The sequence below is a fragment of the Panthera leo genome, chromosome A3, assembly GCF_018350215.1.
Source record: "Panthera leo isolate Ple1 chromosome A3, P.leo_Ple1_pat1.1, whole genome shotgun sequence".
Taxonomy (NCBI): domain Eukaryota; kingdom Metazoa; phylum Chordata; class Mammalia; order Carnivora; family Felidae; genus Panthera; species Panthera leo.
Genome location: NC_056681.1, coordinates 13224762 through 13295481, shown reverse-complemented (window position 1 = coordinate 13295481; position 70720 = coordinate 13224762). Strand labels below are relative to the sequence as shown.

General features: G+C 51.0%; 4 long non-coding RNA genes across 5 annotated transcripts; 3 read left to right on the top strand and 1 right to left on the bottom strand.

Annotated features, from left to right (window-relative positions):
- The first annotated feature begins 10630 nt into the window (after positions 1-10630).
- LOC122214886 lies at positions 10631-16476 on the top strand. Its single transcript, XR_006200132.1, has 3 exons — positions 10631-10741; positions 14998-15150; positions 15630-16476. It is a non-coding gene; the product is annotated as an uncharacterized LOC122214886 (long non-coding RNA).
- A 1157-nt stretch (positions 16477-17633) lies between these two features.
- On the top strand, positions 17634-19836 carry LOC122214885. Its single transcript, XR_006200131.1, has 3 exons — positions 17634-17746; positions 18382-18519; positions 19526-19836. It is a non-coding gene; the product is annotated as an uncharacterized LOC122214885 (long non-coding RNA).
- Positions 19837-52540: 32704 nt separating this feature from the next.
- On the top strand, positions 52541-62880 carry LOC122214884. Of its 2 annotated transcripts, none has more exons than XR_006200129.1 (4): positions 52541-52840; positions 58995-59106; positions 60002-60110; positions 62584-62880. It is a non-coding gene; the product is annotated as an uncharacterized LOC122214884 (long non-coding RNA). The 2 variants fall into 2 exon arrangements; XR_006200130.1 differs by having other exon boundaries at positions 52541-52844.
- On the bottom strand, positions 60243-62378 carry LOC122214883. Its single transcript, XR_006200128.1, has 3 exons — positions 62225-62378; positions 61118-61367; positions 60243-60773 (listed from the first exon to the last, which is right to left on the bottom strand). It is a non-coding gene; the product is annotated as an uncharacterized LOC122214883 (long non-coding RNA).
- Positions 62881-70720: the final 7840 nt, after the last annotated feature.

Here is a 70720-nt window from a genome sequence, read left to right as displayed (position 1 = left end):
CCCTGTCTCCCTTCTGTCTTCGTGGCGCCAGGAATATAATCAGGGCTCAGTAAATAATTGATCATCACAGAGACCCCGAAAGGAACCCATTCTCTTCAGCAGGGCGCCCGCTAACTCCTGGAGGCATTCTCTTAAGTGCGTTTCACTTGTTTTTAATTTTTCCGCTGCTTAGACGGATGGACACGGAAGCCGGGAGGGAGCTGTTGGCTTGCTGAGAGCCGGGAAGGGGCAGAATCCACGAATGACAGGCACTGCGGGGCCCCCGCCTGGAGCCGGAGCCCAGGCACCACCAGGACGGGGGGCCCTTCTCAGGGGTTGGAGAGCCTTCCTGCCCGTCTGGACACAAGGTGAAGCCACCTTCCAGTTTCCTGTTTGCAAAGGGGTGTTCGTTGCGCAACGTGCTCTGAGGCTCTATGATCTAGGAATCAATAAAGAAAGGGCATGATGTCTGAAAACCGCTCAAAATCGGCATAAGAGAGACAGACCCATGAGGTGAGAGGGAGACGGCCCCGCTTCTGAGTCATTCACTGACGGGTGTTCCTGGGCATCGCCTGCGGGCACTGCTCCGAATGCCGGGACAGGGCGAGGAACAAAACAACGTCCCCGCTCTCACAGAGGCTACCTTCCCGTCTCAGGACAAGCAGCGGTCATCGAACCAATCATTGTATGATGTGTAGGGCGGTGATCATTGCTAGAAGGGACAGCAGAGCTGATGGAGGAGGTCCCCTATGAGGGCGGGGAGGGTCCTATGCGTGAGAGGTGAGCCAGTCCTGGGAAGAGCACACCAAGCAGAGGGAGGAGCAGGTGCAAAGGCCCTGAGGCAGGAGAGCCCTTGGTGGTCCTTGGTGAGGAGCAGCCAGGAGGCCGGGGCAGCTGGAGCCGTGTGAAGGAGAGGAGGAGGTTGGAGGAACCGGGCGACCCATCTGCCACATACCGCAGGGCCCCACAGGCCAGGGCAGGGCGCCGAGTGGAGCAGAAGGGAGGTGGCCATGACCCGATGGTCACCATCTTGAAATGCCAGAGGGCTGAAGGTCACCGTCAGGAGGAGCTTTCCAGGAAAATGGCCACGTGGGGGCCCGGGCATGTGCTTGTTCTGGGAATCTCCTTCAGGGCCTTTAGGACGGGAGGTGACTGTCTGGGCTGGGTGGCACTGTCCTCCCGCGTCCTCTTCTCCGACTTCCTCAGCACCCCAGACTTGTCACGGAAGGTCCCATTTGCTGTGTGCTGGCCTGGTGTCACTTGCTTCCCGGAGGCAGGGTCACACCGGGGGCCTCAGGTGCATGTGTCTCTCTGCCCATGGTCCTGTCTACCTGTCCCCAGGAGGTCACCAGGTGTGGCTACCTTGTCACAGGCACCGTCCCAGGGCACAGGCAGCTGCCCTTCCCGTCTGGGAAGGACTCAGCCCCCTGGAGAGTTTAGAGGGGACGGGGAGGGTGGAGAGCGGGCAAGGCGGGAGAAGATTCCTGAAGATCAGAGAGAGGTCATGTTCCCGATTCCGAGGGGAGGTGCTGGGGGCAGAGCGTGGTCGCGAGGTCCCCGCGTCTGCAGTGGGGAGGCGCTGGAGCCCGCAGGGGGCTGGCTTGCCGCGACGGTGTGAGTTGCGTTTCTTCTTCTGGGCCTGGGTCTGGCCGTGGCTCTCCTCCTGGGCTGCACTTCGTAACCCCCCGGAAGCTCTGAACGTTCCTGCCGCCCACGTTGGATGGCAGACTCAGCAAATCGAATCCCTGGGCAGGAGACCCAGATATTAACTAATTGGCGTTGAGCGGCATCCCGGGTCTGTACCCAGCAGATCCCAGGAGCACCCGCCCCGCCTGTCACAACCACAAATGTCTCCAGGCACACCTGTCTGGGGTGCGTGTGCAAAACCGTCCCGGGTTGAGCCCCTGCCTTGTCTGAGCCCGAGTCTCTACGATTTCCGGCTGCGGCTGTCCGTTCCCCGTTTACCTGTATTCAACTTTCGTATCTGCTTAGTGCCTTCCCGAGCAGACTGGGTCCGGCCAGGGGTGCCACCGCTCTGACCCCGACTCCGCCCTTCGAGCCGCCCCCACTCCGCGTGGCCGAGGCTCAGGGAAGAGAGGACACTGCAGCCACGCGTTGCGGGTTGTTGGCTTTGGGACTACTGCCGGCCTGGGAGGCTCCCAGCCTGGCACCACGCCCGCAGGTCCCCTCCCGGGGTGGCCCTTTTGCACCCAGGACGCCCTTGCCGGCTGCGAGTATGAAGGAGTTATCAGCGGGGCCGAAACCCCACCCTCCCGCCACCCTGCGGTGGGGACAGCCACGGTGGCCCGGGCACAGCCCACGGCAGCTCCTTCCATGGCTGTCTCATTTGCAATCAATGGGTACGAGTAGTGCCCGTTCTCAGAGATTGGGAAACTGAGGCGCGGGGCGTTTCGATGTCCTGCGCGCATTCAGAGCGAGTCGGGGCACAGCCCGCTCTGTCCTGAGGGGCCCGGATCCGGGGGCCGGGGCTCCATGCAGCGCAGAACTTGCAGGGAGCGGAGGCGTTGCCCACCTCGGCCTGTGTCCCAGGCTGTCTCGGGTCCTATTTAGCACGAAGCCTCTACTCAGTTAGAGCCGCCTGATGGATGCCCTACTCTGGCCCCTCACCCCGGCCGTGACCAGATCTGTGTGTTGTTCACCACCGGGTCTCAGAGTCTAGCAGAATCCTTGGTGCGTGGCCGGGACTTGTCCTCGTTTGCCGAGTTTGATGGAATTGTATCACTTTGCTTTGTACACCTCGTCACACCTAACCGTGTTTTGCACAGAGTAGTTGTTCAAAAATAGTCGTCAGAAGGTTTAATGTTTGGTCAATCAATAGGTTGTCAACTGAGTGTCCTCACAAGTGAATATCATAAATGACTATAAAAATTCTTTTATTACTGTATGTTGATTACTCCAATTAAATGCTTTTCCCTAAGCATCCGAGAGCACAATGATTCAGTTCTTGTAATTTTAAGCTCCAGTCTTTTCAGTTTTGATATACTCAGGTTTGGAAACCTGTGAAATTTATAACACGGATGCTGTGAATCCGTAATGCCGGGGAGCAATTTAAAAAATTCTTATGGAAATTTATATTCATTAGAAGTGATGGCAAGTTCCAGAATGGGATTCTGCAGAATCAATTTAAGGGCATTTGTTTCAGGGAGATAACCGAGGAGCCGTAAGCTGAGAAGCCAGCGTGGATGTGACGTCCCCGCGAGACAAGATGCTCGATGATGAATGGTGCTGAGCTCGGCAAGGGCTGAGTGCCCGTCCCAAGAGGGCCGCTTATTTTCTGACACTTGGTAACTCTATCTGTTCGCTACAAATGTGTTGTGGGACAAGGAGGAAGATTGTCTTCAGCCCTCAGAGAATGAGACAATAGTCCCCTTGACTTCCATACTCTGCGGCTTCTAAGTGACCCTTTGGGATTCATCAGGGTGAGATCCTTGGGTATTTCACCAGATCCCGCGAAGGGCTGCGACCAATCTAGATGGGAAATCTGTCCGGGAAGCAGGGAGAAGGGAAGCCAGGAAGTAGATCTATCCTGGACAAGGGCACGGCTCTGCTCGATCGCCTGCCTCCCAAGTGGCACAGACCCCATCCAGATCCGCTTGGGGGGGACCAGCCCTTGGCTCTGCACTTGCGAGGCGAAAATGGTAGAGGAATCACTGCTCCCTCGAGGAGGAGAGTTTAGGGCCGGGAGAGTTGCAGGCATGCTCTCTGGTGCTCTGTGGGCACGGTTCCCGCTACAGCCTGCGTTGAGTCTCGGAGCCCAGTTTGGGACTGTTCAGCCCCTGGAGCCGAGTTTCTTTGCCAGGGGCTGGCTCTCCCACTGGGAGATCAAATGCACCTGCATCACTTCCAGTTGATGAGTGAGAGCACTGATAAAACAGCGTCTGCCGATCACTTCAGGGTGGCGACAAAAGCACAAGGTTGTTTGTTTTTTTTTAAATTTTTTTTAAGTTTATTTTTGCAGAGAGAGAGAGAGAGAGAGAGTGAGTGGGGCATGGGGAGAGAGAGAGGGAGGCACAGAATCTGAAACAGGCCCCAGGCTCCGAGCTGTCAGCACAGAGCCCGATGCGGGGCTCGAACTCACCAACCGGAGATAATGACCCGAGCCGAGGTCGGACGCTCAACCGACTGAGCCACCCAGGCGTCCCTCGTTTTTTTAAGCTCATTTTTATTTATTTGGAGAGAGATACAGAGAGCAAGGGGGGGGGGAGGGGCAGTGAGAGATGGATGACGGAATCCCAGGCAGGCTCCCCACTGTCAGCAGTGTGTGTGCAGAGCCCGATGCGGGGCTCGAACTCACGAACCGTGAGATCACGACCTGAGCTGAAATCAAGAGTCGGAGGCTTGGGGCCCTTGGGGTGGTGCAGTCGGTTAAGCCTCTGACTCTTGATCTCAGCTCAGGTCACGAGTTCGAGGATGTGAGTTCAAGCCCCACATCGGGGGCACAGACCCTGCTTGGGATTCTCTCTCCTTCTCTCTGCCCCTCCCCAGCTTGTGCCCTCTCTCTCTCTCTCTCAAAATAAAGAAACTTAAAAAAATTAAAAAAAAAAAAAAAGACTCAGAGGCTTAGCCGACCGAGCCACCCAGGCCCTTCCCACAAACAAATTTTTTGAATGTGGGACTGAAAGTCGTGCCCCCACATCACCGAGAAACTCCCTTTCAGCAGGCTCGTCTCTGTTCCAGAGAGATGGGTCCGCACGGACAAGTGTTTGTCCCTGTCTCGTTCTGCACCAGGTGTTGGCCGCACTCTGAAGCCGTCCTCAAGGTCATGGGTGGCTGGCTCGGCAAGGGTGCGCTAAACCGGGGTTTGGAAAGCTGTTGATTGCTGAGCTTCGTCAGTTTCGTTGTAAAGGGAAGTCTGGAATTTAGAGACAAGGAGACTTGAGAGACGGGCGGGCCCGAAACTTTTAAAGGGGCTGTCTTGGGGCGCCTGGGTGGCTCAGTCGGTTAAGCGGCCGACTTCGGCTCAGGTCATGATCTCGCGGTCCGTGAGTTCGAGCCCCGCGTCGGGCTCTGTGCTGACAGCTCAGAGCCTGGAGCCTGTTTCAGATTCTGTGTCTCCCTCTCTCTCTGAGCCTTCCCCGTTCATGCTCTGTCTCTCTCTGTCTCAAAAATAAATAAACGTTAAAAAAAAAAAAAATTTAAAGGTGCTGTCTTTTCCATTCCATGCCTCTGTGTATCCAATGATACAACAGAAACAAAAACAAACCTGGGAGGGCAGAGTGGAGAAGGCACACCACACTTTCCTCAGGCTCCAAGGGTGAAAGTCCCCATGGTTAGCCTTGAGGCCCTTCGGGGAAGGGCCTGGAAATGGCTCCATAGCTGGGCATGGCGTCGCGGGTGAGACCGAGGAAGGGGCTGGGCCTTGGTGGGGCGGGCAAAGCTCTCAGCCGCAGGGCTTCCTCCCTTCCCATCTGTCTGGGGACCTTCTGGGCCCCTGTCGTGACAGAGAAGCTTCTTTTACAGGTGGCTTTTTCACTGGGCACCACGTCGGCCTCCGGGTTTTGGCCAAAAGTTGAAAAACCCCACCTTTCGGAAGACATTTTAGTTTGCGGAAGTGGGCTCAATCCACAGCCAGGCTGGACCACGGGTGGGGTCTCTACGAGGTGTTGTGGGTAGAAAGTGGGGCCGGGGCCTCCAGGAAGTGAAGGAACCTCACCCAGAAGCCCCCCATCTAGGTGTGCGCGTGTGTGCGCATGTACAGGGATGTACGTGTGTGCACGTGTGCATGTGCCTGTGTATACGCGCGTGTATATGTTTGCATTTTGCCTCCCACGTTAACGTGAAGATCCCGGGGGCCAGTCCTCTGTTTCTATGTCCTCGCTGAGTTCTATTAGCGCCCAAACCCGCTGAGAAACGAATAAATACGTCAGGGTTGAAAACCTTTAGTAACTACGGGTCCGCAGAGGGATCACATTCCCCTCCCCACTGTGATCCGTTGGGAGGTGATCAGTAACACGGGTCGGAGCCAATGAATGCTTGACATTCCCCTTGGCTACGGAATTGGTTCAGAATTGGGCATGTGACCGAGTTGGTCCAATGAGAATAAAGATAGGACTTTTTTTTTTTAAAGCAATAGTCTTCGTGTTTAAAACAGTTTTGTTTCACAGCAAAATGGAGCAGAAGGTTCAGATGTATCTTCCCACGTGCACAGCCTTCCCCACCATCAACACCCCCCAGGGGAGTGGTCCCTCGGTTACAACTGATGAGCCCGCATTGACTCGCGATGATCACCCAAAGCCCACAGTGTAGGTCAGGGTTCGCTCCTGGTGTTGCAAATTCGGTAGGTTTGGGCAAACGGGTCAGCCTGCCATCACACCGAGTATCTTCACTGCCCTAAAGATCCTCTGTGCTCTGTCCATTCGTCCCTCCCTCTCCAGTCCCTGGCAACCACTGATCTTCCTACTGTCTTCAGAGTTTTGCCTTTTCCAGAATGTCACATAATTGGAATCGTATAGTATGCAGCCTTTTCAGATTGGCTTCTTCCACATGGCCCGATAACTCATCTTTTTAGCACTGAATAAGATTCCACTGTCTCGATGTATCGCAATTTATTTATCCGCTCACCTACCGAAGGACACCTTGGTTGCTTCCAAGTTGGGCCACTTATAAATAAAGCTGCTGTAAACATCCACCTGCAGGTTTTTGTGTGGGTGTAAGTCTTTAACTCCTTTCTCACGTGGAAAATGAGGGTGACGGTGTTGACCTCATCAGGAGCTGTGGTGCCCGGTTGGGAAGGGGTGGGGGTCAGGGGTCTCTGTGGTTTTCACCTGCCCAGCAGCCTTCATCCCAGACTCTTTAGGGCAGCTCCAATCCCCTCCCACCCCCCCCCCCCCCCCCCCCCCACCCCCCCCACCCCCCCTACCCCCCCCACCCCCCGCTGCAAGTTTCTTCCTTTTGATTGACCTATCACCTACATCCATTGCTACGAACTATTCTCAAGTGTAAGCGTGGCACATGTTTTTCATATACACACACACCCATGTGCCAACTTTCAAGTAAAGATACAGACCATTTCCAACAAACAGGTGCCCCCCCACCCCCGCAAACACTTTCTGACTTAACACCCATCCAGAATTAACTACCATTCTGGTTTAGATTGTCACTGAAATTAGTTTTATTTTTCTTGAATTTCGTATAAAAGAGATCATACCATATTTTGCCTTCTGTGTCTGGTTTTTTTTTTGTTGTTGTTTCTTTATATCTGTAAACATGTCCGTGCTGTGCCTCGTAGTGGCAGTTCCTTCTCTTTAGGAAACATAGCATTCCGTTGTGCGTATGAAGAGACTCCATTCTACTGCCTAATGGGCATTTTAAAGTTCTTTTTTTCTGTTTTGGAATCCAACTGCTTTGAACACGCACGTATGTGTCCCTTGGTGGTCGTGTGCGGTCCTTTCTCTGGGGTAGATTTCCAGGGTAAGAGGACTGGGTCATAGTGAGGAGGTGAAAGTTTCAGCTTGGGAAATGTTGCCAGACATTTTCCAAAGGGGTTGTAGCAATCTCCACTCCCACCGACAGCATATGAGGGTTCTAGCTGCTCCCCATCTTTGCCAACACTGAGTGTCTGTCTTTAAGAATTTTAGCCGTGGGGCAGATGGGTGGCTCAGTCGGTTAAGCATCCAATTCTTGATTTCGGCTCGGGTCATGGTCTCACGGTTCGTGAGTTCAAGCCCCACGTTGGGCTCTGTGTTGACAGCGTGGAGCCTGCTTGGGATTCTCTCTCTCGTTCTCTGTCTGCCCCTCTCCTACTCGCGTTCTCTCTCTCTCTCTCTCAAAATAAATAAATAAACTTAAAAGAAAAAAAAGAATTTTAGCCAGGGGTCACCTGGGTGGTTCCATCAGCTAAGCGTCTGACTCTTAATTTCGGCTCAGGTCATGATCTCACGGGTTCGTGGGATTGAGCCCTGTGTTGGGCTCTGTGTTGACAGCTTGGAGCCTGCCTGGGATTCTCTCTCTCCTTCTCTCCCTGACCCTCTGTCTCAAAATAAATAAATAAACTTAAAAAAAAAAGAATTTTAGCCATTTGGTGGATGTGTGGTGGACTTTCATGGCTTTAATTCATGCTTCCCTTATAATCATGATCTGAAACTTAGTTTTATATGTTTGTTTATTGGACATTTGGGTCTCCTATTTTGTTAAAACCTGTTCAGATCCTTAACTGATTACTTAATCGGTTGTCTTCTCTTTACTGATTCGTAGGAACTTTCTCTATATTTTACATACTGTCCATTGTCAGGTGTAATTATCACAAATGTCTTCTTCTGATCTGAGACCTGCCTTTTCACTCCCTTTCACTTTGTTAATGGTGTTTTTGATGAATGGAAGGTATGAATTACACTGAAGTTTGGCTTATCAATCTTTCCTTTTATGGGTAGACTAAGAAATATTTGCCGACCCCCATGTGTATTTTGATCATTTCGGTTAATCAAGCAGCCAAAGCCAGCCCACTGAGAATTTGTCCCCAAGGCTAAGTAGCTTGAAGAGGAAGCACCAAAATTTAGTCACGTCTTCTGGCTCCAAAATGCATGCTTGTAACTATTGCCCTGTACAGCCTTTCTGCCATCCAGATTCTTTTATTTTTTTTTTTAATGTTTATTTATTTTTTAGAGAGAGAGAGACGGAGACAGAGCATGAGCATGAGCAGGGAAGGGGCAGAGAGAGAAGGAAACAGAATCCGGAGCAGGGTCCAGGCTCCAAGCTGTCAGCAGAGAGCCCAACACGGGGCTCGAACCCACGAACCATGAGGTTGTGACCTGAGCTGAAGTCAGATGCTTAACCTCCTGAGCCACTCAGGTGCCCCTCTGCCATCAAGATTCTTTTAATTGCAAGTAATTGAAGTCTACTTCTTAAAAGTATCTGGCTTCAGGCATGGATGGATCCAGGTGCTGGCATATTATTAGAATCTAGTCTGCAGATGGCTACGTCTTCCTATTTCCCATGCTCATCTGTACTGTGACCTTGACATTCCTGCCACCGAGAGGTGGCTCTGTGTCCTCTGTCCTTGAGCCTGGGCAGTCCTGTGACTTCAGAGACTAGGTCATGGCAGCTTTGGCTTCGTTCTCAGGGAGACTTGCCTTCGAAGCTCTGAACTGGTAAGAAGTTCTGCTGTGTTGTGACTGCCGTGCGTGAGGAAGCCCAGCGCTGTGGAGATGCCATGTGCAGGTGCTGAGGGTGACAGCTTCAGCTGAGGTCCCGGAGCACAGCCAGCAGCAGGCATGAGGTGGAGACTGAATGAAGATACTTCTGGATGATTCTGGCCCCTAGCTGTAGAGACATCTTCAGCTGTCGATACTTCCTAGCTGAGGCATCAGATGCGACCATCCTGCTCTGCTTTGTCTGAGTTCCTGATCACAGGGTCCATGAGGCCATGAAATGGTTATTTGAAGCCCTTCCATTTGGGAATAATTTGCTATGTGCTATTAGTCAGTGGAGCACCAGGCTTATTTCTTGCCAACGTCACGGCCCTACTAGAAAGAGGCTCTTCTTCCCGACTGTTCTGAGGCAGGGCAGTCATCAGACCAGGCTGGGGTGCCTTCCGTCCTGAGCCAATTGCTACAGTCTGGAAATATCATGCTCTACGGGGCCAGACCTGGACCACATGCCCACTGGAGCGGGGTCAGCCCTGGGAATTGCCACGATGTTTGGGAATGGGGAGAGAGACGCTTCCCCAGGGGAAAAATGGAACGACATGGGGAACAAATGGTGGCTGGAGGGTGGACAGACAGAAACAACCGTTGATCCTTCAGCAATTTACTATGACTAATGAGCTTAATTTTGAAATGAATCAAACCAATCTCACCTCACGTCTCTACAGGATGCAGCCTGGGCCCTGGGCGCTGGCCCTTTGCACCTTCCCCATGGCTCTCCCCCATGGATCCCCTGCTGGGATCTCACATTTCCATCCACTGTGAGATAATGCAGGGGGTGATGTTAATCTTCCCATCTGGCCGGTGGGAAGACTGAGCCACAGAGAAAGGACAGGCCTTGGGCCGACCCCAAGCAGCACAGGAGGGGTGAGTGGGGGCCGAGCGGCAGGTGCTGACCCAGGAAGGCTGACCCTTTCCTCCAGGCCAGACAGACGGTCAGCCACGGGGACGTATCGGCCACCAGGACGTCTGCGATCACCACCTGCCCCCGTGCCTGGTTGGCCACTGGCCTAATCCTTGCCCCATCTGCGGGGAAGACCCCTGGTGGGAGGAGGAAGACCCCGGACCCAGATTCAGCAGGTCTGTGGAGCAGTCAGAGCCCCTCCAGGCACTCGGGGCGCCTCGTGTTAATCCCCAGGGAGTCATGTCTCCACATCCCGCACGTCAGCCAGAGGACAAATCAATACCGTCGCCTCGAGACCCAAGCGCCCATATTTTTCGAGCAGGCCTAGGGCTCGGCTGACGTCGGGGCCTCTCCTGCGCCTCCCCGCCGCACAGACAATTATCTCCGAACGATCCGGTCGAGACTCGAGAAGCTGGAGAGAGGCAGCGAGCATTTTTCTCTCTGATCGCTGTTCCCTGGCAGGGCCCGCTGCAGAAGGACAGCCCCTCCCCCCGTCTGGAACGTTGACGTGAAAAAGAATCGCACAGGTTGTGACATCTGCCCAGACGCCCCCACTCGTTAAATCACTTCTGACGTGGACAGGACACCGGGCTGCGCTCGCGTCCGCTCAGCCGGCCGCCCCGGTGCCCCGCGTGCGTCGCTCTTCTGTCCGGTGTCCGACGCTGCCCTTGGTGTTTCCCTTGCGCACAAGCAGCAGGTAACAGTCAACGCGGAGACCGCGGGCCCGAGCTGGCCGATCGCCCGCCAAACGTGCGTGACCCGCGAGCGGGGGACGTGGGGACCCAGAGAGTGGGCGTCCCAGCTCTCCTCTCGGAGGCTCACGATCGAGCTGGGGAGCTAAGATGTGGGAAACAACACCTTAGCTCGTTCAGCGGACACGTGCTGAGCCCCACCCCCACCCCCAGCACGTGCTGGGCGCTGCCCTGGGCAGTGGGCCAGGCGGCCACCGTCCTCTGCTCGCGGGAACGACGACACGGGGCAGCAGTGCCGCCTCGGGGGAGGTCTGTGAGTCTGGACGGCAGGAAGGAGGAGACCCCCACCCAGAGAGGCTTCCGGGGAGCGGGACCGCTGCGCCGGGGCCGGTGGGACAGCGAGGACCCTGCCTGCCGAACAGAGCGAGGGAAGGCGGTTCCAGCAGGGGCGCGGCGCGCAAAGGCCCGCAGGCACCAGGGTGCAGCCAGCTCGGGAAGGAGAGCGGCGCGTGGCGGCGAAGCGACGTCCGAGGACGCTGAGGGCAGAGGGCAGGCGGTGGAGGGGAGGGCGCGGGGGCGGGCGGCGCAGGGCCCGGGGCCACGCCGGGAGCACCCAGGGTCCTTAGGAGCAGCCTGGAGGCCCCGTGATGCTCAGCAGGGGCGGGACGTGGTCGCCGCGTCGGGGGTGTGGAGTGGGCGGAGCGTGTGCCCAGGGCGATCCGTGAGAGGGGCGAGGAGGTCACGCGGTGAGAGAGGCGGTCCCCCGAGCTGGGAGGGTGATGGCAGCGGTGGGGGCGGGGCAGGGTCCAGAGATACCCAGGAGCCGACGCAGCGGGAACTAGGTTTGGGATGCGAGGGAGGGGAGGGGACAGGAGAGATGCCCAGGACCCGGCAAGGAGCCGGTGGATGGCGTCACCGGCCGGTGAGGGGGGACATCCAGAGAGGCCACGTCTGGGGGTGACCGTGGGACGTTCACGTGGACACACAGGTCTAAAGCCGGAGGAGAGTCTGGGCTGCGTGTGGTGAAGGGGTCACCTGCCTGTACGTGGCCCCTGAAGTCATGGGGAGGCTGAGACCCCCGGAGGGAGAGCACAGTGTGACAGTGGGGGAGGGAGGCGGCCGGACCCGCAGTGTCCATGGTGGCGGCTACAAGCTCCACGGATGCGTGTGTGTCTAGATGTGTGTGTGTCTAAGGGTGTGTGTGTCTACGTGTGTGCGTCTAGGTGCGTGTGCACGTCTGCTAACGGGAAGGAGCCTGTAGCACGTGTGTCGTGGGGGCAGGAAAGGAGGCCTGAGCTGTGGGAGCAAAGCCGGGCGGGGGAGCCTGCCCTGGAGGAAGTGACCGGAACTCGGGTCGGCTGAGCTGATCCTGGTGCGGTCCCAGGACAGAGCACCGAGCACCCCAGTTAAGCCCCCAGTGCCCAGCAGGACACCCATTTTACAAAGGAGGGGACTGAGACCACAGAGGGCGGTGAGGTCCCCACGGTCACCGAGTGGGAGGCCGAGCCCGCAGCCCTCACCCCTGCTCTGCAGTGCACTGCAGGGAGCTGGGGAGGGAGGCGGGGATCTGAGGGGGAGCCTGGAGGTGCTCTGGGGGCGGTGGGCAGGGAGGTGGGGAGGGGAAAGCAGTGGTGCAGGGGTGTAGAGGCGGCGCCTCGCTCAGCAGGCGCTCGCCGTGGGCTGTCCCATCGCCTACTTGTCACGCATCGTGTGTTTCGACCGCTTGCAGCCTCTTGTTGCAGGTTTATCCAGCAGGAGGGAAGAGGCAGGGCCCGGTGCCTGTGGACGCACTGCCTCACAGATTTGCGGGCCGCACAGGATCCCTCCGGGCTTAAGATTTCTGCTCAGATCACTGTTTGAGATATGACCTAGATGCCTTTTGTGTCTTGGTAGGAGGAGAGTAAGGGTATTTCAAATATTAGTATAAAGAAGGTCACTTGGTTTTTCACTCTTGGAGATTATCAATCATTTGGAACTCTTTGGGGACAATGCATTTCACGGCAACTTTGACCAGGTGCAAATTGAGCGTTCAAGTTCAAGTTCAAATGTCTCTCATCCTTGACTTTGATGTAACATCACGTCATATTTTACTCATGAGCTGCAGGCCTATAAGCAAAGTCAACTTTCAGAGTCTGGATCCCCAGTTAGCGGCAAGATAACTCTGTATTCTTCTGCTCTGGCTGCTGTGACAAAGAGCCACGTACTAGCGGCTTTAAATATCAGACATTTATTTTCTCATGGTTCTGGAGGCTGGAGGTCCAAGGTCAAGGGGGACGCAACCCAGCCCAGAATGGCTATTTTTCACGAAAGCAAGGCTCTTCCTTCTTTTTTCAGCGCTCCCAGCCCCCAGCCCCCACCAAGATCTGTCATCTCCTGATTCTTAGAGTTATTAATCGAGTTGTCAGCAAGAATTTACTTAGGACTTCTTGCTCTCAGGTTCAAGGAATAATGGATGGTGCTAAGGTGTTAAGAATGAGACACTGAATTCACAGAAGATTTGGTCTACCTGGAGAGATAAACATAGTTAATCAAAGAGATACCCAAACTTTCTTTTCCTATTGCCAGGAAAAACCTACGAGAGGAAGACCCTCCCTGGGGATCTTCAGAGATGCTCTTGGTCAGCACCGCTTGCCATTTCTAGTCTTTTAAGGAAAATGCTGAATGGTGCCCCTATATTAGTTCCAGACTTCCCGTTTTGCCCACGTGTAATTGAAAATTTAGCCATTCTTGTCCTAGTGACTCAGCACTAAAGAAATCATCAATCTCAGGCTTAAAATTAACTGCAAAATGTAAAAGAGACAATTCAGCACAGGGGGAAGGTAAGCATCGAGCTCATTTTGCAAACTTAAAAGCAATTTGGAATAAAATAATCACACTTGGAAAACTGGAAACTGGAGAAAAACTCTGCCAAGTTTGTTATGGAAAAAAAAAAAACCTCATTATGAATCTTGAAACTCTTTAGGAATATTTTATCAAATGATCCATTTCCAGCAAGGTTATTTTGGGGATCCATTCGATACCAGCTGACATGATTCTATTCTGCACTGACTTTAAAAACCACAGCCCCTACATCATAGTCTCCAATAAAAGAAGTGAGCAGGTGGAGGCAGATCGATACATTTATTTCTATACCCATCTCGTTCTTGCTTCAGCTGATGGCCTGGCTCATGGCGATGGCTTGTGAACTTGACCGCTCTGTTTTACATGAAAGCCCTGTAGTCCCAGAGGTCCCGTGGCCCTTCCGCACAGGGCAAAAGCAAGTCTCTACCTTGGGAGCCCACTGTGAGGAGGTTTTGTGAAGGCTGTTGTCTGTTTGTGATGCCATGGGCTCCCAGGGGTTGGTTCCCTCTGAGAGCAGATAAAAAGGGCTCATTTTTATTTTTTTTATTTATTTTTTTTAATGCTTCTTTATTTTTGAGAGAGACAGAGACAGAGTGTGAGTGGGGCTGGGGGCGGGGGGGGGGGGGGCGGGGCAGAGAGAGAGGGAGACAGAATCCGAAGCAGGCTCCGGGCTCTGAGCTGTCAGCACAGAGCCCGACGCGGGGCTTGAACTCACAAACTGCGAGATCGTGACCTGAGCCAAAGTCGGACGCTCAACCGACTGAGCCACCCAGGCGCCCCCGAAAAGGGCTCATTTTTAATGAAGGGATTCACCTACATGGTGAATCTTTAGGCAGGGACTTTTTTCCCCCAAAAGTTCCACAATTGACTCAACTTGGGAATCCCTAATGATTCCTTTTGGCCTGAGGCAATGCTTCCCCTAGAGACCTCCACCATATGAAGCAAAAATGCTTTGGGCAAGCCGACTTCAAATGAAAACAAAAACAGAAACAAACACGTACCGGTCACCAATCAACCGGCGGGTTTCTTGGAGACAATTTCTGAACCCGTGGAGATTGAAAGCAGGCTAACCTCTCTTTGCTACGAAAATACTGCAGGCTAGTTCCAAGAAAGGGCAGGGACGTGAGGCCTGGAAATACCCGTTGTTAATGGTGGGATACTTTGAAATGAATTGCTGTTACGTTTGACCTATTCTGAATTTTATAGGTTCAACGTGGGTGAGAGAAAAGTGACTCACCTGCAGAGAAAAAAAAAAAAATTTCCCAGAGGATTTTTGGTTTCTAAATGGGGCCCCTATTTGAGTCAATCCAAATCCTGCCATGCTGTCGTAGGGTGGGTGGAGCGAAATCAAAAGAGGGGGAATTTTTCACCTCTGTTAATGCTCATGCGCACGCCATTGTTCTTTCTCTTCATAAAACAGAGGCCTCGAAGGTTGTTGTGAATCCCCTCCCCCACCATGTATTGTGCTGTCTCGGGAAAGCAGACAGCCACGAAGGGAAAGAGAAAACTGGAAGGCCCGAGAAGTTGTATGAAAGAAAGCAGCGTGTGTAATTATGTCACAATATATCCTTGGGTGAGTTTCCTTTGGTCCCAGAGACCATCGCACATTTCAATTGAAGTAGGCTCAGTTTAGAATTCATTTCTGTCTAAACCCAATCACGTCTTCTCCGCCTCGAGCATCCGCAATTTTTTTTTTTTTTTTTTGAGGTTAAAGCTATGAACAACGTCTTCTCTTGGGTGTCCCTTGAGCAGAGCTGGAGCCAAGGGCTTGAGTCAGGTCGACTGGGGAAGTGATTCTAGGAACAGAAGTCAGGGCGCTGGGGAGAGTAGAACAGAGAAGGAAGAGAAGACAATCTGTGGATGTAACTTGAGTTAGTTAGTATGCACGGTGGTTTGAGAATATGGTTGCACATTTTTGACACTCTTCCAATCAAGAGCCGGAATCTATGCCCCCTCTCCTGGCCTGGGACTCTTCTAGCTGGTGGAAGCTATGCTGTGTGAACCCCCAATGCTAGATCAGAAAAGGCCATTCATCTTCCACCTTGTTTCTAGAACATTTGCTCTTGGGATGCTGAGCCCCCACGCAAGCAGTATGCCTCCCTGGAGGCTGCCATGTTGCAAGGAAGCCCAAGCCACATGGGGACGCCATGTTTAGACCCTCTGGTGGATAGTCCCAGCTGAGATTAATCTTTGAGCCTTTCCAGGAAGACATCAAACATGGAAACGAAGAAGTCTGCAGATGATTCGGTCCCCCAGGGATTTGAGTCACCCCCGGCACCATACCTCTTCCTAGAGGGAGCCCTTCAGAGACTATGGGGTTGTGTCCTACCTGAGTTCCTGACCCACGGTACCAATGAACGCAACAGACTGGTCTTTGCTTTATGTCGCTAAGTTTGGGGTCATTTGCTATATAGCAATAGGTAACCGGGACACACGGGTGGGTAAGGGGGCTCCATCCCACTGGAGACCTTCTCAGGAACATTGAAAGTGTACATTCTCACTGTCTGCAGATTCACTGGGAGGGGAATGATTACTCACTGACACTCATCCCAAGCTGGCACTGTTTATATTTCCATTATGCTCTGCATGGATATTTTCTCCAGATAATTCACAACTAGACCTTCCACTCCGTCAGATCTTTGCACAAACGTGGCCTTCTCGGGCAGGTTTTTCTTGCCCGTCCTTGTTAAACTGCACCCCCTTGGCACTTATCTCTCCTTCTGGTTTTATTTATCCCCACGGCACCTAACGCCCTCCAATAATCTTTATTTGGGTTACCCCTGTCTTCCCCTAATTAGACTCCACAAGGGTAATAATGTATGTCACTTTGCTCAACGCTTTATCTTTGGCTCCCAGAAAAGTGCCCAGCATCTAGTCGGCACTCTAAAAAAATTTACTGAATGAAATAAACAAAATGTATTGCCTGAAATTCATTGCCTCGTTTACCGTTTATCCTTCCCTGAAAGACAGAGAAACACAGTGCGCATGATTGTCAATGCCTGGCAGAAAAAGATACATAATTGAAATAAAGGTTTCTAATTGTTTGGAAATTTCAAATGAATGCTACTTGAACTGGACTTCGTTTTCCGGGCCCACTCTTTTTCTTCTCATTGTGAGCTCAAAACGTTGACTCTAGCTTAGCTTTTTATTCCTTCTCAAATACTGGCTTTAGTTCCTGGGTGGCCCCATTGTCTACAAGAGACATTTTAACGTGATACGTTCAAGGTTACCGATGATATTTTAAATGTTTCTTAAAAATTATTTTGGTTTGGCAAGATTCGGAATCCAGAAACACATTCTGTTATGCATTCTCTTACTTACTATTTACATATTTCTTTTAAAAAAACAGTGACTTTCGTTCTGTCTTAGAGTTACATTCATGCCTTTCCTTATCGCCTCACGACGCAAAAATGTGTTTAAAAGGGATCTGCTTCCCCAGTGGCCCCTAAGTAAGTATTTTCCATCAGTTGATACATCTGCTATTAGTGTATGAAATCTGCTTTTATCCAGAGGCACACAAATGAACCTTTGCAGTACCTATCACAACGTGTGTATCTTAGGGGAGAAAAAGACCTTCAAACATTCGTATCTTCCCAAGCCACAAGTCCCAAGGACCAGGATCGTCTTGAGAGAAAGATAAGGCAGGCTTCGCAAAGAATGCAAAATCACTTCTTCACTGAGGCTGGAACTTCGCTTATGTGAATAACGAACACTCCTCCTTTGTGCGACTGAATAGGCGTGACAGGGAAGAAGCCGCCCGGCACGGGTCCACATGCACCTGCTTGGTTTTCATTATTTTCCGCCAGGGGAAATGTACGATTTCCCCACAGCAGGGAGGCCCGCGATTGTGACACACGGGCTCCCGGATGCCGTGGGGAGGCTTCCTGAGGAGGCCTCGTGGCTGCGACACGGGAGGCCCCGCCGCGGGCAGCGCCCGTCCTCTGCTTCCCTCTGGCTGTGAGGCTGCAGGTGGGCGGCTGGCGGGGGGGGGGGGGGGGGGGGGGGGGGGGGCCGGTGGCCGCTGCACCTGCAGGGTCGGCGCCCCGGGCTCAGCTGCGGGCCAAGGCGGAGCTCCGCCGGGCCAGGTCCCTGCTCTGGCTCCGCCCAGAAGTTGGACTCATGAAGGAAAGGCGGCCCCTGCCTCCCGGGAACCCTCTGTCCACATCCAGGTAGGTCCCCTAAGGCCAAGGTCAACCAGGAGCGAAGGTCCGTTCGCCCAGAATGTGGGACACCAGCTCCTCAGGGGGGCCTCCCGGAAGGAAGAGGGGCTGGTGGACGGGCAGGGGCCGGGCCCCCACCCCTGCTCCCCAGGCCACAGTCCCCGGGAAGTCGTCCCCGTCCCTGCACACTCCTTCCCCGCTGGGAGAGGGGCCGAGAGCTGGCCTTCCTTCCCCGAGCTCTGGGAGGGCCTGCTGGGCTGACGCGCAGAGGATTTGAGTCCCGCACACAGTGGGGCCCCGGGTCTGGGCTGTTACCATGCGGGGAGTTCTTAACACGAGAAGGGGTTTCGGGTGCCGACTTGAGGAAGTTACTTGCGTCCCCAAGGACGAAACATAGACGAGAGCTGGGTCCTTAGGGGGATGTGGGCCCAGCATCCACCATCAAGCGGCACCAACGTCTCAAAACCGTAAACAAGCGAAGCCGGGGACCATCTGGTGGCCTGTCCACCAGCCCCTCTGAACACACCTGGACTCTCGTTCCTCATCTGGGAGCCGAGAGGCCTCTGTCTCCTTTGTCCCCGTTCTCTCCGTCCCTCCTTCTCACCCCCTCTTCGTTCCTCTTTCTGCCTTTGCTCAAACTGCAGCCCAGAAGCGCCGCGAAGGCACGAGTCCTCTGAGAAGCAGAGCAGCCGGACGAAGGCAGAGCGTGTCCTCGATGATGCCGAGAGGCTGAAACCTTGACGTTTTCCTGTGGTCGAGTCGTCTCCCCGTTTCCAGGGGTGGTGCGTCCACAGGGCCGGCGTGGGGTGTTCTGGGCACACCCGCCGCCTAAGGACGCCCCTCCCCTGCCCGTGGTGGGGGGTCCGGGAGGATCGTGGCAGGTGATCGCCGGCCCCTCAGTTTCCTCCGTGAGTCTGGGGCCTGGCTCTGCCCCGGGCAGCAACCCCCTCCCGGCACCGGGCTCCATGCTGCCCCACGTCCAGATCGGGGTCGGTCCTGGGCTGGCGAGGTGCCCACCGCCTCCCGGCCCCCTCGGGCCTGAGGGAGGCGCCCCAGCTGCTCCGGAGGAAGAGCCACTCTGGCTTCCAGATCCGGGAGTTTTCGACGGCGCTGCACGAGACCCGGGTTCCCTTCCTCGGTCGGTGGGGCCGCCAAACGCCTGTCACTCGGGCCAGGGACCTGCCCACGTGTCATCCTGTGGGCCTCCCTCTTCTTCCAGCCCGCGTCCAGTCCACAAAACTCAAACTAGTCTCCAGTCTGTCTGCCCCTCTGTCCCCTGCCGTCACCCGCGTCCTCGCTTGGGTCACCACCGCAGCCGGACGGCTCCTCCTGCTGGCCTCCTGTCCCCACGCCCAGATCCACGCTCCACACGCTCCCAGAGTGAGAGTGAGCCCCGTGAGATCCACACGAGACACGTCCCCCTGAGTAGATGTGTCGGTGGAGGAAGGGGACCCCACTTCCTGTTGCACCTGCAGAGCCCAGCACGACTCCTGTGGGTTCCGCGGAATCATCTCCGATTGCCTCCCCTCCCTCCCTCTCAGGGAACCGGCCTCCTGGCTCCCCCTGCAAACCCCAAGTCTCCCTGCCTCAGGGCCTTTGCACGTGCCGCCCCTGCTTCCCCAGACCTGCTGCTTCATGCCCTTCCAGTCTCTGCTCAAGTGTCACCCCCTCAGATAGTAGCTGTGACCACCTGCCCACGGAAGCTGTCTGCACCCTACATCCTGTCCCTATTTCCTGCACAGCTGTCTCCATCTGAGATTGATTATTCATCGCCTTTTGCACCCACAGGAATGGCAACCGCGTGAGAGCCGGAACCCCCTCTGTCTGTCTGTCTGCTGTTGGATTCCTGCTCTGAGGACAGAGTCGGTTCTTGATCTGCATTCGTTGAGTCACTGAAGGACTGGGAAGAACAATAGAATGGAATCTTAAGAATTCTGAAATTGGAATCCTGGAACATTCGAGTCAGAAGGAGCCCTTGGAAATCGCTTAGTCAAACCCATTCCCTTTGCAATTGCGTGAACCGAGTCTCAGGAGGACAAGTGATTTGCTTCACATCTGAGGCCCCGGGGCTGCTGCTCGGTTAGAGGGACCCGCGTAGCCCGCTGTGCTGTGTGCACCAGCTGAGGGGAGGCTCTCGGGACTTCTCCTCCCCTGACACACGGCCGAGGACAGTAGGGACAGGTGGCACAAATAAGCCAGAGGACACATGACGAGAAGCAGTGGGTTCTGAGGGGACAGAGCTGGGGGTGGGGGGGGATGGGGGCCCAGAAAGGCTCCCCGAGCACGAGCAGGTCGAATGGCCTGAGGGGCAGGTGAACCCCACATGTGAGGCTCTTGGGCAAGAACGCCGTGAGGCCCGTCCCTCCAGTCCCTCCGGACTGCCCGGCTCGTCCAGAATGCACGTCAGACCATGTGCTCCCTCCTAGAAGCTTCTACTGGCTTCTGTATCCGTTTCCTAGGGCTGCCTTGACAAGTCGCCACAAACCGGGGGCTCCAAACCACAGAGAACGGTCTTCCCACAGTTTGGGGGGACAGAAGTCCGGAACCACGGGGTTGGCGGGGCTGGTGCCTCTGGCGGCTCCGAGGGGGCCCCTGCCCCTTGCCTCCAGCTCGGCCACGAGGACGAGGACTCAGACTCTCGTCCTCTGTGCATCTCGGGACCTAGAGCTGGCCTGGCCCAGCGAGGGCGGATCTGAGCCCGAGCGTGTGTCCCCCGGACCCTCGGACGGCCTGCGGGGCCCCTGAGGAGCACGAGGAGGAGGGGCGGGCAGGTTCGGGGCAGGGTCCCCGGGGCCCGGCTCCCGCCTCACATCTGAAGGTCACATTGGGCTTCTGCTGCCGGTTGGACAGAGGCAGTGAGACAGAGCGAACGAAACCAGCCAAGACGACCCCAAGGACTTGGTCTGAGCAGCTGGAGAACCGGGCACCTGGTGAGTCGGGGGAGGGGCGTCTCGGGAGGAGCCGGCAGGGCAGGGAGGGGCCGAGATGCAGGGAGACCAGGCTGGTGCTGAGCCGCCCGGCGGAACCTTCCGGAGAGGACGGGGCCTGAGCCCCCTCGCCCCGGGCTCAAGAGCTTCCTTCGTGGGAGCTGGAGGAAGACCACCTGCGTCGTCACGGAGCAGGTGAGGCCAGCCAGACCCTGCACTTGTGTCTCCCTCTGAGGGACAAAGGTCAGTGTCACAGCAGTCAGCTCTGATGCTGGCTCTGGGCCAAGACCCTTAATATTCCATGAGAACTCCGCACTGATGAAATTTTCATTAAAGAAACATTATCGCTTTCACTCTCCTTGTTATCCCGTGGCTCTGAGTGTCAGGCTAATTTGGGTTTGATTACCCCGGTGATCCGAAGATTGGAGCATTATTAAAAATTTAGATGAGCAATGATATGTCTGGACCTCCCTCTCCTCTCTCAGCCGGAGCACAAGGGCCTCTGCTAATGACTGCGGCGAACTGGGGCAGTCGTGGCAATTAGGGAGTCATCTGTAGTTGGAGGGAGCTTCGACCGCTCCGCCTCCCGCGGGAATTAGCTGCTCGCCTTGCAGGGCACGCGGATTTAATTGATGAAATGCATCAAAAGGAAACTCCAGTCCTGGACCCAGGTTTAGGACTGAGGGGCTGTCCGTTTGCCCGGGCAGCTCCCTTCCCCTTTCTGTGACTCACACGTGCCCCGCGTGGAGAGAGAGGAGGCTGGACCGGGGCAGATGCTGAGACACGGTGGCCTGTGGGCTGAAATCAGCTTCCGGAGGGAGTCCGTCCTGTGCACGGTCGTGTACGTTTGATGAGCGTTTTCCCAGACTTGAGATCTCCGCTGCTGCGCGTTTCGCGCCTGTTCCCTCGTCTCACTTTCCCACCCGTGACCTAGATACACCTCTTCCCACTTCACTGACGGGGAAACGCGGGCCAAGATGGGCTAGGCGACTTTCCCTGGGTCGCCTGCTTGGCAGGAGGACAGGCAGGATTGGAACCCAGGTGGTCTGACTTCCAGAGCCAATGCTCTCATCATGATGCCTCTGTGCCAAACTGTTGTTTTTATTATTATTTTCATTTTCGGAAGCACGTTGTTAAAAAATAATTAATTGTCGGAATTTTCATAGCGTGCATTTTTGTATAAAACATAGTTTATATATTAAAATAATTGAGCTCTTTCAAAACTCAGTCCACATTTCCTCCTTGCTATAAGCAGCCAGTACCAACATCCCCTCAGCATGGAACATTCTTCCTCTGGGCTGTCAAACCCCCCAGTCCCAGAGTCTCCTCATCACTATGACCGCGTATCATTCACTTATTGAATTTTCCCTTTTAATGATGCTTGGGTTGCTTCACATTTTGACTTAATTGTCTGGTACCGGTAGGCATTTGGGTTTGTAACCTTTGAGCTGGATGCTCTCTTAGTCTTTCCTGTGGTTGGAATTTTTGGTTTCATGAGAAAGTAGCAACAAAAGTAATTTCTCATTTATCTAGTTAAGAGATGCAGATATCTAGCTCTTCAACCCTAGCTTTCTAGGTATCTATGTCTACTTTAGTATGCAGGAAGGGACCCCTCTCTATTTAGCAATGATGGAATACCGTAGATCAGACCAAGGGGAACACCTAGCAAAGACTAGTAAACCGAAAGAAAGGAAGTAAGGAAGAAAGGGACTTAAAGGCATCAGAAAGCAACCCAGGCTGCCAGGACGTGATGTCCATGATTCCAGAGAGAAGTGAGGTGCATGCAGTGAGCCCCACATTCTTCACCCCGTCCAGTCTTTGCACTAGCTGTCCGTTTGTAAGTGCAGAGGGATCCTGAGAGCAGAAAGTGCCAATTCAGAGCTCTCTGCTAAGTTCATAGATCTGTTGACATAGGAGTTGGCATTCGAGGCTACGGACCAATCAAGCACTTGGGGGCCCAAGACACCGGAGCAAGCAGCCTCCCCCCAGCAGTGAGTCTGACCTTCTGCAGCACTTTCAGGAAGGGATTTGTTGATTCCTAAGCTTACAGAACACGATGCCCAGAAACCAAGCTGAAAGGGGGGTTGCAGAAAAGCTGAGAAACGTACCTGCATGTTCACCAATATCACGTGGCCCTAACAATAAATATTAGCGTTCAAGACTCAAAGCACAGGAGTCCTGAAAAATGTGCAAGTCTTACAGGTGAGACCCTAGAATGACTTTCTCTAGGAGTAAGTTCAAGCCAAAATAAAGTAGGCTGTGTGAAGACTGCCAATGTGACTTAAATGATCTTAAGTCCAGGGGCGCCTGGGTGGCTCAGTCGGTTGAGCGTCCGACTTCAGCTCAGGTCACGATCTCACAGTCCGTGAGTTCGAGTCCCGAGTCGGGCTCTGGGCTGATGATGGCCCAGAGCCTGGAGCCTGCTTCCGATTCTGTGTCTCCCTCTCTCTCTGACCCTCCCCCGTTCATGCTCTGTCTCTCTCTGTCTCAAAAATAAATAAACGTTAAAAAATTTTTTTTTAAATGATCTTAAGTCCGGGTCCAGATTTGATCAAGAAATCTGCCCCAACCTCTGTGGCTGCTGGAAGAACGTGCTCTCTAGGAGAAGACAACAGCATTAAGCGACACTAAATTTCTCAAATAAGATATCCGGGTTTCACAAAAAGTTACCAAACCCAACAGGAGCAGGAACCAATGACCAAAATCAAACAGTGAAAAAACAGAAGACAGGAAAAGACTCACGGATGCCTCAGTGCTGGAATGTACCAGGCAAGAACTTTGAAATAATTATTATCCATATGTTAACCTAAAAATATTAACAGTGGGAACATTTAATCAGAGAAAGGCAATTTATACAGAGTCAGAAGAATAGTCTGAAACTGAAAAATAAAACAAGTGAAATAAAAAAACAACACAAGAGGTTGGTATATCAACAATTTCGACAAAAAAAGAAAAAAGGTGTTTTTTTAAAAAAAATATCCACACTAAGCAGGGAATAAAAACGTTGAAAATATGGAATATTGTGAGAAGTTCTAAAATATGTGTAATTGAAATTCTAAGAAAAAAAAAAGAGAGGGAAAATGTCGCAGGAACGCTATGTCAAAAGATTTTGAGGATTTTCCCAACGCCGATGACATACATCGGGTTGCAAATTCAAGAACTCCTATCATGACGAAAACTGGGAAACATACGCTTGATTACATCATGGCGAAACCGCCAACCAGGAAGACGTAGAGGAAATCTTGAACACAGCCGGAGAAAAACCACTCGTCTCCTTCAAAGGAGAAACAATGGTAAACAGTGGACTTCTCCATAAAAACGACGGAGCCAGAAGATACTGGAATATGGCGCTGATGGGGGGGGGGGGTGATGGTGGGGAAATCCTGCCCAGTCACGATTTTATACCGATTGGAAATACACTTTGGAAGTGAAGGTGAGATAGGCGCATTTTCAGAGAAGCAAAAATTGGAAAAATTTTCTGCCAGCAGGTTGGCACTCAAATAGACACGGAGGGGATTGCCGAGGCAGAGGGAAAATGATTCCAAATGAAAATTCAGAAACACATGGAAGAAAGAGGAACAATAGGAAGTTGTTTAACGAGTTCACAAAACAGTCGTAATAATAATGTCCTGCTGGGTTTATAGTCCACGAGGAATGAAACTCAACTGTGATAAGAGAAACATCCAGAAGGATGCTAAGTGGTAGGACAGTGTCCTCAGGATCTTTGTCATTCAGGAAGGGGTAAGGTTCTAATTCAGGGCAGACTCTAACCAGTGGAGGGTGTATATGCCCTAGTCCCTAGTAGGTGCCTTAAAACAATAATGAAGACGTCACGACAATCTAGTTGAAGGTTACAAAATAAAATAACAAAGATACGTGACAATACAAAACAGGGAAGGAAAGGAGAGAAAAAGATGACACAGATAGAAGACAGACAGTAAGGGGTCCCTGGGTGGCTCAGTCGGTTGAGCGTCTGACCTCAGCTCAGGTCATGATCTCAGAGCTCGTGAGTTCAGGCCCTGAGTTGGGCTCTGTGCTGACAGCACAGTTTCTGTGTCTCCTTCTCTCTCTGCCCCTTCCCTGCTCATTCTCTCTTAAAAAAAAAAAAAAGTTAAAAAATAGAACAAAAAATAAAGAAAACAAGGAGTAAGAGCATAAACTTAAATCATAGGAATATTACATTAACTGTAAACAGGCTGGTCTTGTTTTTGTATCTGTAGAGAAAAATGAGTCTGCGTCTCACCTACTGCGCATGTTTCAAAGGTAGATGTGCTTGTGACTCACTCGAGAAGCTCGCAGAAATGTGGGACTCCCCGGGCCCAAGTTCAATGTTCAGGGGCGGGATTTGAGAAGCTGCATTTATACTAAGCACAGACCTGTCTTCGAGGGAACGAGAGGGGCAGGAATGAGGATAAACCGAAAGCACACAGTTACTTTTCGTGGAGCTTAGAGATCAACGAGGGAATAATACAGGCACACAAATGAATGCAGGAAATCGCAGAAGTGTCTTCAGTGAGGGTCCTCTGCCCTCATGCAAACGACCCAGGGTCAGAGATCTCCCGTCATCTCAACCAGTCGGGTCTTGACAGCTGTGAGTGGGATCCCGGGTGGGCAGGGATCCCCCCACGTACTTGTCTGCTTATTGATGGAGCTCAGCTCAAGCAAAGAAAGTTAAATCCGGGCTGGAGAAGGAGGCTGATGCTGTGTGGGGACACATGGCTCCATCTGGTTCAGGATGCCTGTCCCCCCCACCCACCCCCGCCAAGCCCTGCTGGAGACAGAACGCCGAGGGGGAGGGGCTGTGGTTTCAAGGTCAAGAGCAGCTGGCAGGTTCACTGGCTCCTGGTGTCCCCAGGGGTCCCAGGCCTCAGCAAGTGAAGGTGAAATAGGGATTTGATCCCAGAGGAGGAGGGCTCACGCCGGCCCCGAGGTGCTGGGAAGCTCTTTCTGTGACTGAGCTTCCGGATCCACAAAGGTGGACCTGAAAGGGGTCCCCTGAGGCAGAGGCCATGCGGGTGGGGGGCGCAGGCCTGTCCTGCCTCCGGCTGCCCAGGGCACACGTCCGGGGCTGCGAGCGTCTCCTGGCGAGCTGACATGGTTGGAGGGGCGGCTCCAGAGTCCTTGGCACCACGGCGATGTCCTAGGACGGACCCAGGGAGGTGGTGGTGGCGGTGACTGGGGCCACGCTGATCTGCTCAACTCTACCAGGGGGGAAGAAGATTAGGATGCGGGTGACTTTGCCCTTGTGTCATTTTTGGAATTCTACAATTAATTTTTAATTATACAACTAGCAGCTGGATGTGCTTTCTGGGCCCACATAGCGCTCAGAACAATTCATTTGAAAAGACCCAGCACTCAGAGACATCGTCATGAATTCACACAAATCTGGGAAGAAGAGAAAATCCTAGAAGCCTCCAGAGAGGAGTTGCTCTCAAATTCAGGACCAGGACTCAGGAAGCAACCCTGGGGCTGGAAGAGAGCAGCGGCTTCAAACCTCTTGGGAAATCTACTCCGAGCGTAGAGCGTGAACCACGGCCACGTCACAGATCAAGGGCAAGGTCAGAATGAGCACGTTCACCTGCAAGATGGCAGAGACTCATCTCCTCCGTGCCCTTTCTCGGGAAGCCACGGGCAGAGGACATGCTGCACCAGCAAGGGGTGGGTCAGGAAAGCCACCCGGGGTCCCAGACAAGGAGGTGGGAGATCCTTCGGAGGCGGGGGAGGGGCAGAGTCTCCAGGACGAATCAGGGCACCGGGGGAACGGCAGGAAGCAGATCTCGAGAGCAGCCCAAGAAAACCATCAACCGGTCTCCTCACCTGGCGGTGTGAGCCTCCTGAGGGGCGGGTTATAGGCAGGGCTTGGACCATAGGGATGGGTTAGCGACAGCAATGGAGAAAACGTAGGAAGCGGAAGAAAGCCAAGGCAATTACTCATTTTAGAGAAACGAAACACAACAAAACACAAACTTTTAGAATGGCCAATTGAACTGCACATCACACAGCTCATCTGTGCGTGTTCTTTTGCTGGACAACGGACACCGTGTGTTTCTTCCGTGCCACTAAGTCTCGCTCTGACTGTCAGGATGATGCGGGAGGGTGAATGAACAAGCAGCTACGCAAGCCTATTATCTAGACACACGGCGGTAGATACTCATAGCAACACCAGAATCGCTGAAAATGGTTGTTTCCTGGAGCACAAGTCTGTGGCGAGGGGTGGGGCAGGCAGGTTCTCACCGTCAGCCCTATAATCCAGGAATCCTCTATGACCTTGATAAAAGTTATAATTAAGTGAAGAGCATAGGTATTTTTTGGTGTAGACTTTACATATAAATAAAAGCATGCCGTGTCGTGTTCCTCATTGCCTTTCCTCCTCGAGGATACGTTTTTCGTTCTCTCGTGACCATGTGCAGTTGGAGCTTTCTTTTGTTTGCTGGATGGCATCCCTTGGCAACGTCACTGTCACAGCTCTTCATCCACTTGCCTGGGAGACATTTGGGGTCTTCCCGAATTTTCCCTCTTACGGACAAGCCTGCCGGGAGCGTCTCGGTGTGTGCGTACGTGTGTGTTTTCCCCGAGTTTGATTCCGAAGACTGCCCTTGCCGGATCCGAGGGACTCACCTCTTTGCTTTCATGGATGACGCCAAGTCGCCGAGCCCCTGTCTCAGCAGCCAAGATAACAGCAAAATATGTTAAAAAAAAAAACAAACAAAACAACTCTCTGAATCAAGCTAGATTCTCTTTGCTTTTCTCCTCCTTTCTTATTTTTGACTGAGAATTTTACGGTCGACTGCTTTCACCATATGTCTCCTCAACCTCTCTGTACCCTCTATTTATTTCTTCCACAAACACTGACTGATTGCTCTATTTTCCAGGCCCTGGCTGTGACACCGGCCACATGGTGACAGAGGGCACAGGCCCTGTCTTTGAGAACCCGGGGCTGGGAAAGAGGCATGTGAAGAGATGATTAAGCCACAGACGAGGAAGGTCACGGCGAAAGAAACAACAGCTGTGGGATCGCAGGTCTGAGTGACCGCCTGGCCACCTTCTCAGGGTGTCTCTGTCTCCCTCCCTCCGGCAGCTCCGTCCAGAAGCCTCTGGACCAGAGTCACCCCTCCTCCCTCCCTCTCTGTCTTCCCAACCCCAATCTGGCAGGTGAGTCACATCAGCCACCCCTCAGCTCAAAGGTGGCCCGTGGCTTTTGATCTCCCTTAGAGTGAAAGCCAGGGACATGACAGGGAGTTATGGACTGAATGTCTGTGTCCCCCAAACTCGTATGTTGAAACCCTACCCAACACGGTGGTGTTAGGAGTTGGGGCCTTTGGAGATTGGACCACGAGGGTAGAGGCCCCATGAGTGGGATTCGTGCCCTTGTAAGAGTCACAAGAGACCTTCCTCGTCTTCTCTCCTTCCTGCCACGTGAGGATCCAGGAAGTCTGCAGTCTGAGGAGGCACCAGAACCGGCCTCTGCTGGCACCACGACGTCAGACTTCCAGCCTCCAGAACCGTGGGAATACATTTCTGATGTTCGTAAGCCCCCCCACCTATGGTGCTTTGTCAGAACAGCTCCAGCTGGCCAACACACAAGGATCCTCAAAGCCCTGGAGGACCTCGTTCTCTCCTCCTCATTTTCTGCTTGCCTTGGAATCGGACGCCAGGTCGATGCCAAAGAGAGACAGCTTGTTGACCAGAACACGAGAGGCCCTGGCCTCTCCAACACAGAACAGCCAGAGCAGAACATTCTTTTCCTTGAACAGTGACCAAGTGCGTGAGGAAATCCCTATCGTGGTCACTGCAAACATCGCTATTCTAGAACAGTGCGTGTGTTACGACTACTGCTGGCTTGTTTGATGTTTTGACGGAATAATTATACTGTTTTGAATGGTAGCTTCATACACAGGAAGCAGGTTACCGCCAGCTCCTTGTCTCCCAAGTGTGAGGGAGACACAACAGGAGGGAGGCTCCCCGCCCTTGGTCACCTGACAGGTGGGACGAAGGTAGAGTTGGTTCCCTTAGAGGCAGCCTCGGAGGAGACAGTCCAGGCTGGATGGAGCTGACCTGAAGCTCCTCAGCATTGCTTACCCACAGCCCAGTCCAGTTGGGGCCCCAGAGCCCTGCTCCAGGGTGCTGGGGCTCAGCCGGCAGGGAGCAGGGACAGGGTCCCACCTTTGTAGGACTAGGCCCAGGCCTGAGGACAAGAGGGAGGGCTCCCGAAGGCTGGCCGGAGCGGTGCTCTTGGCTGGTTCCACGTTCCTGTCGTGGAGACTGAGGACAGAACGACGGAAAGCCCGGCAGGACTTTTCAGCTTCCACGTGGCATGCCCAACGGCCCAGTCTGCTTTTTGTCCTGTTTTCTTTCTTTTTTACGGAATGTTTTGTAAAGAGTAGAACCCGCTTAGAGCAATACGGATATTTTAGGGTTTTTTTTTTCCTCTTCAGGTTTTAATTTCACAAGTATTATAAAAAGATTTTATTAAAATGGAGGTAGTTTGTAAGTGTGTAGGGTAAAAATATCCCCCTCTTCCACGATTCCACCCCCTCCCCCTGCTAAACTCTATTCTTATTTCAATATGATTTTTCTAGCTTATTTTATATGCACATGCCTCTATACGTGTGGGCATGTAAACGTATGTAAGATATGCATACATATGATTATTCTTTACTTATTCTTTGCAAAATAGATGCCTTGGATGTAATGGTCTGTGAGTATATACTGGCTTCTCTTCTTTAACTGATGACATAGTAATATATACTATGGATGGGCCACTTACCACCGTGTTGTAGACATGTGGATATTTCCCATGTATTTGTGTACTCATTCATGTACTTTTGCTGTTATAAATATTACCCATAGAGAACATCTTTGGGCATATATTTTTAAATATTTAATGGCATCCTTCGCTATGCAGAGGTTTTAAAGTTTAATGTAGTAAATTGCAAGAGACACTCAATTTGAACTGATTTGAGCAAGAGTAAAATGTATTGACTCATATAACTGAAAACCTCAGAGGTCAGTCTCTAGGTACCGATGGAGTCAGGGGCCCCAACAGTGTCATCAGGACCCTGTTAACTTGAGCTCTGTTCATGATGGTGTCATTCCGGGGATCTCCGGGACGGTAAGAGCCCGGTAGCTCCCAAACCATCCATATTTCTGGTCCACTTAAAAAAAAAAAAAAAAAAAAGAATTGACTAGAATAATGATACCTCAGTCTAGAGAGTAGTTTAAATACTAACCCCCCCTCCCCACCCCACCCCTCCACACATCACAAAACCAAAGGTAGTTAGTTCTGGGAGTGATTCAGTAACACTAACTGACCCCCTCTAGACAGGGGGGCTGTGCTGTGCTGGCGGGAATAAGGGCTGTGGGAGCCGCGGGGTTGACCTCCAGCAGCACCTGCCCCCGGGAGCATCTCTCCCAGTCGCTCCTGCCCCAGAAACGGGATCGCGTCACGTGCTCATCCTGGACCGCTTCCGGGTCTGGGGGCTTCACCAGCTGATTGGCTGGGCCGGGTCACATGCTCCACCCGTACACCTGCCGCGGAGCTGATCCTGAACGCCGTGAATGGACAACGGGAGAGTGCCTGTTTATTGGGGTGTGGAACCAGAAGGTGGGGTGGGGGACGCGTGCTGAAAACTCAGCACAGGAGGTTCATACCAGGGAAGCCGCATGAACGTGTCCTCATCACTGTTCGGAATATACTGCCAGTTTCTGAGAGTGAGTTTCCGGGGGGCTTCCCCACTTTCTCTCTGCTCTGTTCCCCTCTGGAGTGAACGGTGAACAGGGAAAAGGATTTGTTAATGAGCTCTTTTCCTCTTCCTCTGCATTTCCCTTGTTCTCACCACCTCACACCTGTGCCAAATGTCCCTCTGCCTTTTAGGTGAGCATTCAGGGTCACCGTTGGCCAACTTGAGTGCCCGTTAAAGCCACAGATATTCTTTAAAGACCTCACTTCCAGCCTGTGACTCCACAGGGCCTCTGTAGAGGTAGGTGCCAGCGAGAAGGCTAATGACATCGCCCATCTTCTACCAGAAGTTCTATTTCAGCTGCCCTAAATGGAAGACATCCACATTGCTCTATTCTCCCTATGTACCTATTAGCAGCTTTTGAAGAATCAGAGTTGCACAAAGGCTTGAAATTGGTGTGTTCCGGCATGGGCCCAGCTACACAAGCAATCCGAATGTTCGTGGCTTTAAAATGACTTGGTAATCTGTCTATAAAATGGCTTGTGGTCTGAAAGGGGATGAAAACACGCTGCATATGTTAGCGAGCCATTGATTGTTTCTGGAGCTACGTAACCTTTGTGACCAAAATGAGAGAACAGCCAGGGCCTGAGCAATCAAACCGGCCATTAAGAATCCTGCCCAGTCCCCAGGCCTGCCGCACCTCAGGGTTCTTGGGAAGAAAAATGAAAGGGAAGGAGGTTTAGCCGTAAATGCAGGGGACGTGCAATCAGGCTGGACAAAGGTTGGCGAGGTTGGGGACTGTTCATTGCACCGGTGGTCTGTGACTTCCCCTAACCCCCTCCGGGGTTAAATACAGGGGAGCAAACTGCAAAGTGACATTGGGGCTCAGAGACCAGGAGACAGGCGAGGTGCCTGTCCTGCCATCTCCTGCCGCCGCAGATGTAAGGGCCACAGAGACGTGTGTGGTCGGGGCAAATACGGAGGAAAGACCCTCTGAGTTCCTCTCTTCTCGGGGAGACGTCTGGTGTCTGTGAGTTCCTTCAGGCCGGGTCTGAGAAGTCCCCGTCCCCAGGCCAGCCACTCACTGCGACTGTCTCATTCCACAGCAGTGTCACGGGGAGAGTGGATGGCAATTATCGGAGCTTTGTATTAAACGTGGAGTGATGGTTTAATAAGTTGTATTGTGTATTTAACCGCAGGCATTTTGGGTGTTTTAGATGAAATTTTATGTAGCAGAGAGTTCACCTTTACTCTTAAAAGTGACAGCCCAATTTTGTGGAATGCATCCTTTGTTTAAAAATCTGCATTTGAGAAACACCACATATACCAGAGAGAGGTGAAGATGTTCATAGAGGCGCTGTTTGCTTTACGGAAAACGTCAGGACACACGCCATTTTCCTATTACTGCCCTAACAACTAACTGTGAACGCGGTGACTTAAAACATAAAGTTATTCTCCTCTGTGCAGGTCAGGAATGTAAGATGGGTTGGGAGGGCTGCTGGAGGGGAGAATCCGTTTCCTTCCCTTTTCTGGCTTCCAGAAGCCACCTGGGCTCCTTAGCTCGTGGCCCCTCCGCCATGTTCGTGCCCAGCAGCGTGGCATCTTCCCATCTCTCTCCGTTTCTGAGGTCACATGACCTCCTCCTGGCTCTGAGTCTCCCGCCCTCTTCTAAGGACCCTCGCGATGACCCTGGGCCCACCTGAGTGGTCCAGGTTAGTCCTCCGGTCTCAAGACCTTTAAGTTGATCACATGTACAAAGTCCCTTTACCATGTAAGGTAGCATATTCACAGATTCTGGGGATTAGGATGTGGACGGCTTTGGGGGGCTGTTACTCAGTTGACCACAGGAGAATCTGCATCAAAGACAGACAAGATGCTTCCCCAACAACAAACAGCTCCCAAGCCCCAGGGCTTAACCAGTGAAAGTCGATTCTCACTCACACTCCCCATCCCTCTCGGGTAGGCAGGAGCTCTGCTTTATGTTGTTCCCCCTCAGGGACCCCAGTGAGCGTGGCAAATCAGGGGGGTTCTTAGTGTCTGCCTTGAAGTGAGATGTGGGACTCGTGCTCACATTTCATTGGTCAAAGTCAGCCAGGTGACCATGACCGCATGTGGAACAGGGCAGAGAAGGGCACGAACTGGGTGTGCGTCCCTTGGGGAAGGCGGTGTAAACTGTGGTTTCCCTGCACTGTGGGTGCCACTCAGCCGACGTGGGGGTGAGGGACCTATGTGAAGCAGGGTGGACAGGCCTGCAATGCGTGTACCTGAGGGAGAGAAAACGCAAGATGCAGAACCTCATGTGATGCGAACGACGTCTGTGTAAACACGTGCCTAGTAAAATACCATCTCGTCCCTGTGGAGGGTCATGTCTGTGGTACTTGGGAACCAGTTCTGGAAGCCGGGACACTGATATCAGCATGGTGACCACCTCTCAAGGGGGATCAAGCCCAGGACTGGGAGGGAATCACTAGTGGGCGCTACTTACAAGGTTTTCATTTTTTTAAAAAGGAGAGCACCTTTAAGTATTTCTTATTTACGTAAGAATTAATTTTAACTTGATTTTTCCATAGCGAGAGGATAATGCAGAGACCCTGACTCCCATCCCAGGGCTTTGCCCAGCACCCGCAGCCCCAACCTAGGGCAGGACTGCCAAGACTCAGTCCAACCACTTACTTGCTCTGTGCCCTGGGGCAAGTCACTTGCCTTCTCTGTGCCCCAGTTTATTTTTTTCACCTATGAAATAAGATAGGGTGGTACAAATTCTCCACCATGCCCACCACTCTTCCCTCCCCTCTTTCAAGGATCAAGCTGATGCCGTATATGAAAGCATTTTGCATAGTTTCCCATAAAGCACTCCAGAAATTATTTTATTATTAATTAATACATTGGTATCTAAATATTAACAATAACAAGATGATAGCCATCCTTAATCATCCAATTGCATTACTAACTATTGATAATAATTATTAAAATATCTACAAGGAAGCCATAAGTGCACAACTAGAAGAAAGTTCCAGGTCGAGGACATTGACTTATTCGGTACCAACCACCTTGTCTGTAAACTCAGCTACTGCCCGACTCCATTCCCCAAATGTGAGTGCATTTCCCCAAGGAGCCGCTGCCCGGGGCTTGGAACATTCTGTGAGCTTCCTGCGTCCGCACAGCTGAGGCTCTAACAGTCTGCCAGCTGGGCAGAGGCGAGTTCCCGAGAGCTCCAGTGGGCCTCGCCGAGGACGGGCTGAACCTGGCTGTGTACCTGGGAGTCCCCCTCTGATCCTGGAGGGAAAGTCCCTATGGACACAGATGCCTCAGATGCCCGTGGTACTTGGAGACAGGGAGGGGACACAGTTTCAGCATGATAACTCCCTCCCCGCCCACCAGTTTTTTCTTATTTCATACAGAATGGGGTTTACCATGAGCTGACACGCCTCCTTGGTTCTTGAATATCCTCAAATATCCAATGGGCTGGAGTGGAAACCAGCTCCCTGTGCCCAGCCCCGAGCCCCTAGCCCACCTGGCTTCTCTCTTCCCAGGACCTGCCCAGCCCCGAGGGCATCAGAGCAAGCCACCTCTGGGTTAAGAGTGGCTTCCCAAAGCACTGATGTCTGAACCGGCCCCCCCAAGTATGGGGAGGATGCCAAGAGAAGGGTCAAAGTTCATGAATAGAAAGCATAAACATAAGGGTGGGTGACACTCAGTTAGAGGGATAATGCCCCAGCCATCATTTCAGAAATGTTCTTTTGGGCAGTTGGTTAAGCATCTGACTTCGGCTCAGGTCATGATCTCATGGTTCATGAGTTGAGCCCCGCGTCGGGCTCTGTGCTGTCTGTGTGGAGCCTGCTTTGCATCCTCTGTCCCCCTCTCTCTCTCCCCCTCCCTGCCACTCTCTCTCGCTCTCTCTCTCAAAAATAAATAAAACGTTTAAAAGTTAAAAAAATAAAAGTGTTCTTTTAATTTTGAAATATTTTGAACAGATAAAAATAAACTCAGCCAAGTGTTAAAAGTTAAACAAAGAAGAGGCTGATTTAGAAACGCGGAAAGATTCACACTCTTGATACTTAAGCTCTGGGGTCCTTTGAAGAAAAGCTTATCGGTAAGAGTTTCTACAATTTCATTAACTCTGGGGAGACAACGAATGCAAATGTTATCGTCCCCTTTCTTCCCGTTTTAAAAGCAGTAAGTGCTTTGTCCCCGGGCCCACCTGCTTCCGCCATTGCATTTGGGTTCTTGGAAAGAGCCCGCATCTCAGGACCTGCAGAGAATTCCTTTTCCACTGTCCCGTGTCAGCTGTCATGTGGCACCGTGTGACTCAGGCTGGGACAACCACCCCTAGCTAGGGACTCTACCGAGCCATGGTGGCTGTGTCTTGCTCGACCCTGGGCCCTTTGCAGGTGGTTCCTTCCCGCCTGGCTCTTGGGGGGGGGGGGGGCCTGGTCTCGGGGGCCCTGCCAGGCCGCCATGGCATCGATCTTTCAGACCCCGAGATTCCAGGCTCAAGGCGCGGCCACCGTTAACGTCCCAGATTTGAGCACCACTGATACAATAAGCCAACGCCCAGGGGACAGAGTAAACTCGGGGAGAAGCAGACACCCCAGTGTGACACAGGGGCCGCGGAGATCACGACTCTGGAGACAGGTAGCTTGGGTTTGAATCTTGGTTTGGCTTGCTTCACTGTGCGACCTTGGACAAGAGAGCCCCCTCAGCGTGCTTGGGTCCCTTTGTCCGGGGAGCTGGACAGTAACAGTACTTACCCCATGGGGTTGATAAGTGACTTCGGTGAGATACTTCCCAGGAGCGGGCTAGTAGCAGGGGACGTGCCATGTACGGTTTGTCAAGAAAACCCCCAGGTCGTCTTGTCTCCTGTGTGGTGTTGACCCTGCGATGGCCCCTAAAGCAGAAACGCTTCCCATCAGTGACGTTCCACTCCTTCACCCTGGGAAGAGGTCAGCTGGGGCCCCCGCCAAGGGCCACACAGCTGGGGTGGAGGCAGCTGGACTTCAGCCCGAGTCCTGGGCCCGACTCCACGGCCGTGACTTTCCCCAAACACGCGGCCCTCCCGCTCCCCCGCCCCCGTGTTATTCCGTCACTCTAAAAAAATAAATAACAGGCTCCGGCTGAGCTAGTTGGACGCCCTCCGCTCTATTTACTTTCCAGCATCTGCTTCATAAACCGTTGGACATCCGTGTTCATTTTCCTTATTGCTGTTAACCTCGCCTTCCAATTATGCAGAATGTTCAGGCGCAGCGGCCCCCCTATTCCAGGGGCCCCGTCTCTGGCTGACATTTGCTGCTGTGTATCTTGGCCTTGACCGACAAAGGCGGCGACTTGTCACGTTGGTCTCATTTTCTTCAAAGTGCAAACGACTCCATGACCAGACGGGTGTCTGGGGGGCCCCGGGGCTCCGGGGGCTGCCGAGCAGGTAAAGAAACACTTCTACAAAAAATGCCAAGGCCGATGAAACCGTGTTTATTTGGTTTCTTCAAAAAACATGAAGGTTGGGAGAGACTAGAGAAAAAGGTTGCCACTGTGTGGTTTCGGCTTTTTCTTTCTATGGACAATTTCAAGTTCATGTGGCCCATTTCACTTGGCATTTGAGGCTCCCGTGAATGCTCTGTGTTGCCAGGTTTCCCAATTAAACCCCGAATCATTCATTCATTCAAGATGTAGTGGTGATGTGTCTGTTATGTTCCAGGCACTGTTCTAGGCTCGATGTATAAAGCGGAAGATCGGTAGAAGTCTTGACATTAGGGAGCTCACCTTCTGGTCAAGGGCAATCGATAAAAAGATGACATTATCTGGAACAAATCAGGCCGGTGTTAGGAAGGAAAGTGTGGCAGGGAATGGTGGCTTTGGGGTCCTCAGAGGACGCTGACATGGAACAGAGACCTGAAAGCCAAGAGGGAGAGAGACAGGCTAATATCTGGAGAGAGAGTGTATTCCAAGCAGTGGGAACAGCAAGTGCAAAGGGCCTGGGGCAGGAGCATGTCTGGCAGGTTTGAGCAGCAGAGCGTGACCAGTGTGGCCGCAGCAGAGGGAAGGAGGGAGACAGGTGTCCAGAAAAGGCCAGAGGGGTGGGCAGAGCAGACCACACTGGGCCTCTTAGGCCATTGTGAGGATTTGGATTTTATATGAGTGAGGAGGACTTTGGAGGATTTTGAACAGAGGAGAGTATACTAATTTTCTAGTATTGTGTGATTTGTTACCGTATAGCAAATGACCACAAATTTAGTGGCTTAAAACAACACAAATTCATTTTCTCAGTTTCTGTGGGCTGGGACTCCGACACGTTTTAGCCGGATCCTCTGCTCAGGGTGTCACAAAGATGAAGTCGAGTTGTCGGCCAGTTGCAACCACATCAGGGGTGTGCACTAGGAAAGGTCTGCTTTCCAATTCCCTCAGATTGTTGATGGAATTAATTTCCTTGTGGCTGAGGGACCGGGATCCCTGTTTTCTTGCTAACTGTTAGCTGAACACCACTGTCACTTCCTCAGGTCCTCATCACGTGTCCCCTTCCATCATAGCTCACAGCTCCTTCAGAAGATCCTAGCTCCTTTGAGGGGCTCACCTGATTAGGTCAGGCCCACCCAGATCGTCACCCGTTTTATTAATTCAGAGCCAATGGATTCGTCACCCATCATAAGGGTGACTTTGCAATATCCCATCATATTGCCGGTTTCTGTCCATACTCTAGGGGAAGGGATTATGTACCAGGGAGGCGGGAATTTGGGGGCCATCTTAGAAGACTTCCTTTGACAGAGTTGACTTGTAATTAAGAGGATCATCCCAACCATTGTGTTAAGAGCAGACAGTGGGGAGGGCTGGGTCGGGGGGCAGGGGCAGATCCCGGGAGCTCAGTGAGGGAGGAGACAGTTTCCACGGTGGCTTTGACCAAGGCAGTGGCGAGGGGGTGACAGAAGCGGTTGAAGCTTGGCTGCCGCGGGTGTAGAGCGCATTGGATATTTTTGTACAATAGATGGGATGAAAACAATGGGCGTTTCCTGGGTTGACTCCAAGCTCGTTTGGTCTGAGAAACTAGAGTTTTGAGCCATGACAGCTTATCGAGTTTATTAAGAAGTCTACAGGTTCCAAAAGAGTCGTTTTGTGCTTGTGGAAGGAAAGGTAGGTGCTTTCTCCGGCTTTGTGATTTCTTCATAAAAGTAGCAACATATGATCTATGCAGGTGACACGTGTGTCATTAGGTTCCCAAACTGCCATTTTCATCTCTTAAGGAAACAATACAGAAAAAGCAAGTGATATCGCCTCCAACTTTATCAGGTTGGGTTTTTGTTTTTTTGTTTTTTTGTTTCCAGCTATTGGTTTCCGAAAAAAACTGTAACACGAGCCAATCGGTGACGGTAATTTGTGGAAGAGGTACCGATAGGCCAGGAATTGGCTCGCGTCACCGGTTTTAACTTGGATCGTATGGAAGACGGATGAGCCGAGTCAGGCCTGTCGTGCAGCAGAAAATACTGCAATGTCACACAGAACAATAAAGGTGCGAAAGCTGAGCAGAAACAGATGTTCTTCCAGAAATTAGCTGCTCGCTACGTGCCTTTCTCTTGTTGATGTTATCACTACGAGATCCAGAATCGTCCCACGGCAAGGAAACACGGCCGCTAGCTGGGGAGCTGTCTGCCGCTTCATCAGATCCACTCATGAACTTGACTCATGGCTTGTGCTGCTCAGCAAGACAAGGGGAATCATATCTCTGCTGTTGCTCGCAGCGTGTGAGGACGAGAGGCCAGCTTGGGGTGCTGACCACGGGGTGTGTGGCCACCCAATGCGGCCAGGACCTTCGGCACCGTGTTCTCTGTTTTCCCAAACCCAAAAGACAGTCTACTAAGCCCAACACCACCCCTCTGGACTCTGGCGCCCAGGGCTTCCTCCCAGGACCACGAGACGTTTCCTGGCAGAGGAAAGGGTGCTTTTGCTACCTGATGTCGTTCTTCTCTTTGCAAAAGGCCGCTGCTGTGTTAATTTCAGATACAAGTTGGTAAGGAAGTGCCCTGGTGATCCACTCCACATCATGAACATGTCCTATCAAGCGTGACCACTGCCGGGGCGCCTGGGTGGCTCAGTCGCTTAAAGCGTCCGACTTCGGCCCAGGTCTTGATCGCATGGCTCATGAGTTCAAGCCTCATGTCAGGCTCTGGGCTGACAGCTCGGAGCCCGGAGCCTGCTTCGGATTCTGTGTCTCCCTCTCTCTCTGCCCTTCCCCTGCTCGCACTCTGTCTCTCAAAAATAAATAAACATTACAAAAAATTAAAAAAAAAAAAAAAAAAAGAGTGAACACTGCCAGGGCCCTCCCCTCCCTCAGAGAAGGCTGCAGGGGGCAGGGGGAGTGGGAGGCTGAAGTTCTCTCTGTTCAGTCCCCATTATCTTCTTGCCCCGAAGATGAGGGGTTTCCATCTCTAGGGCTCTGGGGCTGAAACTCTAACAGACAGGAAGTAGCTCAAATATGAAGCCACAGATGGCCTGCCATTTTTACCTGAAGTGCTGGAATTTTCCGGAAAATGCCGGAGGAAGGGAAGAGGTCAAGTCGGCTGGCTCAGCCATTCATCATCTCTGGGTGTGACTGAACAGACTCAAGCCCCGAAAATGTGAGCACCCTTCAAAGGGGCAGGGGAGCAGGAGGGCTTTACCTGCAGCCCTCCCCCCTCCCCTCCACTCTTGCGCTGCAATTGTGGTTTTAGGTATTTGTGTCTCTTCCTACGACAGTGAGCGCCCGGAGGAGGGCGTGTCCCAGTGCCTTGCTCCTCCGGGAACCCTGCGTGTCAGGCGCTGGGTACTGGGGGCGGGCAGACGTCCGGGTGTGTTCGGGGACATCCGGCGTGTGTCTGTCGGCCCCCTTCACCGTTCCCAGCAGCCCCTTCCAATCCCACTGATCATTATGCCTCAGAACTGCCCTCTGGCTAAATTAAAGCAGAAGGAACTCCTTGCGAGGATATGGAGTGCCTTTCTCAAGAGGTAATTTCTTGCCTCGGATGATGAAAAAATCAGTCACAAGTTGGGAGGTGGGGGCGCAGGTCCACTTTGCCCAGTATAGTCCCCGTTTAGGCCTGTTGTTCTGGAGTAGTTGTCGAAGAGTGCCCCTTTTGCCCTCACGTGTGTCCCGTGGACAGTACGTCATATGGTCATCTTAAACACTTGTTGGGCACAGCTACCTTCAGACCTCAGATTCATCGGTTATCAGGATGTACAGGCCTTGGCCTAACTCTCAGGACCAGATGGGGTTAGAATGGCCCTGGGGACCATTTTCAAACAACGGGCTGTGGTCGACCCGTTTTCTAGTGGCTTCCACCAAAGCCTGCGATGAACTTTGATTGGATCGGCTTGGGTCACGTGCCCACCCCATAATGAATTCCTGTTGCCAAGGCAACGCTAGAGCTGTTAGGTTTAACCTGGACCATAAGTCCCACCTCCCGAGCCTGGGGTGCCTTTCCCTGCATACCATATCGACTGGGTATTGACTGGAGGGTAGAATCTTCCAAATGAAAATCAAGTTGTTGTTCTCATCTCCCCCCAACGGAATTTGGGCCCTTTTGAGGCCGTCAGGGATTTCTGTCCTTTGTGTTCAATGTTATACTTTGAACATCTAGAATAGTACTTGCTTATAGGAGAAGCTCCTTAAATAGCTGTTGAATGAATAAATACTGAGAAGGAAAATGGCAAGTTTTCTTGACACAGCCTCCTGTATTAAATATGATATACTTTATTGCCACAAATGCTCTGTGAAGCAGGCTCGAAATAAAGATAAATACAATGACCTTCCCCAAGAGAATCATCTTAAGACGTTAGAAAGACATACTTTAAACCACTGCCCCATGGCCCGTGTGGGTCTCTCATGCACTGGTGGTACAGACCCTCCCAATAGCTCAAGCACTGGACTTGGCCAGGCCACATTTACAGGAACTCCAATGATGTTTACAAGCCCTGTTTACAAGAGGACACTCCCTCTTCCGGTGAAATCAGTGTGCTGGGCATGAAAGAACTCACAGGAAGCTGGTCTCCCAATCGCCTTCACAGGGACCTGCCCCTGTGAAATGCACACATTGGGGGATTTTCTCAACTGAGCTAACAACTCCCTCCTGGGAGTTTAGCAGAATCGCTGACTAGAAGCTCTTCAAGGGCGGGGATTACATCACTCTGTTCCCAGCATCGTGCCCGGCACTCAGGAGGGGTCGGAAAATGTGACTTTGTGGCCCAGAAGGTGAATTCTCCTGGCCATCTCTTCAAATAGCCATGCCGTGACCCCATCCCAGGGTAAGGATAGTGAACGCACTGGGGAGAGGGAGCAGGAAGAGACGCTGCCAACCTTGGATCTGCTGCAAACCCCCCACCCATCATCCTTGGCACATCCCGTGAACATTGCATCCATCGGCCAGGGTCTTTTGGTTGCAAGCAACAGAAGCTGGCTTTGGCCAGTCTTATCAAGAATCTGTGGAAAGATGTGGGGGTGACTTTGGAAACAACAGGAAGGGCTGGGGGACCAGGCTCTGAAGGACAAGAACTGGGTCAGTTCTGGGGGCCAGGGAGTAGGAACTCCTGGGCAATCTCTTCCGGGTTTGTGTTTTGGGGTGATGACCCAATCATCCTTTCTTCTTGTGTCAGTCATCCCAAGAGAAGGTTTCCCAGGAGAGAAGTTAGAGCTAATCCACCACACTCCCCCACACAACCCCAGCCAGAAGAACATGATCGTCCGCTCCATCCAGACGCCAACAGAGTGGGCATGGGATCCTTTAGGGAAAATTGGGGTCCCAGGGCAGAAGAGAGGGGAACTGAGGCTGGCCCACCCACAGCAGCAGAAACTCACCCCAGCCAATTTCTGTGTTGCCCACCTAGGGATTCTTGCAGCCTTGGATGTGCCTGGCACTTAGTGGGTCTTCAGAAAATGTTGACTGTGCCTAACTCACTAACCGCACTTAAGGCGGAACCGCTTCCCCCTCCGCTTCATCCCAGAGGACTTTGTGGTCCTATCCATCGCCTCAGTTAACCTACCTCGTTAGAGCTGATGGCACGCTTTTACTTCTCGGAGTGGGAATCGTGTCTCCTTTACTTCTGTTGCCTCAGTGGCCAGCTGAGTTCTCGACACAGAGTGGAGCCCAGTACATGTTTGTTGAGCAGGTGAATGACTGGGACGGAAGTCTTCAAGGGGAGAGAGCTCCAGTCAGACCAACATATTTACCTTTGAGGGCTGGGAGAAGACTTCGGATGTTAAGAATAAATATCCCACACTCGGGAATAAGGCCCAAAGATGACTGTGAGATCTTTTAGGGTCAGGGTGGAGAGCAGTGTCGCGAGCCCACGTCAGGGACATCTGACGCTAAGGAAACGAGATAAGACCTCGACCTCCTGTGGTTACTGGCTACAGCTCGGACGTTTTGCCACGCTGGAAAGGTAGAGGTCGACATACAGAAAAATGGTAACATGCGATACTTACTTTTCTGATGGTGCTAAAGACCCCAAAGTCATAGTTCTACTGCCCAGGGAAATGCTGAAATGGTTGTATCCAACTTGGCATTGTATTCTACCGTCTTCCTTTTTCACCCACCAGACAGAGGCCTCGTTCTCACGTCCTGTTGCGAGCCAGCCGGGCCACCCTATTAATGGCATCGTCCATGAGTTAAACAGATTTGGCAAACGGTCACCGCGGGGTTCGTCAAAATTATGTTTTTAACATTTGGAGGATTATCCTTTGACACACACACATTTCTCTCTCTCTCTCTCTCTTTCTCTCTCTCTCTCTCCCCTGGGAAACTAGAGTCTTTCTCTTCTGAAACTGAATGGCTTTCATTACACGAAAATAGCACGTCCATGCCAAAAACACCTTTTCCTGGAATCACATCTGGAATTTATACCGTGGCTTTTCCTTTGCCAAACATTAGCTCCAGTCTCCCGATTTCTCCACCAGGGAGTTGGGAATTCAGCGCTGCATTTGTCACAACCCCTTTGCCAATTTTTGAAAGTGATATAACTGTGGTCAAGAGCAGCGCTGGGGTAGCTGCATTGAGAGAATACCTGGGGAGGGGACATTTGTCACGATCTGCGGTCGTCCAGAAACTTTGGAAAGCCTTTCTACATTCAGGGGAGTTTTCCCCCTAATGTGTCTGCACATCCTCAAAAGAGAAGCCAGAATCTCACCTTCCCAGTCTCCCTCGCAGCTGGAGGGAGCAGGCACGTGATGTCGATCCCACTGATCAGCTGGGGACAAAGAAGACTGGGGAGAGAAGTGAGTGAAGGGTGGCAGGGGGCAGAGTGCATTCTGGGGAGGGGGGCCAAGAGATACGGGGCTTTCAGAAGCTACCCGGGAGAGGCAGAAGGTTGTCCCCTGGTACCCCGGGCTCGGTGTCAGGGACGTGAGTGCCAGGGGCAACGAACCTGCCTTGTTCCTGGTTATGACCTCTGAGTCTGATTCTTTCGCTTTGTGGAGACCCCGGGGGCCACTAGATAAAATGTCCTTTCTGGCCTGAACAAGCAAAGGGGTTCAAAATATGCGCTCTTGGGGTGCCTGGGTGGCTCCGTCAGTTAAGCGTCCGACTTCGGCTCAGGTCATGATCTCGCGGTTCGTGGGTTCGAGCCCCGCATTGGGTTCTGTGCTGACAGCTCGGAGCCCGGAGCCTGCTTCTGATTCTGTGTCTCCCTCTCTCTCTGACCCTCCTCTGCTCATGCTGTCTCTCAACAATAAATAAATGTAAAAAAAAAATTCAAAATATGCCCTCTAAATATGCCACTTTGACAGACTGATTATTTTGAGCTGGAGGCATTTGAGAAACCACAGACGTGGGAAGGGCTCTCTGACTCGCCATCTCCCATGAGAAAGATGTCTTCCCTGCACGGGGAAGAGAACATTCTTATCTTATCCCAGAGTCTGGGAGTCCAGGCCAAAATGGATCTTTCCGAACAAGCCTACTAACATAACCCTTATCTTCCATTAGTTTCCCCATACATTTCCTAGTCACTGTCCCCCAATTTATTGCCCCTAGTCCAAGCCACTTTGTCTTGTCACATCCCTATAATTTACCATTCTTTGTTTAAAAAAGGTGTATAAGCTTTGGGGCGTACTGGCGTCTTAGGGTCTTTAGTTTTCCTTTTGAAGACTCCCATGCGTGCACAAAAATATTAAATAAAATGTGTGGGATTTCTCTTGTCGATCTGTCTTATGTCAGCTTAATTCTTAGGTCCAGCCACAGAATCTAAGAGGGCAGAGGGAAGTTTGGCCTCCCCTACGATAGCTGGAGTGGATTCTATTGTTTTCAATTCAGACCCGTGCCTGATCCAAACTCTGAATAATTGGGCAGAGATGCCCGGATCGGAGACAGCGGGGTGGAGGGACAGGAGGCTCACCCTCCTGGATGATTCTAGAACATCTATACTTTGTCATAGGACTGAGTAAAGCTTTGTGGTGCCAGCAGACTACGTTGCTGTAAACTTTTACCCTCTTCTGTAAGTACTATCTCAGCTTTAATTATTCTTGACGTTCCATCCAGCTCTTTGATTTCCGGATTCTCTGATGCTTCTTAACAAATGCAAACAATTGAAGGTTATCTGGAGTTTGACTCGTATCAATCTTGGAAAAATAACAGTGAAATCTCTAGGGATCAGCACACCAGCCACCTGGCATGCCAGCAGGGGTTAGCAAATTAAAAATACATATATATTCAAAAACTTGATGATCAGGAAATTACTCCTGAGATGAGCTTTCTTGTTACTGACTTCAAAGAAGGATTTGTTATTATGGCGAAATGAAAACGCATTATAATTTGACGTTTTGCATGCAAATGGAAAAGCAGCAGGACTATCTGTCACTTCAGTTCAAGGAAGGACCCACTTGGCAAAAGAAGAAATACACCTGCTGCCCCATCAGGAGGCATAGGTTTGCATATCCTCCACCATGATAATCAGGATACAACACAGATTCGTCACCCTTAAAATCTTCTTGGTGTGGCCCCTTGTAGCCAACCCCTCTTCTCCCCAGTGCTGGCAACCACTGATCTGCCCTCCAAACACTGCACTTCCCAGTCCAAGAACGTCCTAGGGGCCCCTGGGTGGCTCTGTCGGTTAAGCGTCCGACTTCGGCTCAGGTCATGATCTCACAGTTCATGGGTTCGGGCCCCGAGTCGGGCTCTGTGCTGACAGCTCAGAGCCCGGAGCCTGCTTTGGATTCTGTGTCTCCTTCTCTCTCTGCCCCTCCCCTGCTCACGATCTGTCTCCCTCTCTCTCAAAAATCAACATTAAAAAAAAAAGTATTAAAGAACGTCCTATAAATGGCCTTCTACAGCACGCGACTTTTTAAGCCTGGCTTTTCTTCCTTTAGCGTCATGTCTGTGAGATTCACCCAAGTGATGGTGCGCGTCCAAGGTTTCTTTTCCTTTTTTGTTGCTGAATAGTATTCCGCAATACGGATACGCCACAGTTTTGTTTTGTTTCTTTAATCCGCCCGCCAACTGGTGGTTATTGGGATTGTTTCCACGTCTTGGCTAATATGAATGATGCTGTGAACACTGATGCACACACGTGTGTGTGTGGACATATGTTTCCATTTTTTTCTTGGCTTCTCACCGCAGGGTAGGGGGTGGTCTCCTGGAAAATCTGTGGGGAATATTTTTGTTACTAAAAATAGCGTGAGTGAATGTGTTTGAGGGAGGGGCCGCGATGAACACTTGTCTTCTACACTGAGCCAAGTTTGTTTTTTTTTTTTTAATAAAATAAAGTCAGTTTTGGTATTTTATCCTTGCAGTTTACCAACGTTCTCGCGTCTCTTATTATAGCTCATTTGTTTTGAGAACAAAAGTAATGGAGGCTCTTATTTCTGCACTTGTGCTTAAAACATGTGGACCAGCCTTCATGTAGAACATATTTTCTCTATGTTTTCTCCTCCCACTTCTTAATGGGTTTAAGATGAAGTACACTCACAACGTGGGTGACAATCATGTAACTCAAATAACCCCCAAATGGTACCAAGCATCCGAGTCTCGATGGTTCGTTCCTACCTGTCACCAGACCACTTCTGCTTCTAAATTTAGATCTCTTTTGACACAGCCATTAAAAGTGTCCTTCGCTGATGTCAGCGCTTGTAAATGTATCTTTCCTGTGCGTCAGATTCAATATTGGGGAAGTCAGGGGCTCTCTCGTCTGTAACACTTCCGTGGGGTTTTTTTTTTTTTTTTTCTCTGCCTGGAGGAGACTTGAACACCAATCATCGTTTGAGCCTAAGTTTAGAGGGATTCATGGGCTTTTAATGTATCCATCTGTAGGATATTGTGGGGGAAGATACTGGATGCACTAATCAGGATGGGCGAGGGTATGTTGCAGGGACAGCGCGGAACTCTCCGTAGCTTAACACAACGAAAGTTTTCTCGCTCACACCGTGTGTCTAATGTGAGCTATTGGGGGGGGGGGTGCTCTGCTCATCATGGGCACTCAGTAACCCAGTCGGATGGAGGCTACACCATCTCAATACATGCCCCCGTGGACACCGCAACATGGGAAGCAAGGAGAGAAATCACAACCCAGCTCTTACGTGCTTCTGTTCGGACACAGCACCTGTCACTTTCTCTCGGGTTTCTTTGGCCAGGAGTGGTCACCTGTCCATGAGTGACTATGAGGGGTGGCGGAGACTGATCCTTCTGGGGGCCTGGAAGAAGTAGGGAGCTGGGGCTTTGGGTGGGTCTGGCAATGTCTGTCAAGAGGCGCGTGGGGTGCACGGAGGGAAAAATTGACTTAACAAACTTTACTCATGTGATGATTTTCTCTTTGACTCTGGATCTCAGCAAAATTATTGGGTCTCCGTGTTGATGGATTAAAGGGAACGATTATTTGAGGTTGGGCATTTTTTTGCACCCAATATCTCCATAATCTTATTTTTGTCTGCATGAAGGCATTAGCATACATATTCTGGGCTCTGAGCCAAGATGAGTCATTTTGTCTGTTTCCTCGTCTCCATGGTGCCCCCGTCTTTGCCAGAATCAAACAGCCGTCCCAGTCAGGAACCGCGCCGGGGACCCTGAATCCCCCAAGCCTGGAGCCCGGTCACCCCTCCCGCCCGCTTGATGGAACCGACCCTCAACAGATGCCACCGGCAGGGCCAGGCGCCAGGAACAATGCCACTTGGAATCTGATAAGTAGCTCTTGGTGCCCTGCCCAGACCAACTTTTCATCACCTTGGAAAGGGGAAGGGCTTGGGACATCTCAGTCTCCACCGAAACCCTCAGGCATGCCTTGGTTATGACTGGGTGGGATTATTGTCACACTCTGCTGCACGGACCCCACCCCCACCTCAGGCTACGTGAAGATTAGAGAGGGTGAAGAAGCAAAATGAAAATGTCAGATTTCTGTTGGGGATTAGGAGGTGCTCAACTCCAGCGAAGTTTTAGTTTTCCTTGTCTCAAGGAAGAAAACCAGAGTACAACCTATAAACTCTCTGACTCTCTGCAGCATTCCATAAATTCATGAATTAGAAGGTGGAAAAAAAAAAAACAAACCCAAAACAAAACCGAACAGTTTGGCCAGGCAGCCAGGATTTCTTGGCCTGAAGTGTTTTAGTTTTCTATGACTTTGAAGTCAGCACACGCAAGTTTCTAAGTCCCATCTCTGGCGTGAATGGGGGATGAATCCAGGAGACAGAGCCCCCCTAAAGTGGAAATAAAAGAAAAGGCACAGTTCATTGCATCAACCGTCAAAAATTTGGTCAGAATATTTGCTGAGCAAAATAACCATGTTGACCGACTCTTATTCTGAAAAAGGCAGTTTCTTAATTTTTTATTATTGTTTTTTTTATGTCTTATTTTTATTTTTGAGAGAGAGAGAGAGAGAGAGACAGAGTGTGAGCTGGGAAGGGGCAGAGAGCGAGGGAGACACAGAATCCGAATCTGAGCCATCAGCACAGAGCCCGACGCGGGGCTCAAACTCACAACGTGAGATCACGACCCAAGTCCAACCGACTGAGCCACCCAGGCACCCCTGAAAAAGGCAGTTCCGAATTCACGTGGCTCCAGTCTTCACTCATGTAGTCTTTCGCAACTATTTCTAGGTGTAAATATTTTCGTCAAAGAAAACCTGTCATAGAAACTCAACTTGCAAAACAGACCAGAAGCAGAGCTGCTCTGGGCGGTGAGCCCTGCCCCCCTGCCCACCCCCACCGTTGTCTTTGAATCTTGCAGACACAGTTCACACATTTTAAGAATCCTTGGAGAGACCGAGGGTCGAGAGCATTAGAGAGCATTTGGAAGTTTCTAGGGGGGTTCTGGAGTGTCACAATAACTGATGGCTGATGTCCTTTCTGGCATTTCGTGTGCGAGATCAGGATGCTGCTGTATAACTTGCAATGGAAGAGACAAGCCTTCACAGCAAAGAATCGTCCTGTCCAAATATCCACACAGCCCCCATGAAGAGACAGCTAACTACAGGCTTTAGCTGCCGTTCAGGGGCAGGAGCTAAGGGTCACCTGCCCAGCTCTAGCCTCAGTTTCCCTATCAGGAGGAGGATGCCACCCCCCTCCCCCACTCCACCTCACTGTAGAGCACAGATAGACCAGTCTCCATGGCTACCAAGAATGGCCACGGAACCCAAGTCTGACTAATGCAACAGGTGAGTAAATGTATTCTGGGGTCTGGAGAATCTTCTAGAAAGATTTTCATCTTTAATAAAATGGATGCACAGAAAGAAACTCTATTTCCTGCCTTTGAAAAGAACTGGTTGAGGGAAAGAAAGTCTATTTCCTGACTTTGAAAAGAACTGGTTGAGGACAAGATGCTAGAACCCAGGCAGCCATTCTGCGATCATGAGGAGATACACTTACGAACCAGGCCAAGGAGATGAGGGAGACAAGGCAGAAAGACAAATGTGGTGAAGCTAAATCAATCATCGTTTCCGCTACCGGGGACAATAAACAAGATTCCTTAAGTTTGTGTTACTCGGATATTTGGTTACCGACACGCAAGCACATCTCAGTGGATAGATTTTCCTGCTTCAGATTCATCCAGAAATACAGAGCAGAGCTCCGAGGCAATGTTCTGCACGTACCCCGACACTTTGATTTTCACTGGGGTTTTTCTTGTTGACTCAGAGGCTGTATAAACCTTTTCCGACATTGTAATTGATCCTTCTGCTTCTGCCTGAGGGTGGTTGTCTGTGTTCTGTTAAGTAGTCCAGGAGCTTCTGGTTATTAACAGCCATTCTATACTTAAATTCTTTAGAATCTTTTATCTGGTAGGCCAGCCTCAACACAACCAAGAATGCCCAGTGATAGGAGGTGACATTCACTACTGACTTTGAGACAGAGCAATTCTCCCTCTGCTCCCTTCTCCTCCCAGTGTAGACCTGGGGACGCCCCCAGGGAAAGCAGGGAGGGTGGGAGCTCCTGTGGTTTCTAGTACAAGCCTTTCTCCTCCCTCCCAGATCCCCGATTCTGCACCCTGCGGCACCCCCAGAGATAGTCCCGCGTGGCTGTCCAGAAGCCCCTGCTACGGCGCGGGCACATAGGAAAAACACCCACGGGATCCCGAGAGGCGGGGAGCAGAGGGGGAGGCGGCTCCCGGGTGGAATGAGCGAGGGCGCTCACAGCCTGACGTTATCTAAGGAAGATGTGCAGACTCGGGACAGAAATCGTTTCGGGGCAAAGGAGACGTGCTCTGGCAATGGGTTGTAACACTCGCAACTTGACTTCTAAGACGAATTTTTTTTTAATGTCTATTTATTTTTGAGAGAGAGAGAGAGAAAGAGAGAGAGAGAGCATGAGTGGGGAAGGGGCAGAGAGAGAGGGGGACACAGAATCTGAAGCAGGCTCCAGGCCCTGAGCTGTCAGCCCAGAGCCCGACGCGGGGCTCGAACTCACGAACCGTGAGATCATGACCTGAGCCAAAGTCCGACGCTTAACGGACCGAGCCACCCAGGCGCCCCAATTTTTTTTTTAAGAAACATTTTATACGTACAGAAAAGTGTTAGATAACAAGCATCTGGGTACTCACCGCTCCGTGATCAGAAATCTGACTTCTGAAGTTCATTTGAAACTTCCTGCACGTCCCTTCCCGTGGATTTCCCTCCCTCTCCCCAAGAAGTAGCTACTTCCCTAACTTTGTTTTCTTATCATGCTCGTGCATAATATACTTCTAATAAATCCGTTTATACCCCCAAATGTTACACATACTACTTGGCCCAAATGGTATTATTGTATGTATTCTTCTACAATCTGCTTGGTTTTATTTCACATAATGTCTTCGGGCTTGATTCTTGTCGATATCTACTTTCCTAGTTTATTTGGACCCCCGTCCCCATGCTGTTGGCTTCGGTCAATGGATATTCAAGTGGACTCTACGTGTTTCGCGAACACAGAGCTGCAATGAACATTCTGGGCTACCCCTCCCTGGGCCTTTTCCCGAGACCGTCGCTCGGGTATTTACCTGGGAGAGGGAGGGGCTTGCGTTTCCGGGCAAGTCGAGGGAAGATGTAGAACAGAGAGGAGATCCAGAGCAAAGGGAGGCACAACTGTTTGCCCTCTCGAGCCACCCCCGCTTGTGAAAAGCATCTGGATTTCCTTTTGGAGAATTACCCTTCCCCATCAGGTGCAGCCTCGGTGGGACTCTGATCAAGATGGCCTCCCTGTCCCCATAAGCCAGGGTGGCCATGTAATCCCAGCTGGGTCCGTGGGCAATTTCAATCTCTAGGTAATTTGACTCTGAGGAGAGGAAAAAATGCAGTCCGGGAATGACGAGACACCCACTGGGGTGCCCTGAAGAAATTGTCTTTATTTCCTCTTTGTGGCACTTCAGAGACGATTCAGTTCTTGCCTCCTCCCTTTTTTGTCTTTGCCTGTGTATTTATTTACTTCGAGAGAGCAAGCATGAGCAGGGGAGGGGCAGGGAGGGAGAGAGACGATCCAAGGGGGCTCTGCACTGTCAGTGAAGAGCCCACCTCGGGGCCCAGGCTCAAAAACCGTGAGATCGTGACCTGAGCCGAAATCAAGAGTGGGATGCTTACCCAATACAGCCACCCAGGCACCCCAGTTGTTGCCCTTTCTAAGGCTGCCTCTTCCTTTTTTGAGGTAACCCATATCCTTCCAGGAACTTCTTTTTTTTTTTTTGTGCTTAAGCTCACTGGACCCAGTGTCTGTGGGTTTCAACCAAAGTTCCCTGACTAATACAGCCACCCAGGAAATATGCCAAGAGTGGCAGGTGGGCAAGTCTTCCGTGAACGGAAGACTCCCACCGTGTTCACAGCCCCTGCCTTGAACCCTTCGACCTTGAAGAGGGTTTGGGGCACGGGCCCTTTGTGAAGCAGCCAATCCCGAAGTAGGAAAATTCATTCCCAGCCATCAACTCACATTCAGCCGGCACCAGTGCTGGGCTGGGCACTGTGTTGGCACGGAAGACGTACTCTTCACCCTTGGAGGGTGAATTGAATTCTCACCAGGGACCACAGTTCATCAAAATGAGCTCGCTGTGAAAGCTCCCTTAGGTGTGTATTCTACCTGGGAAAGAAATGTCCATCTAAGGTAGGTCTCAATTCCTTCCTCTGCAGAGGGCTTGCACAGCACTCGGTTTCCACGGAAGGATGGTTCCGTGCTCCGGCATGCCCCAGGAATTGGGGAGAAGGAACAGTTTCATCTTTTAAGGCAGACAAGGTATCTCATAAACGCGTGCCAATCCGCGAACTCACCAGTCACTGCTGAATCAAGAGACCCCATCAACAATAGGTCAATGATTTCAAATCCATTTTCCAAACACAAACAGATGAGTCTGAACGACGTAGACGACACTCCGGAAGAGGTCACTGGGGGTTATATATATTTTTATTGCTGCCAAGTAATATCAGGGAAAAAAAAAATCGAACTTTTCACACATAGGAGCCCGGGCCTTGTGAGTAGTTGTTTTTAAACTCCTGCATCTCTATTTCTTTATTTTGGAAACAGAACTTTCTTACGCCTCCCCCCCACCCCTGCACGCCCCACCCTTCCACTTGCCTCTGGAAGTCCTCCCCTGGAGCCTTTGATTCATCTGATCTGGGAGTCAGGGAAGAGACTCACGACCCAGAGCTAAGCCAGTCACTGTGTCGGGTCCCCTGGCAACAGTGGTTCATCAAGGGTGAGCATACGACCAACCAGAATGATTCTCAGGACTTAACCTGGAAGCTCCTGGCTCTTTTCTTCTGGGTTGAACCTGGAGGAAGAGGCCGGAGGGACCGCAGAGCCCTTGCCACCCAGAGCCCCGGAAGGAGGCAAACACGGCCGATGATGGCGCCACGGCCCGGGAGAAACTGAGCCTCGTATTGAGTCCAGAATCTAGTCATGCCTGAAGCCAGCGTGGCTCTTAGATGTTTTGTTTGGGGAGCCAGCAAAACTCTCTTCTTGCTGAAACAAGCTCGGTTTGCATCGTCTGTCGCTCACTACTGAAGAGAGAGGAGTCCTCACTAACACCCGAGGGTGGCAGAGCGCCAAAGTATGGAGGCCTCAGTTTCCCCATTGGGTCTAATGAGCTTCAGCACCGTCTTCCAGCAGCCCCGTCCTGGTTCTCTGGTTCTGGGTGATTCTTCACTGCCTGTGTTGCTGAGTGTGTGAGTTTGGTGCGGACTGCCCGATTTCAAACCTCCATGTCACCACCAGTAGCTGTGACTATGGGCAAGTGACGTAAGCCCTCTGTGTCTCAGTTTTCTTACCTGTGACATGGAAATGAAGACAGTAGACCCTCATAAAACTGTTGGGAGAGGTGAAGGTGTTAAAATCTGCAGCGTGATCAGAATAGTGGCACAGAGAAAGCGCCTTCCCAGCGGCGACTGTCCTTACTGTTTATGTCGTAATTTATGGTGAGGATGCCTGTCCAGACGTCTCCCTCCTTCTCGGTGGTTGTCACCATTCCCAGGCGCCTTGCTGTCTTGGTTAGGGCTCCACCTTTTATTCCTTTTCACAGTCTTTGCTGCTCTGTGTCCCAGCACTAGGGGATTTCTCTTTCCAAGCTCACAGGTATCTAACGCGAGAAGTCAACTCAGCAAATACGTTCATGGGGTTCCCCTTTGGACAGGAGGTGAGTAAAAGTTTCTGTCCATCCCACTTCAGTTTATAAATCTCTTTAATGAGTAAGATTTTTTTTTTTTTGTAATGTATATTAATTTTTTTTTGGCTACTCAGAATCCACTGCCCTACCCGTTGGTGATCAGCTCCCTGGGAACCGCTCTCCCACCACCTTACTCTCACCTAAATGGCTTAACCAGCCTTCCGGGTCCCGTGGAGTGAGATCATCGCGGCTTTCCTTTCCCGGTGACTGTGATTGGCTCAGGGACGGGCATGTGACACCGTCAGGGCCAATGAGATGCAACGAGACTGTTGCAGTGGCTTCTGGGAATGCTGTACACTTTTGTCCCTGTTGCGGCCATGACAGGAGAGTCTAAGAGTGGACCTGAGAGAGGAGGGAGGAGCTCAGAGATCAGGAGACACTAGGCAGGACCTGGTGACGTTATCTGAACCTCTGGATCCAGCTGTGCCCGAGACTAACGACTCCTTGCCCTTCGTAGGTATCTGATGTCATAAATTCCTTTAATTCAAAGCTATTGAACCCAGGTTTTGTATGCAACCAAGAGTCCTGATAAAATCGTTGAGCTTTACGACGTTTGCATTTAAAAAGGAGCATTTAGTGTCTCAGTCTAGAAGAATCAGATAGGATCGCAGACACATGGCAGTCCAGGGAGGAAGGGGATGGTTTGTGGAGGGTCTCGGATATTACGCAGGAAAGCTGGTGACTCTCAGTGTCTAGATTCAGCTGGTTCTGCGAGAAGAGTCATCAAGTTATCAGTTGTCCCCCTTCATTCCTCCAGAAGGTGCCCTTTAAGACAGCATGCAAATAGCTTGGGGTGGCTTTGATTAGTCCAACAGTGGAGAAAACGAGAGGTGCTCAAAGCCAGAACCTTTGGAAGATGATGATGCATGGTTAAAGGGTCACCCAGGTGGCACCGACATCATTCAGGTCTTTGATGCTGGGATGGGGTGGTCTGGTTTCCCTCAACTTCTTCAAAATGGTGGATCCCCGATCGGCCAAGACCCCAGACAGATGGGGAAACATTTATATGCTGGTGGGAAGACAACCTTTCTAGGCACAAAGTGAGAATTTCAGTTATTTTACCACCGTTGATCCAGAAAATCATGGTCTAAAATAGAGATTTTTTTTTTTTTTTTTAACGTGCAAATGAGCTGCATGGTTGACTTCAAGGGGCAAAGGTTCCCACCGGCCTTCGGGGCTGGCCATTCGTCAAGTGAACTGGCCGACACAGGATGGTGTCTGTGTCTGTGTGCGCTCTCGTGGAATAGCAGGTCATGTCCTTTTGACTCACTAATCAGTTTCCCCGAGTTTTCTGGGCTAATGAATCACTTTCTCTGGTTTCCATTAGCTGCACATGGTGTTTCTGTTGGAAAGACCTTCATGTTTACATTCTTATTTAATAGAGAGCTTTGATGGACACCAGGCCTGCTTATTGATGAGAGCCTCCGACCCTGGGTCAGAGCAGGAAATGGGATTTTCAAGAAATGTCACAAAGGTCGTAGAAGGCAGGAATAAAGAAGTGATCACAGACACAGCGCTGAAAAGATCTATGAGAAGTAGCAAAACCCGGGTGTGTGTGGGGGGGACAAGGGGGGTGTTGTATCAGTCAGAGCTCTCCAGACAAATAGAACTGACGGGAGATTGTGTGTGTGTGTGTGTGTGTGTGTGTGTACTGTTTATTGTAAGGTATTGACTCACATGGTTATGGAGGCTGAGAAGTCCCATGATCTCCAAGCTGGAGACCCAGGAAAGCCAGAGGTGTAGGTCCAGTCTGAGTCCGAAAGCCAAAAGAACCAGGGGAGCTCATGGTGCAAGTTCCAGCTCAAGGGCAGGAGAAAACCCATGTTCCCACTCAGACCATCAGACAAAGCAGATTCCCCCTGCTTCCTACCTTTTTGGTTCCAATCAGGCCAGGTGATGCCCACCCACGTTAGGAAACAATCTGTCTTCCTGGGTCCACCAATTCAAATGCTAATCTCATCTAGAAACACCCTCCAGAGACACACCCAGAAATAACATTTAGATATCAGGACACTCCGTGACCCAGTCAAGTTGACACGCAAAATCAACCATCACGGCAGCAGATTCCTGGGTCCTTCCTGGAGGCCAAGCAGGGGAGAGAATGTTTTCACGTTTTGCGTTTGTAAAATTTATTCCCCAAAGGCAGCAGCGCAAGTCTGAGTTGCTAGAAGCCTTCAGGGTTTGGAGAGGAAGACGCAGTTGCAAGGATTAGCTGGATACAGACTAACTGCCTCCCAGAGTTAACACGGGAAGCTCCAGCTCTTTGCGGGTGACTCTGGGCGATACCAGGCCGGGTGAGGTTCCGCTACAGTGGCAAACAAGACCCACAGGGCAGCGGCTGACAAGAGGGAACAGTTCCTTTGCTCCAGGGGCGCATGCCCACCTCGGGGTCAGCTGGTCCGCACACCGCGACCCTGACTGGCCCTCAAAACCACCACACCTTACGACGGGCGCCGATGTGTAGCCGGTGAGGCCTGAATCCCTCTCTCGTGCTGCTGCCCGAGCAGGCCGGTGGATCCAGGCCTCTTAGCCGCTGCGCGAGGCCAGCCCGCCCACCGCTCGGGTCCTCGATGCCACAAAGACCCCGGCTGCCATCTCGTCTGCTTTGTAACATTTTCACGAATTAACACAAATGTAGATTCTTTGTGAAAGGTTAGCCCTAGGGGAAGGCAGTGCCTCATCGTGGGAGGAAGGGAACACTTGAGAAGAAGAGAGGTTAAAGGAGTTCTGTTCTCAGCAAGCCGCTCTTCTGGGAAAAAATTAGAGAGCCAAATGCAAAGGACAGACATGACAAAGTTGTGTAAACGACAGAGTAGTGTAAATGTTGATATTTTGCAATAAAACGGTTACATTCTCCTTTTAAGTGTCCTTTTACATCCCTTCCAAAAACGTGCTGAGTTTTCTGAACCATTAGCAATATGTCTCATTCCCTTTTCTCCTTGAAAGATCTCTTCCACTTCTCCCTGATGCTTCTCTCCTATTTCAGTGTATTTTTATCCTGTCACTTAGTTTACTTCTAAATTAAGCATGTTTAAAATGTCCCCTGGGTGGAGTTATTGTCGGAATTATTTGTAATGCCCAACTGATCCAAGCAACATAAATGTATAGTAAATTTGGATAAATAATTATTAAACATCAAACACCACTTTATTGGCCCTGCACAGCCTGTGAGGTGGATGGAGGGAATCAGGGGGTCTTAATTAAAGGGCACTTTAATTAAAAGGGAATCAGGGGGTCTTAATTAAAGGGCACCCAGACCCCGGTATTGCAAGCTGCCCCCTTGTTATGTGTGGGGGAGGTTTGCACATCTCCAAGCAAGGCACTATGGAAGGATTGGGATGGGTGAAGATCCTCCCTCTTCTTTTAAAAAAAAAATTTTTTTTACATTTTTTTATATTTGAGAGACGGGGGGGGGGGGGCAGGGGCAGAGAGAGAGGGAGACACAGAATCCAAAGCAAGCTCCAGGCTCTGAGCTGTCAGCACTGAGCCCGACACGGGGCTCGAACCCATACACCATGAGACCATGACCTGAGCCGAAGTCGGACCCTCAACCGACTGAGCCACGCAGGCACCCCTACCTCGTCTTCTAAGCTGGGGAAAGGGCAACTGTGAAGGAGAGATGGGAAAGGAGACCAATGGGAGCGTTCTCAGGTAGGTCAACAGAGGGAACACTAACCTGCGTAGTTTGAGAGTCTGTGTCCGTGTACTTGCGGGCAGTGTGCCCCCAGGAGGGAGCTGGCTTTGATTAAAAAATGGTCTGTTCCCTGACTTGCTGGCCTGGCTTCCCTCTCTCTGCTCACACAGGAATAGCAAAAATTGGGGGGAAAGCACCGGACTCCTTCTGCAGCATTTCTCACACTGTCATTGGTCCCTCACGACCACGCGAGGAGGTTCCCAGAGCAGAAACGTCTCCACCACCATGCCGCCATAGAATGGAGGATGAGATATAGTTTTGTTGGCTCGTGGGCGCCCCACACCTTCCTTCGGTTCCCCACCCTTTCCCTCCAAGAGCCCACCTCCCTGTCACTTCCCTCTTCCTCCCCTGGTCCCCTACTCTCCCTTCCCCCAGCTCCCGTCTCTCTCCTCTGTTCTGTTCTCCCCTCCAGCCTTCTCTCTCCTGGAAATCATCATCACAGGACCAAGGCTTGGATATTGTTTGCATAAAACCATTACGAAGAGGGCAAGAGTGACATTTCTTTACGGGCTTGGGTCCAAGCCTGTGACAAACAGAGGTGATCTCAGGGAAAACAAATTGTTAACGTGATCTGGAAATTTCACTGCGGGCACTACATATTTGCATAGAGGAGCCAAACAGAGCAGGGTCGAGGCAGATGAATTCCGTTCCCAAAACACTACAATGAAAAGGCGACTGCAAATTGGGTTTGAAATGGACATCCCTGTCCTCAGAGATTTCGCAGTGACAAATGGATTAGTCCCCAAGTGGAACACAAGCTACTTTGCTTTCATAGGAGCGAGGAAGACTAATAAAGCCGCGTCTCTATGCAGCCCCAGTCAACCAGGCTTCGTCAACCTCTGTTAAATAGCCCGACGCTTCTCCGCCGAGCTTCTTAATTAAGTCGCAATAAGAGTTTGCCCTTAAGAAATCCTTACAAGCTTGGATCCTTGAGTTTATTTATTAATATTTAATATTCTTTCATTTAAAATGAAAAATGCTTAATTATCTTATTGTTATTTATTATTTTTAAATTAATAGTGGTTCCAAGGAATGGCTTGGAAAGGAACCCTTTAGAGCCCTCAATAACATCCGTCAAAGTGCCCTCAATGCCGTCCCACGTAATATAATGCCAAGCGTATATATACGAAGTCAAGCAAGGTCATTGTTAGGCAACATTTTCCCGGGATTTACGCGGGACACACACTCCATGAGGCCGGCGTGACGCCGCAAACAGCCTCCAGCCGTATCCCAAGCTCCCGCCCCTCGCCCCTAGCTGCACATCGGTCAGGAACGTCCGGGTTCTGCTTCAGTAACAAATAACCCCCAAAATGCTGTTTTAAAATATCCGGATTTGTTTTTCTTTCTCATGTAATATCAACTGCCTGTCCAGAGTCCTGGACTCGGCCATCCAGGGGCCTTCCGTCTTGCAGGGTGGGCCTTGCAGCATCGAATGTCACCATCCCAGCTCAGGGCAGAGCCCGGGGCTCCTGCACCTGCCAGAAATGCTTCAGTGAAGCGACGACATGATGTCTCTTCCATTCACAGCAATTGTCTAGGGCAGGTCCTGTGGCCCCACCGAGCTTCAAAGGGATGGGAAGAGGCTTTTCTCTACCTGGATGGGGGCTCCAGGTATGTAGAAACACTCCAGGTCTCTATCGTTCCCCCTTCCACAAAAAAACTGCTGCCTCCAAGACCCTTCTGGGAACAAAATTTCGGAGCCACAAACGCTTCTCACCATACGGACCAAACGTTTCGCAAAGAAACAATTTTTTTTTTTTCTTTTTCCTTTACGTAGGGCAGGTCCCGTGCCCTTGGACCTGGAACAGTGCCTGGCAATTAACTGGCGTATGTAAATACCTACTGTGGGAATTAATGAATACATGACTGGCCGAGCGAGGGGAGGAGGGCTTGGTAACGCCTCTCGCGCTGTAGCCGCACTCCTCGTGGACACAGAGCTCTGCAAAGCGCCATCAGGGGAAGACGGACTAGACGGTCCGGCCGCGTCTCTGCAGGCGGCGCTGGTGCGTGAAGGCGCATGCGTGCTGTGCAGACACCTGCAGGCGGGGGAGGGCGGAGCAGAGAGAAGCACCAAGAAACCATCGGGAGTTAGGAACCCAGGAAAAGGTTGAACTTCCTATTACGGAGGTAGAAAGAAGGAAGGGTCTGTCCGGCTACCTGTTGCGGAAAGCCGGATCACACAAATGTAACTGTGTGCAAAATACGAGAGACCTGGAAACCAGCGAGGAAAGCGAGTTGGCTTTGTCACTAATTAACGATCGTAACTTCTGCATAAGCTCGCGCGGACAAGAATAATACGAACAACACAACCATGCACAGGATTCTACAGTTGGCAAAGCACTTTATTTTTGTTGTTGTTGTTTGTTTGTTTTTATTTTTTAAAACCTATGGTAGGTTTTTTGGCAGTTTTAATATATTATTTATTTTTTGAGAGAGTAAGCGGGGGGAGGGGCAGAGAGAAAGGGGACAGAGGATCCGAAGGCTGACAGCAGAGAGCCCCGCCCGGGGCTTGAACCCACAAACTGTGAGATCGTGACCTGAGCCGAAGTTGGGCACTAAACTGACTGAGCCACTGAGGTGCCCTGCAAAGCACTTTAATATACATGTATATTAATATACATGTATACATGTGTATATACAAATATATATATATACACACACATATATGTGTATTTTTTCTCTCTGAAAAATAAACATTTTTTTAAAAATATTAAAAAAATATGGAATCCATTCTATAAACATTCCACTGGACAAAGTTCCAGGCACAGTCTGAATACCTTACAGCTATTTACTTTAATCCTCACTGCAAGACTATCCTCTTTTGACAGTGAGGAAACTGAGGCAGGGAAATGAAGTATTTTGCTCAAGCTTATACAGTTAGTGGCAGAACTCGTATCTGTATTTTGCACCCAGGTATAAGGCTCTGGAGGCCACACACCGAACTCCGCATCCTGCAGCCTGAAGAAAATGAAATAAAACTCTTCCGGCGATGCCAGGGGCTGGGATTCATCGTTTACCCAGGACGGTAGGGTTGGAATTTCTCAGAGGGAAGGCTCTGTCTTTGGAGGTTGTGGAGGGGAAAATACCTGAGTTTTGTCTTGGTCTGATCTCATCCCGTAGCATGAAGACATTTTGTACCATATTTTTATTCTTTTACTTATTTATTCTCCCATGAACAAAATTTATTGAGCATTTACTATGTGCCAGGAGATGTTCAAAGCTTTAAAAACATTTTTTTAAACATTTATTTATTATTGAGAGACAGAGAGACACAGAGCATGAGCAGGGGAGGGGCAGAGAGAGAGAGACACACACACACACAGAATCCGAAGCAGGCTCCAGGCTCCGAGCTGTCAGCACAGAGCCCAACGCGGGGCTCGAACTCACAAACTATGAGATTATGACCTGAGCCGAAGTCGGACGCTTAACTGACTGAGCCACCCAGGCGCCCCATCCCTGGGGTCTCTTTATAAGGGTGCTAATCCCATTCAAGGGCTCCTCCTTCAAGACCTAGTCATGTCCCAAAAGGCCCCCTTCCTACTGCCATCACCTTAGGGCTTAAGCTTCAACACAGGAATTACAGGAGGGTGCAAGCATTTAGTTCATAGGACAACTTTCATAGCAATTTTTCCTGCTCAGTGAGGACCAGAGTTAGAATCTTCCCATTTTATAGGTGGTGCACAGAGGAAACTGAGGCACAGAGAGGCGAACTCACTGGGGACACCTCTGGGGCCCCTTTTGGATGAGGCCACCTCACTCCAGAGCCCTCACTCTTAGCACCACACTCCGCTCCGGGTCAGATGTCACAACCTGCGTGCAGACATCTCTAACAGAATTCAGGGCTTCCTCGGGGACCCCTGGGCATCCCTCATTCTGGTCAAACGGTTCTGTAATTTTTATTTGCACATTTATCTCCCCAGTAGACTGTGGGCCCCCTGAGAAGAGAGACTGGCTGTGCTCAGAACTTCCCTGATGTCTGCGCTCGAGGGGATGGCCCGGTGGACGGAGCGCCTGACTGGGGGCACTTCTGTGAGGGTCTCAGGCACTTCCTGGGGGCTAGCCACTGTGCGTGTTCATATGCGCCTCTGAGAGACCCAGAGGGAGGTGGACAGACGCAGACAGAGGAAGACAGTCATGGAGAGGTGCAGGGAGAGATGGGGAGACCATAGAGATGGGAGAGGCGCAAAGAAACCCCAAAAGAGGGCGTAAAGGGAGAGAGGAAGGACAGAGGAGGAGCCCCCAAGGCAGGGGCGCCCCCAGCAAGGTGCTGACCCACCCCTTCCTGCCTGCGTCCCCTTCCCCACTCTGTGCAGGCCACGTGTCACCTTGCCAGTCACCGCACATCCACAGTCACTCCTACCTCAGGGCCTTTGCACAGCAGTTCCCTCCCCCCGGCATGCTCTTCTCTCTGGCCCAGCTCTCTTTCTCATCACCTGGCTCTCTCACACATACTCCAGAATGCTTCCTAAAGTAGCTCCCGCTCTGCCCAGTCACACTCACTGTTGTGTCTTGCAAAGCACGTAATACCATCTGACATCTTATTTATTTGTTTACTTTCCATGTTCTGTCTCCCTCATGTGTACATGGGCTTGACGGATGATAGCCGGCCGCCTCCGTTTGCTTAGGATTGTAACCCTTGTGCTTAAAACGGTGCTTGTCATAGAAACTCGGTGGCTGGAAGGAACCTGAAGTCTGGAGGAAGGGAAAAAGAAAGGCAGTAGGAATGGAAGGAGGGAGGGAGGGAGGGATGAATAACAAAGGAAGGAAGGGAGACCCCCGTACACCTGCTGCTCCCTGTGCTGCCCTACACTGTAGACCATGTGCACAGACGGATGCAAATCCTGTTCAGGAAGCAGGCCGCAAAGTCATGCCCTCTCTGGTCTCTCTGTGTCATAAGGGTCAAGGTCTCCCTCGGCCAAGGCCTGAGGGCTCTGCTGAACCCTGGCTCCTAGCAGCTCTGCTCAAGAGGATTGTAGGGGACCGGACTGTGTCCACACCCTCCCCCCCACCCCCACCTCATATGTTGAAATCCTAACCTCTAAGACTGTGTTTGAGACGGGGCTTTTAGGAGATAATTAAGGTTCAATGAGGCCATAAGGGTGGGGCCACAATCCGATGGGGCTCGTGTCCTTGTAAGAAGAGGAGGAGACACTAGGACGGTGCACACACAGAGGAGAGGCCGTGTGAGGGCACAGAGAGGAGGCGGCCATCTACAAGCCACGAAGGGAGGTCTCACCAGCAAACCGACCCTGCTGGCACCTTGATCTTGGGCTTCAGCCTCTAGAACTGAGAGAAAACAAAAATTCCTTCGTTTAAACTCCTAGTCTCTTATGGTAGTCCAAGCAGACGAAGACAAGGACGCTCTTCTGGAAGGAACGTCTCACGTCTGCGGCAGGCAGGGGCCCTGGAAAGGGCAGTTCAAGGCCTCCCTGAGGTCTATCACGTGGCAGAGAGAGCACAGAACACTTCTCCATGATAGGAGCGAGGGGGACGCACATTAAAAATGCAAGACTCCAAGTTGACGTCCCCTTAGATGAAGGAGACAGAATCGCGTGTCCCTTGGAAGGAAAGAAGGGTATATCTTTGCTCTGCTTTCTTTGTTTTGAGGCCTAGAATAGCAACACTCCATCCCCTGGCTGGGAGACCAGGCCCTTTACTCTGCCAGACTGTTTCTTTTCTCTGACATGGGGACACTCATATGGCAATGGGTTGTTGGGGCTTTCAAATGAAATAATGTAAATAAGGGGACTTTGTGAGGTGGAATTCATTCATTCATTCATTCACTCACTCATTCATTCATTCACCCATACCCTCAATGGGTTTACTGAAGGCTTATTGTGCCAAACCCTGCTGAACGTCCCTGAGGTATAGACAGTAATAAGACATATAGAGGTTAAAGGTACATGGCTGGAACCAGACTGCCTGGGGTCAACCCTGGCTCTGTCACCTACCTCCTAACTATGGGAAAGTTAAGTGATAATAATATTACCTTACTCAAAGGACTATTGTCAAGTTTAAGTGAGTTAATATTTGTAAAGCATTTAGGATAGGGGCCTGGCCCAGAGTAACTACTGTAAGAGCCTTTGAAAACAAACAAACAAAAAAAAATACTTTTGAAATGAACAACGAGGAAATTAACTTACAGTAAGTATTTCTATCTAAGGAGTCACAGCTGCCTCTTGTATCTTAAAAAAAAAAAAGAAAAGAATACTGGAGGAGTTAAAAGAATAGAACAATGAGCATCAGTATAACCTTTTAGAAAGATTTGCAACCAAATTTCTGTAAATGTAAAATCAAATTTTAACCCTTAGCCGTTAACCGCTAAGAACACCCAGAACTCTAGAACGCCTTAGTTCGTGTGGGTTAATGTCGCAATTTATTAGCCCCAATGTCTGTGGCTTAAAGCAACACCTTTATTTCTTGCTTAAATCCAAGGCAGTGGGCAAGCCCGTTTCACAATATTCTCCCTGATGGGTGTGATGGCAGTCTCTCTCCCGACTAGAATTCAGAAGAGGGAAGAGAGCCTGAGAAAGAAACACTGGATCTTAAAGACAAAGTGACGCATACGTCACTGGCCAGAGTCCGCCACGTGGCCACCCCCGACTTCACCAGGAGGAAGCAGTTCAATTCTCCCAAACGCCTGACTTCCCCGCTTCCGCGTGACTGTGGCCAAGTCGCTTACTTTTCACGGTGTCTCAGTTTCCTTGTTTGTTTGTATGAAGACAGACCCATGACTTTGTTCGTGGCGTTGTTAAGAGGATTAAATGTGGCAATGAACAACAAAAAATGTTAGACGGTTGATGTCATCTACGCTGAGAACATAGAAGATGTTATTTGTGTGTGTTGCGTCCATTAACTGCAAGTAGGTATCAGGCTATGATGCTTTCAGACCTAGTAGAAATGTGTGATCTGGCTGAAACAATAGCCTTCCATTCATTCCATAATTATGTGTGTGTGTGTGTGCGCGCGCGCACGCGCACACACACACACACACACACACACACACACACAATACAGCTGGGGACCCGGAGTCGGAGCCGTGACGAACAAAGGAGAGTGAGTTGGGGTGGAAAAGAGGGCGCGCAGGCCATTCCCAGGGACTGGGGGCCGAGGAAGGGTGGAGAAAGGGAGGCGTCTCGGCGGAAGCCGCGTCCCGGATGCAGAGGCTCAGGGAGGGGGCAGGTGGCTGTGCCGGTGAGGGGGCGGGGGCAGAAGTCCTGAGAATTGACGTCCGGGGGTCCAAAGGCCGCGAGGAGCCAAGGAGCGCAAGGGCTCTGGGCCGACTCTGGAGGCCAACTGCCTAGACGGATGTGAACCAGGTCCTTGAGCCCGAGCTCGCTCTGGGGCCCGCGGCTTTGCTAGTGGCAGGCCATGTGACCCAAGTTTGGCCAATCAGACCTTCTCACCACGGTGATTGGCTCAAGAATAGCATGTGACTGCAGTCAGAGCCAATCAGAACTAACCCTGGGCCTTCGTGGGAGGAACAGGTTCATTTGCTGAGGGACCTGAGGTTGGAAGGCTGTGAAACTCAGACTGCAAGGTCCCCACCGGAAGGTCATCTCCCTAAGGGTGAAGTCAAAGAAAAACACCCTGGAATGGAGAGAAAAAGAGAGTCAAAGTCCCTGGTTTTAGGTATGCCCACAGCCCATCGTTGGCCTTTGGTGTGAGCCACAAATTCCTTTACTTTGGACAAACCAGATAGACGTGGGTTTTCTGCCACTTGCAACCAGAATCTCTCCTGGAAGATAGGATGCGCCTCTTTGGAGGTTACTGCTACTTTTCTTTGCAACGAATGCTCTCCACTCTGCAGAGACACTTGCCAGATGTTTTTGACCTAACTAGACTAAATTATATTGCATTCTCAAAAATCACATTTCCATTCAGCTTTCCCCCAAGAAATCCGGTGTTAATTTATTCGTAAAGAACACACATCTCCAGAAGAGACTCTCCAACCTCTGATACCAATTTTCCTCTTGGTCATTGGCTCTGAGTCATTAATGTCACGTATGGCTTCATGCCCATACAGGCTACCCAGTAATCTCCTTGGGGCCAGTCATCATGTGGTCGGTTTTGATGACAAAAATAACTATTGAGACCCTAAAATTTGTTTACTCTGAATGTATTAAGGTGGTAGTTATCACATCGGTACTATATCACCCCTTAAATTACCTTGAAAACAAAATCAATAGTTTATTTAAACACAGTCAAGAAAAGAAAAAACGCTCCCAAGGAATCTGTGTTAGTTTTTCTGGGAAGGCAAAATGTACAGAAGCTAAGAGTAAACAAGATGTGTGGTGACTTCAAGGAATAAACCAACCCCCAGGTTGTGATAATTTCTTGGCTCCGTCTTACAAATTAGCTCAACAGACCTTTGGAAAGTCTGGACTTTCTAACCGAGTGATTAGAATAAAAGCACTGTTGACCTAACAGTTGGGCAGTGTGGATACTGAAGCTATTTCTTTTTCTGTTTTTTTAATGTCTGTTTATTTTTGAGAGAGAGAGAGAGAGCGCACGTGAGCAAGGGAGGTGCAGACAGAGAGAGGGGGACAGAGGATCGGAAGCGGGCTCCACGCTGACAGCAGAGAGGCTGAGGCGAGGCTCGAACTCACCAACCGTGAGATCACGACCTGAGCCAGCTGGATGCTTAACCGACTGAACCACCCAGGCGCCCCTACTGATGCTATTTCTTTTACTAAACACTTGAGATCATTCATACATTGAGCTTATCGGTGCCCCAGATCGGACTCCAGGAGCAATGTGTGAGCTAATTCAGACACCACCACCTGAACTGCTTTTATTTATTTAAAAAACAAATTCTTTAAGTTTGAAATTTCTCAGGTTTGCCACCCGCAAGTCACAGCTCTTCTGCCTTTGGCGAAATTGTCAGTTGTCCAAGGGATGGCACCCTCAGCGTTCTTGCTGCATAGATTCCAAGATGGCTGACTTGCTTGCTCTTTCTTCCATAGAGTCTGCGAGCTCCCAACACCCTTTACTAAATTCCTTTCCCACTTAAGTCGCTGCAGTGGGGGTTGGTTTATTCCTTCAAGTCACTGCATATCTTTTTTTTTTTAATGTTTATTTATTTTTGACAGAGAGAGACAGAGCGTGAGTGGGGGAAGGGCAGAGAGAGAGAGGGAGACACAGAATCCGAAGCAGGTTCCGGGCTCCGAGCTGTCAACACAGAGCCCGACACGGGGCTCGAACTCACGGACCGTGAGATCATGACCTGAGCCGAAGTCGGACGCTTAACCGACTGAGTCACCCAGGTGCCCCAAGTCCCTGCATATCTTGTTTACTCGTAGCTTCTGTGGATTCCAGTGCTAGCAACCGAGAGCCCAGACAGATGTGCTCGTTACGATGTTCCATTTTAAGGGCTCACCCTTTCCAGGTCTGAACGGCTGGAAGTATAGCCACCACCCAAGTGTCTGACGTGCAGGGGCCATTCCTGCTGGCCTTCCCAGGGCAGCTGACAAACTAACCGAGCAGAAAATGTACTCATTTATATTTTTTAAAAACAGTTTTCTTGAGGTTCCAATTGATATACAAAAAAATGCACCTGTTATATGTGTACAATTTGATGAGTCTGTACGTATGAAAACGTCTGTGAAACCGTCAGCACAATCCAGGTAATAGATCTATCCGTCAGCCCCCAAAGTTCCTTGGGTCCCCTTCTTTTTTCTTTGTGGTAAGGACACCTAACATGAGATCCGCTCTCCTAACACATTTTTAAGTGCGTAATACAGTATTGTGGGCTGGAAGCAGAAAACATTTAATTTTTTGCTTCAAAATACAAGAACTGCATCATAAATCAATGGAAAGCCGCCTACGAACATGTGTTCACAAATTCTAAACGTTATAACCGCCCGCGTTTATACGAGACAGAAATACGTTTTAAAAAAAATTTTTTTTAACGTTTGTTTATTTTTGAGACAGAGAGAGACAGAGCATGAACGGGGGAGGGTCAGAGAGAGAGGGAGACACAGAATCTGAAACAGGCTCCAGGCTCCGAGCTGTCAGCACAGAGCCCGACGCGGGGCTCGAACTCACGGACCGCGAGATCGTGACCTGAGCCGAAGTCGGCCGCTTCACCGACCGAGCCACCCAGGCGCCCCCAGAAATACGTTTTTATCTTGTTGAAGGTACTGTCCATCACGGGGAAACGCATAGCGGAGTGACATCTCCGATCTCATCTCAGCGGGTGCCGCTGAGCCAGAAGCCTTGGGGAGATTCAAAGTGTAGGAGGTGGTGCGAGTATCCGCTCTGATCGGAAGCGTGGTGAGAAGCCCACGCCTGGGCGGTGGACTGGGCGGCGTGAAGGGCTGTACGAGATGTCAGAGGTTGGAGAAAGGTGGGCACTCGGGGACTGGCTGGAACAGGAGGGATAGGGAGCTGGGTCCCGAGGCTCCAGAATGAGGGGAGGAGCACAGAGAGAGCAGGCTTCTCCTCCACAGCTTAGAAAGGGGCGTCGGCCTTCTATCCGAGAATCAAACCACACCAGGGTGAGATTCTCCGAGGAAATCAGTGCAGAGGAAAGCTTGCCCAGTTCAGATTTTGTGACACACATATCTAGACTACCTAGCACACGGTCAGCTCTCAACAGTTATTCGCTGATGGAAATAAAAGAAGGAATGATAGGGGCGCCTGGGTGGCTCCGTCGGTGAAGCGTCCGACTTCGGCTCAGGTCATGATCTCAGGGTTCGTGGATTCGAGCCCCACGTCGGGCTCTGTGCTGACAGCTCGGAGCCCGGAGCCTGCTTCGGATTCTGTGTCTCCCTCTCTCTCTCTCTGCCCCTCCCCTGCTCATGCTCTGTCTCTCTCTGTCTTTCACAAATAAATAAATGTTTAAAAAAAATTTTTTTTTTCTAAAAAGAAGGAATGATTCCATGGAAAAGAGCCAGAGAGACAAAAGAGGAACGGCGTGGCCTAGTGGCCGAGAACAGGTGCCTGAGTCCTAGCGTGTATGTCTTCAGATCTGTGCATCCCAGACCAATGGCTAGAAATAGTGTTCAACAAATACAGACGAGTCACGTTGTTACTGCCACTGCTGTTGTCGTGGGTACGGCGGAGAGTGGTGTTCACGGGAGGATCTGATTGCAAATGGAAGGATCCAGAATACATAAGCCGATTGCCTCTTCCCAAACTTCCTCCGTTTCCTCTGCGTCCGCAGGCGCAGTTGAACCCTCCTTCAAATCCCGGGCTAGTCTCCGTTCCTCTGGGACATCTCCCTGATCCCCAGCAATCTGCCCTCCCCTTTGTCACCTCGTCACCGGGCACTGGATGCAGCTGTCCTGTGACATCCTGGACGGACTTGACTTATTTCCCTCCTTGGATCCCCGCACGCGATGGGCAAACCAGACCCTGCAAGATATCTGACCCCTGCCTAACTGTGCAGACTCGTCCCTGTATCTCCTCCGGCTTCAAACATCACAGCCATAGTCTCACAGTCTTAAGCTTTCAGCTAAATTTTTTAACCTAGGTTTACGTATGTATTTGGATGTCATTCTAGAACTTATATATAATGTTAATATAGAAGTATTATATATTACTAACATAGAATATGCATTTATTTCACCTATAAATAAAAATTGGGGGGAGCCTGGGGAGCTCAGTCAGTTACGCGTCCGACTCTTGGTTCTGGCTCAGGTCATGATCTCACAGTTCGTGGGGTCAAGCCCCACGTGGGGCTCTGTGCTGTCAGAGCAGAGCCTGCTTGGGATTCTCTCTCTCTCTCCCTCTCTCTCTGCTCCTTCCCCACTCACTCTTTCTCTCAAAATAAAGAAATAAACTTAAAAAATGTATATATGCTTTACATATAAGAAGTATAATAAATAAAATTAATATACGGCTGTAATATTTGGCATGTTGTAAATATTAATATTTTAAAAGGAAACAGTAATGTCACTTTCAAAGTATGTGCACCTGAAGCTCCATGCCATTGTGGATTTGAAAGAAAAGCAGGTACGAGCTTTGTTTTAATTGCCAGAAATTCTGCATTGTTCTTTTTACTCACTGAAGTTCACTCCCCTGGCAGATATTTGGTCCTAATGTATTTGTATTCGTAGAAGCCTTTTATTAATGACTATTATACATCACTGACTGCAACAAAAATAGTCTCATGATTTGAAATTTAGATTTTAAACATTTTCGTTCACTACAAGTCTTTAAATTTTAAAGTAAGTTATTTTTAATTCAATTATCATTATTGTTCTCAGTAGAACACGATTGATCAGAACAGGATAAATATGTCATAGCTCATGATAAAGAATGATAAATCCTAGGGCGCCTGGGTGGCTCAGTCGGTTAAGCGGCTGACGTCGGCTCAGGTCATGATCTCGCGTTTCTGAGTTTGAGCCCCGTGTCAGGCTCTGTGCTGACAGCTTGGAGCCTGGAGCCTGCTTTGGATTCTGTGTCTCCCTCTCTCTCTCCCCCTCCCCTGCTGGAGCTTTGTCTCTCTCTCTCTCAAAAATAAACATTAAAAGAAAAAAAAAGAATGATCCTAAAAAAGTAAAATACTTGGGCGCCTGGGTGGCTCAGTCGGTTAAATGTGCGACTTCGGCTCAGGTCACGATCTCGAGGTCCGTGAGTTCGAGCCCCGCATCAGGCTCTGTGCTGACAGCTCAGAGACTGGAGCCTGCTTCATATCTGTGTCTCCCTCACTCTCTCTGCCCCTCCCCTGCTCACGCTCTGTCTCTGTCTCTCAAAAATAAATAAATGTTTAACAAAAATTAAAAAAAAGTAAAATACTTGGCAATATGCTTCTCTTAACATGATAGGCGGGACTATTTTTTCCGGTCAACGTATTTATGAATGAATATTGCTATCTTAAAGAGACAGGGGCCCGCATGAATCTTATTCACACCATTTTGTTTTTGTGGATGTCGGCACCGAAACACCGTGCACGCAAAAACACAGGAACACAAGGGCTTCTGTCATATGCTGCCCCATCGCTCGCGCTCCTGTCGTTATATGCCAGAAATTCCACAGAGCTTTTTGATAATCTGTGAGCTGACACTGGTAGTAGGTTCTTCTTTAACTTCAGTGACAGCAAAGACTTGAAAACACTCTGAGTAGCTGAAGGGTGTGGTTTCTTGGTCAAAGACCAGAGGTGGTACCCACTTATCAGCGACATTTGTGTTCTGAACACCGAGGTGAATATTTCTTTTTTTAAACGTTTATGTATTTATTTTTGAGGGGCGGGGCTGAGGGGCAGAGAGAGAATCCCAAGCAGACTCCACACTGCCCTTGGCGGAGCCTGACGCAGGGCTCAAACCCACAAAGCACGAGATCATGACCTGAGCCGAAGTTGGACGCTTGACCCACTAAGCCCACGCAGGTGCCTCAATGAGCCTATTTTTAAAGTAATTTAAAATGCTATTTATTTTGAGAGAGAGGGAGAGAGCACGAACACGATAGCAGGGAAGAGGCAGAGAGAGAAAGAATCCCAAGCAGGCTTCGCGTTGTCAGCGCAGAGCCTGACTCGGGGCTCAGAGTCACCAGTCGTGAGATCATGACCTGAGCCAAAACCAAGAGTCGGCCGCTTAACCGACTGAGCCACCCGGATGCCCCTGGCCTACGTTTTTGGTAGTGGAGGAAGGACCTGTGTGAAGGAAGAGATGGCAAATAGGACACATGTCGGTGGAGGTCTGGAAATGGATTCTCATAAAACATCCGTGCCTATGGACCCTTAGCACATCTTCATGTCCCCCCCCCCCAGGAGTCTGGTTTGATGAAAGCCCGTCCAGTGCCTGACCATCCGTCTGTATCCCCTCCGCTGTAGAATGGTAATGACACAGTTGGGAGCCAAAGAGACATTGAAGAAGGCCGGTAAGTGCTTTTTCACAAACGCCATATGACGCGGGCAAATCGCCTACAGCCCGATGTGTGTCCAGCACCTTCCGTCCTTCGCGGCTGCCCAGACACACCCACCACTGGCCTCACCTGCAGGGGAAGTGAGTGTCTTCCCTTGAGCTGATGTATGTGACGGGGGCTGGCTTCACAAAGCCAGGACCCCGAGATTGTCTGCTGCGTCTGGCATCCATCATCCCTGACGGGGAGCCTGCCTGGTTTCTGCACCAGGCTGTCTGCAGTGCTGATTTAGACATTCCAGACGACCCCCCCGAGAGTGCTTTATTGCAGCGGCGGACCCCGGAGCTACAATAACATGCAAAGAGATAGGGGTCCCTGGGCCAGGCCGGCAGCTGTTGTTTAGGTGGGAACCGATGTTAACATGTGTGCAGGATCCACCTGCTGAAGAGGGGAGCGATGATCTCACATCCCCCATCCCAGAGTTGGCTAGAAGCCCCCCTGGGCCCTCGCCCATTGTTCTTGGTGCCACTGGAACTTGAGGCCACTGGCACGTGCTGTGTGTGCATTAGCTGCCACTGTGATTTTGCTCTTTGGGAGGGTATTTCGGATTCTGGCACGTAGGCGTGTGGGTACATATCATAAGCGTGTTTAGGGCCGTGGCTCATGTGACGGTCCAGATGGTTGTCCAGAAAACACTCATTCTCTCCCCTTCCCGCTGTGAGCGGACAGTGCTTCACACCCCCTTGACGTGGCTTTGGCTCTGTGACTTGCTTTGACCAATGGCACGTCAGTGCAAGTGACAAGAGCCGAGGGGTCAAATGTGCTCCCGCCCT